Source organism: Gadus morhua, chromosome 5 (assembly GCF_902167405.1).
Source record: "Gadus morhua chromosome 5, gadMor3.0, whole genome shotgun sequence".
In the NCBI taxonomy this organism is placed as follows: Eukaryota; Metazoa; Chordata; class Actinopteri; order Gadiformes; family Gadidae; genus Gadus; species Gadus morhua.
In genome coordinates this window covers 11617971-11688413 of record NC_044052.1, presented here as the reverse complement: position 1 = coordinate 11688413, position 70443 = coordinate 11617971, and the positions used below count along the sequence as shown (strand labels likewise).

The 70443-nt window shown below is 47.5% G+C and overlaps 4 protein-coding genes across 6 annotated transcripts; 1 reads left to right on the top strand and 3 right to left on the bottom strand.

The window, feature by feature from the left end:
* Nucleotides 1–21006: 21006 nt before the first annotated feature.
* Nucleotides 21007–31835, bottom strand: exoc5 (exocyst complex component 5). Its single transcript, XM_030356377.1, has 18 exons — nt 31645–31835; nt 31224–31318; nt 29524–29671; nt 29140–29334; nt 27364–27428; nt 27080–27108; nt 26801–26910; nt 26645–26689; nt 26277–26417; nt 26057–26139; nt 25597–25806; nt 24649–24796; nt 24232–24340; nt 23914–24034; nt 23351–23437; nt 23124–23232; nt 22620–22835; nt 21007–22166 (listed from the first exon to the last, which is right to left on the bottom strand). Exons 1-18 carry the CDS (start codon nt 31669–31671, stop codon nt 21978–21980), a joined length of 2127 nt encoding a protein of 708 aa, XP_030212237.1. The 5' UTR covers nt 31672–31835; the 3' UTR covers nt 21007–21977.
* Nucleotides 31836–31871: 36 nt separating this feature from the next.
* ap5m1 (adaptor related protein complex 5 subunit mu 1) lies at nt 31872–35052 on the top strand. The gene is made up of 8 exons (XM_030356378.1): nt 31872–32103; nt 32221–32878; nt 33028–33255; nt 33345–33490; nt 33806–33891; nt 33993–34105; nt 34473–34569; nt 34658–35052. Exons 1-8 carry the CDS (start codon nt 32036–32038, stop codon nt 34738–34740), a joined length of 1479 nt encoding a protein of 492 aa, XP_030212238.1. The 5' UTR covers nt 31872–32035; the 3' UTR covers nt 34741–35052.
* A 2569-nt stretch (nt 35053–37621) lies between these two features.
* Nucleotides 37622–39868, bottom strand: LOC115544305 (uncharacterized). The gene is made up of 6 exons (XM_030357177.1): nt 39259–39868; nt 39108–39175; nt 38901–38960; nt 38706–38789; nt 38102–38219; nt 37622–38005 (listed from the first exon to the last, which is right to left on the bottom strand). The coding sequence occupies exons 1-6, from the start codon at nt 39449–39451 to the stop codon at nt 37851–37853; spliced, it is 678 nt and encodes a 225-aa protein (XP_030213037.1). The 5' UTR covers nt 39452–39868; the 3' UTR covers nt 37622–37850.
* Nucleotides 39869–40995: 1127 nt separating this feature from the next.
* On the bottom strand, nt 40996–60033 carry slc35f4 (solute carrier family 35 member F4). Of its 3 annotated transcripts, none has more exons than XM_030357174.1 (7): nt 59640–60033; nt 45948–46248; nt 44110–44329; nt 43885–44010; nt 43372–43564; nt 42916–43005; nt 40996–41955 (listed from the first exon to the last, which is right to left on the bottom strand). In XM_030357174.1, exons 1-7 carry the CDS (start codon nt 59872–59874, stop codon nt 41711–41713), a joined length of 1410 nt encoding a protein of 469 aa, XP_030213034.1. In that variant the 5' UTR covers nt 59875–60033; the 3' UTR covers nt 40996–41710. The 3 variants fall into 3 exon arrangements, with proteins under 3 accessions (XP_030213034.1, XP_030213035.1, XP_030213036.1); XM_030357175.1 differs by having other exon boundaries at nt 59787–60032; XM_030357176.1 differs by lacking the exon at nt 59640–60033 and adding an exon at nt 50363–50748.
* Between the last annotated feature and the right edge of the window lie 10410 nt (nt 60034–70443).

Below are 70443 nucleotides of genomic sequence, written 5' to 3'. Positions count from 1 at the left end.
ACTCGTAGGCTACACTACTAGGGTACACTTTTCCTAGGGTACACACATCTTTTCCTGAACATAATGTCGAAGGTGAACACAACATCGGTCACTTGCTGTGTTGCCGTCAGAGCATGTTTACAGAGACGACGGAAGTGCTGCCGAAATGTGTGACATTTTCAAAATGGTATGTTGTTTTCATACTAACAATTATTTGTTACATTATCTGTAAGATTGCAAACAGAATCCCTCCGCATTTCTGTAAACAAAGGCCCGGGCGGCAGATCAAAGGAGCAGCCACCGCCGCCTGCAACTCGCTTCCATCTGATATTAAAAATTGGGACTGTGACAAAAGAAAGCAAATAATCCTCAGGCACAGAAACGGGGACCGAATTTTTCATTAAAATGTGATGACGACGACAGTAAGGAAACAAACACGTCGAGGCGTTGTTCTGCCTGTCACCCGTTGACCTATCGGCTTGCTCCCCTCCCCGTCCTGAGCGGGCACGTCGGATGCGTGATGGGGAACTCGTGAGCCCCACACAAACTTCACCCGGAAGGGAGAGAGCTTTCTCTCCCCGCTCCCCCTCAAGGAATTTGTAATTGGCCGTTGGTGATGTAATGCGCTTCATAATAAGCCCATTAAACGCGTTCTGTGCGCTGATGGTAAAAGGCAGAGGCACAACGTGGACACCTCCGCTATTTATAACGCCCAAATCCTCATGCATATTCACACACGGGGGGGGGAGAGCGCGAGAAGCGGGAGAAGACAGACGCACTGACAAATAAGAGCCTGGATCTCATTTCTTTGGGAGCCTAAGCTATTCCAGCAAGCTGGGGGCCTCCTGCTCCCCCCTCTCCCCTTCTCACCTCCACTCTCCACCCCTCACTCTCCCTCCATCCCCCCACCCCTCTACCCCCTTCTCCCCCCCTCTCCCCTCCTCTCCCTCCTCTCGACCCCTCTCCCCTCTTCTCTCCTCCTCTCACCCCCACCCCTCTCCCCTCTCCCCCCCTCTCCTCTCTCCCCCCTCATTCCCCCCACTCTCCCCTCTCCCCTCCTCTCTACTCCTCTTCCCCCTCCCCCCCTCTCCCCCATATCCCCTCCTCAACCCACTCCCCCCTCTCCCCCCTTCTCCCCCCCTCTCCCCCTTCTCCCCTCCCTGCAAGCTGGGGCCAGTCGCCTCATCCATTCTCCAGGCCTGGCTGCTCTCGGTCAACATGATACAGAAGAGTGGAAGAATGTGTGTGTGTGTGCATGCGCGTGTGTGTGTGTGTGTCTGTGTGTGTGTGTGTACGTGCGTGTGCGTGTGCTTGTGTGCTTATGCGTGCAGTTACTCTATATTACTACGACACCAATATACATGTGGTATGTGGTGTGGGTATGTGTATGTTTGTGAATTTGTTTGCGCGTGCATGTGTGTTTATGTGTGTCAGTGCATGTGTTTGTGTGTGTGTTTGTGTCAGTATATGTGTGTGTGTGTGTGTGCTACGTGAGTGTTTTTCTGAGTGTGTGTGTGTGTGTGTGTCTGTGTGTGTGTGGTGTTGTTCAATTGTGTATGTATGTCAGAGATAGAAAGAGGCAAGAGAAGGAGAAATAAAAGATGAAAGGAGAGGGAGAGAGACAGAGAGACGAGAGAGGGAGAGAGAGAGGAAGACTATTGACAATTCAAGCCAGAAATAAATGCTCTGTGGATCCCAGGATCTTTTGTATGTGCACTTGCTGCCGGTCCCATTCTGCACACCTTTTCAATGCACCGCGCTATAGGTGTGCTGGTGGAGCAGTCTCACCTTGTGACGCCTGGTGCATCACTATCACACCGTAGAGCTATATAGGCATTCTCTGTATCCACACAAGCCCACCTCCTCTCCCAGCGTTTACCTCCAGCGCTATTAGAGTTACCTCACTTATGCGATGCAAATTGGTTGTCAGCACGGCTTATAATCTCTGCATAGCGTGGTGCTTTGTGGTCTCGAAGCCGTTACAGTGTTGCCCTGCTACAGTTGATGTCCTTGCTGCTGGGGGGGAGAGGGTCTGAACTGACCACGTTCACACACACACACGCACGCACGCACGCACGCACGCACGCATGCACGAAAGCACACACATACACACACATACACACAGACACACACAGACACTGTTGTCACACACGCCCACACGCACACACACTCTCTCACACACACACACACACACACACACACACACACACACACACACACACACACACTCTTACACACACACACACACACACACATACACACACACACACATACTCTTACACTCACAAACACACACACACACACACACACACACACACACACACACACACACACACACACACAGACACACACACACTGTTGTCACATGAGCAGCACCCCCCCACACACCCATTCACTGCACCCCTCTACCCTTTTAATCCTCCTTAATTTAAGTGCAAAGAAATCCGCATGCGCCAATGAGAACTTTTTTTCTTCCTTTTTTACAGAAAGCACACTGCCTCCATTTTCCTCCCTAAAGTAAAAAACACAGCTTAAGTGCTAAGCTTTATTGATCTTACACGTTGATAGTGCTATTAAAACACTGCACACTTGTAGATTACATCATGGGCCACCGTACATACTGTTGTTTATAAAACATGATTTTGTCATCGGCCTCTGATGTCAGCCCTCCACGACAGATGCTTATTGCAGCCTGATGAGTGTTTACATATATGCTCCAAAAACAACTGGGAGAGAGAGAGAGAGAGAGAGAGAGAGAGAGAGAGAGAGAGAGAGAGAGAGAGAGAGAGAGAGAGAGAGAGAGAGAGAGAGAGAGAGAGAGAGAGAGAGAGAGAGAGAGAGAGAGAGAGAGAGAGAGAGAGAGAGAGAGAGTCAAGATCCAGTGAGTGATCCATGTCCTAGTAGGGCTTTTGAGCATATCCATACTGTGGGTGGGCAGACAGACAGACAGACACTGGGGGAGTGGACAGGCTGCCTGACCACCCGGTAGCAGTGTCTCTGCACCCTGAGCGGCTGGAGGTATTAGTTCAGCACCAGCTCTTTGCATCGCCCACAGTGACAAACCCACCGGCTGCAGTCGTATCTACTTTGATCATTCAGTAATTGGCTGTGACCACAAGAAACATATTAGCTTCCATTAGCATTTTATTTTATTGTTGATCCTTTTTCTCTTTCATTTTTTACAGTTTGCATCAAAGTGGTTGAAAGTTGTGCGTATGTGTGTGTATGCACGTGTTTTTTTTATTAAGTTAGTTTATGTTTGTTTCCCTTTATCTTGGTAGCTACACAACAAATACTCCCCCCCCCCCACCCACCCCCAACTCCCCAAAAATAAATGGTGGATACTTCAGTGTGGAACAAAAAGCTTGATATAAATACACTCACACAAGTACAAACTCAACCAATGCAACTAAGCCACTACAAAAGCCAACGCCATTTCAAAAGAGTTTTTACACACAAACACGAGCAGCCAAAGGTAACGAACAAGAGAGAGAAAATCCCCCCGTCTACAATGCCCCAGTCTCATTGTTTGCTCTTCTGAATGTAGTGTCTTAGATCTCATTGGCATCTTCTTCTGACAGCCTTGCATGCACCCCCCTGTGTGTGTGTGTGTGTGTGTGTGTGTGTGTGTGTGTGTGTGTGTGTGTGTGTGTGTGTGTGTGTGTGTGTGTGTGTGTGTGTGTGTGTGTGTGTCTGTTTGTATATGTGTGTGTGTGTGTGGTAGTGTGTGTGTGTGTGGTAGTGTGCGTGTGTGTGTGTGCGTGTGTGTGCTTTTTGTATTTTCATTGTGGATGGTTGTTTACTCGCTGCTGCTTGTGTGTTATTGCGCTGCTGTTCATTCCTCAAAAACACCTACTCATTTGAGGAGCGATTCACCACCGCCTAATTCATATTCCTGAGGGATTAGAAGAGACATCTAATTTGGCGATATTTCCGTCATGCACACTTTGGATGTTGCGGGCCTATTCACAACGCGCTACCCGACCCATCCCCCAGCCGCCATTTGCCAGAAGCAGAGAAAACACAGAAAAACAAACCTCACTGCACACAGCGTGAACGTATCCCGCTAACTCCGTCCCTGGCTCCCTGCTCGGCCCCGGAGACTTCCCCTCCAGCTGGGGAGTGGACGGGATGGAGGAGGAAGGATGAATAGTACACCGTAGAGTACCCCAGAGTACACCGTATAGTACTCCATATAGGACACCGTATAGTACACCAGAGTACACCGTATAGTACTCCATATAGGACACCTTATAGAACACCAGAGTACACGTATAGTACTCCATATAGTACACCGTAGAGTACCCCAGAGTACACCGTATAGTACTCCATATAGGACACCGTAGAGTACCCCAGAGTACACCGTATAGTACTCCATATAGGACACCGTATAGAACACCAGAGTACACGTATAGTACTCCATATAGGACACCGTATAGTACACCAGAGTACACCGTATAGTACTCCATATAGGACACCGTATAGTACACCAGAGTACACGTATAGTACTCCATATAGGACACCATATAGAACACCAGAGTACACCGTATAGTACTCCATATAGGACACCGTATAGAACACCAGAGTACACGTATAGTACACCAGACTACACCGTATAGTACTCCATATAGGACACCGTATAGTACACCAGAGTACACGTATAGTACTCCATATAGTACACCGTATAGTACCCCAAAGTACACCGTATAGTATAGTACACCAGAGTACACCGTATAGTACTCCATATAGGACAGAACACCAGAGTACACGTATAGTACTCCATATAGTACACCGTAGAGTACCCCAGAGTACACCGTATAGTACTCCATATAGGACACCGTATAGAACACCAGAGTACACGTATAGTACACCAGAGTACACCGTATAGTACTCCATATAGGACACCGTATAGTACACCAGAGTACACGTATAGTACTCCATATAGTACACCGTATAGTACCCCAGAGTACACCGTATAGTATAGTACACCAGAGTACACCGTATAGTACTCCATATAGGACAGAACACCAGAGTACACGTATAGTACTCCATATAGTACACCGTAGAGTACCCCAGAGTACACCGTATAGTACTCCATATAGGACACCGTATAGAACACCAGAGTACACGTATAGTACTCCATATAGGACACCGTATAGTACACCAGAGTACACCGTATAGTACACCAGAGTACACGTATAGTACTCCATATAGTACACCGTATAGTACATCATATAGTACACACTATAGTACACCGTATAGTACACCATAGTACACCATATAGTACACCATATAGTACACAGAATAGTACATCATATAGTACACCGTATAGTACACCATAGTACACCGTATAGTACACCATAGTTCACCGTATAGTACTCATAGTACACAGTATAGTACAACATGTGGAGAACATGTGGAAAAACAAAACAAAAGGTAATAGGGAAAAAAAACCGTATAGTACTCCATATAGTACACCATAGTACACTATAGTACACCATATAGTACACCATATAATACTTCATATAGTCCACCGTATAGAACAAAGTAAAGTACACCGTATAGTACTCCATATAGTAATTCTTATAGTACACCATATAGCCATGAGCAGATTGGGCTTCAAAACAGAATTGGGAAGTTTACAAGAAGAAAAAGCTAACTGCTGTATACTTGAATATTTCCAAAAATGGATCACAATGGGATGTGATCCATTTTCCCCCATTTCTGTCGCGTTCCCACACAACATTGTGCATTGTTGGATCGAGATAAGACTAAAATAAAAGCTGGTCAAAAAAGTCCTGGACGCATCCCAAGAGCGGGAATCAAACAGCGCTGACTCAAGTTTCCATTGTCCCGGCATTAATTCTGGAACCTCTCAGAGCGCAGCAGCACCAAAGGCTACATCGTCTCCTCGTCTCTTCTCTACTCACACTGCCAATAGCGATCAGTTCGTACGCTATCAGATGAAAATCGGTCCAAGGCAGCAGAATTGGGACTGTGACAAAAAGAACTGACAAACTACTATAGGATAATAGGACAGTTATTGTGTCTGTAAACATCCTACAAAAAAAACCCAACATAAAGGAGATAAAACCCCTAATAATCAATGCAACTGATTATTAGGAGTTTAATGACTTTAATAACGGCATCACAACGTACAAGCCTTATTCCTAGGCCCCTCCTCCATCATCTCTCTCTTTTCTCATTCTCTTTTTCATGCTATTTCTAGAAGGCCCCCATCCTGGTCCCTCCAGTCCACGGTCCGCAGGGCCCCGGGTCCACATGCCCTGCAGCAGTGCGCCGTCCCGGCTCCTGGAGGGGGGGTTGGGGCCGCTGGCGTGACAGTGATGGATGGCTGTGAGCCGGGTCCCATTAAGGCCCTCTGAGCGGTCCTTGTGAGGCCTCCAGGAGAGCCTCTCTAAATTAAATCCTCCAGAAGTCTGGCCGTACGCTGTGCCTCTCTCCCCGGGCCGCCCCGCGCCCGTCCCCGCAGGCTCGCCGCCTTCCAGCCCCGCCACACTTTGCTCCCTCCAAGCAAAGGTTGTTTTCTTTCTTCCCCCCTTTTTTCCCGTCTTAATTAATTCAACAGAAAAGTAACTACACCTTTTTTTGCTTTTTCGCCGACAGGGCTGGTCTGCCCCGGCCCCTTACGTGGCACAAAGAACAAGGTGGAGGTAGGAGGGAGGGGGGCGCGGAATTAAGAACACTCCGTGCCAACTGACTGTCGGAAGCAAAACAATATTAGCCCCGTGAGGCGGAGGGTAATAAAGGACTAACGCGACCGGCCGGAGAGCGGAGGCCGGCGCTGCGCGGTGCCGCTGCAGGCTGCTTCGTGTGGAATGGAGGTGAGGTCTGCGGAGGGTGGAAGGGCTCCAGTCTCAGAGCCTGTGTTTGCTGAGTGGTGGAAAGCCTCAGGGGGGGGCAGCGGTGTTGGACACAGAGGGGCAATAATGTAGTTGGCAACATGTCTGCTTCTCGTTCAGCCCATGATGGCAGAAACTAGGAAAAAGTTCCTGGCGTAGACGTCGCAAGGACTGCTGAGCACTGTTTGTGTTGTTTGAGGCCACAGTACGACAGGTTCGGGCTGGTGTGCATGAATACAGCGACCGCTATTTAAGTAATGTCCACGGGTCTGCTTGTTCCTGGTCTGTGTTGTTATGCTGGCAAAATCAGTTAAGTCAGACAGTATGGCCAAGCTTCCTGTAACAAATATGTTGTCAAAATGTATTTCAAAGATTTGAATCTAATACATAATTATGATGAGTGATTATGGAATAGCCTGTCAACCAATATCAGTTCAAATGTCTTAACCATTTGAAAAAGCTAGCTTTAGTGGAGGAACTACCTTCATGCAATTCCAATTCAAGTAAATCAATCAAAAGTACACGCATGTCTGTACTTCTGGCTCATTTCAGTTTGACTGCATTGTCCTAAACATGAGATGTGAACCTTCAAGCCAGCGGACCTGATCTCGAGTGAAGACCTCGTCCGGGGAGGGGAAGGACGCCGGTCTGCGGACATCTTGACGGTGTGTCAAGTAAAGAGAAGAGTTGCTTAAGCTTGTGTCTTTGAACTGTGGTGTCGGGTCAGACAGCCAAGGCAGATATTTGCACAGCAAATATTTTAATCCCCAACTAATCACTTGGTGGGTCTGGTGGGTGGAGGTCCGTGGGGACGTAGGGTGGGGGGCCGAGTCGGGGTGAGGGGTGGGGGCGGTGGTGGTGTGGGGGGTGAGGCGTCGGGAGGGAGGGGGGAGGTGGGTGGTCCGTAGACGTTGGTGGGCTGACACATTCTTTCTGTCAGCGACGCCCTGTGTTGCATTTTTTAAGGGGGGATTGTGGGGAACCACTGGGTGCCAGGAGCACATCCCTTCACCCCCCCCCCCCCCGGCTCCATTCCCCCCCGACTAGCAGAGGGGGGCACGTGGGTACCCTGATGCGTGTGGCACCAAAAGCTAGGCTAACGTTGGTAACGCTAAGAATCTCCACATGGGCGGGCTTCAGAGTTCAGAGCTCACGAAAACCACGTGGTTCAGGGTGCCTTAGCTGAGACCAGGTGTGGTACAACACAGACCCCAGTGAAGCTTAAGATGATACAGTTATTTACTCCACTAAGGTAAAATAACATTGTTAGTCTCATTGCATGATTGCCCAAGTCATATTTTAAGGTTCACCTTGTATTTAGCATAGAAAATGCCTCAGTCAAATCAATGACAGATAGTGATTATGGAATGTAAAAAGCAATTGGATTGGCTTAGGATATAAGTAAATGAGGCACAGTGAATCAGCAGCGTTAGGAGAGTAGAGTAAGGTTAGATAGCACAATTTGGCCAAAATATGACAATTATACTATGAGGCTAACGACATTTAAAGTCCATATTACAAAAAAGTGATGTTCCCTGTTGTTTGTGTCAAAAGTCCAATCGCAACCAGTTCATGTCTGTCCGTGGGTCTTGTTGTATTCGTTTGTCCCTGAATCCCTGTAAATTCGTGAAACATAATCTATGGCTTAATACTGAGCCAAGAATGCTTGAAATTCCCGCAATGGTTTCGAACTATTTTATTCAACAGCATCTACTTTGACTGCCATCAGTCAGCCTATGCATCTGCATGTGTAGTGAGGCTCTCTGAGAAATAGAGTTAAACACAAAGATACCATCAGAACAGCCTATTACAGTGATACAGTGACACACATTCCTCCCCCTGGACGAGAGACCTCGGCAGGACAAATGAGGAGCATAAGGCCTCTCAGTGGGACAGAGCATCACGGTTTCCATGGCGTGAACTTGGCCTGATAACAACAATGCAATTAAATGATCTAAGGCTTAACAACGACTAGATACTTGCCTGTTTGCTTTAATTGATTCTGGCCATCGACTCTAGAGTTGGTGTGTGGTATATGACAAGGATGAGCTTACTTTTAAATTTAATGTTGAGTATTATTGAGAAGTTTCTGTCAGCCTGACAGAAAATCACTTTGCCACTTAAACCTTTAACTTAATAACAGGACAGCTTTTGTCCCCATAGATCAGTGGAAGGGCAACAGATCAGCCTCAGAAAAATCGGTTTCTACAACAGACTGCTCTCCTCGAAGAAGTCAGGTACTGGTTCTGAACACAACACATTACTCCGCAGCTGGTGTTCATTTGTGGGTCCTCTTCAAAATAGCTTCTCCTACTACAATGAGCTGGCTTAGGCACCTGCACACAATGAACTCTGGGAAAGCGAGTTCTGTCAGATCGCCAGTGGGACTGCTATGTTGTGATCCTCCACCACCTGTCCCCTTATAATTTCACAGTACCTTCTCTGAACCTCTCACACATTCACCATGGTCGCGCAGTGAGCATCGCACGCCACGGCAACCTTCTGTTTGCACTGCAATACTGGTGAAACCATCGCCGTTTGCTGACTCTTGGCGTTTGCTTATTTCCAGAATATTCTTAATCATAGCGGGGAGAGACACAGTGCCAGTGGAGTGAGTGAGCCGAGAGAGACGTGTCAAAACATCTCCAACCGTAAAGGACCAGACAGCAAGCGTGATAGGCTAATTAGTCAAAGGCGATGCCTCAATGGAGGTTACGGGAAGAGCGGGAGAGATAGGGAATGTGTGTGTGTGAGAGAGTGAGATAGAGATAGAGAGGGAAAAATAGTGTGAGATAGAGAGTGAGAGAGAGAGAGAGAGAGAGAGAGAGAGAGAGAGAGAGAGAGAGAGAGAGAGAGAGACAGAGAGAGAGGGAGAGGGAGAGAAATAGGAACTAGGGAACAGGAAATAGGAACGAAAAAATGAGAGAAAGAAAATGGAGCCCTCCCCGTTTTCACCATTCAACGATGTGCCTTCTATTCCGAAAGCATTTCGCCAGATCACAACCCACTAACTGATAGAGAAATAAATTAAGGAAAAGCTGCTCAAATAGATATGATTCTAAAGGAGATTTAAGGAGTGGAACCGATTGTGCATGTCTGATTCCCTGCGCTTTCCGAGTCCTCTGCCCGAGGGCTTGGCTTTCAAAGCTGAGATACTTGTGTGCAGAGAAAACACTCCATTAACAAACTTCAGCTCTCCCCCTCAGCCCACCCTCCTGCTCCGGCTCCACCACCCCAGCAGCCCTCGCACAGGAAGAACATCTTTACGTCCAAACTTCAGGTATGTTCTCCCCAGCGTTCCTGTTGTCTTCCCTGGACAACGCTCCCTCATCCCATTCTGAACATCGCATGTCATCACTCACTCACACATGTCGTGACAGGGCTGTGCTCTGATGGATGAGGGGCTGTCCAGAGACTACAGGTGTGTCGACTCAACGCTGACTTAAGTTAAGCAAGTGGAATCCCCCGAGAACCGGAGATGCCAAGAAATGATGAGAGCCTGGGAAAGTATTTTCTTGTTCTGCAATTGGTCTGTACCAATTTGAATAGATAGATGGATGGATGTGAGTTTATAGGCTTCCCTTCTTTCGCTGAAAGATATCTCCTGGGGTTCTCCATCTACACAGAGCGAGGGGGGGTTATAAAGGGGTTAACATGGCCAGGGGCGCACCACTCCCAGTCAGGGGAGCCTGGAGCCCAGGGCGGGCAGTAGCTTGGGTCTCTGAGTCCCAGGATTAGAGTCATGGGACTGGGCAGAGGGAGGGCCATTACCCCTGAGTGATAAGCTGAACCCAGTGACTCCCGCTCCAATCAGATGGACAGCAAGAAAAATGACTAACTAATAGAGAGAGTGTGAGGGAGTGAGCGAGAGCGAGAAAGAGAGAGAGTGAGAGGAGGGTGTATGTGTGGCGAGCGCAAACGAGAGAAAGAGCGAGGCAGTGGCTCAATAGGGATGGAAGTCGATTTGGGATAGGAGGAGAGTGTGGAGTGAGGGAAGATGCATTCTTTACGGACTATAGGAGGTTTCCTCATCTCTTTGACGCGGCGTGTCAATAGCCTCTGAGAGGCTCCTGCTGCTGAGTGTGCTGCCGCTAATAGAGGTGGTTTTCTGGTTGAGCGAGCTGAACGGGCCACCGTGACTCTGACCCTGGGAGTCTTTGAGGAGCACCGGGGATATGAGCAATCACACAGCCCCTCATGATACAAAGAAAGCACCTGGTACTGTACGTGTTGAGACTCTATCCTGCTGCCCACACCCATCCCCCCCCCCCCCCCCCCCCCAGTCCTGTTGACCCTTCACCTTTCACTTGTCACCTGAAAGTGTAGGCAGTCGAGTTATTATTCATAAGAATACAACCTTTTCTCGCACGGGTGGGTGGGCGAGGAGCTAGGTGCGCGGGGATAATTGAACGGCGTGTAGGCATGGAACCCGGAGATAAGTGAAAGAGTCAGTGTGTGTGTGTGAGTGTGTGTGTGTGTGTGTGTGTGTGTGTGTGTGTGTGTGTGTGTGTGTGTGTGTGTGTGTGTGTGTGTGTGTGTGTGTGTGTGTGTGTGTGTGTGTGTGTGGGTGGGGGCCGGGGCCCCATTTTATTAGATGGAGGTGGGGGGGAAAAAAGAGGAAGAAGGAGGAGAGGAAGGTTGAGGTGGTGAAGTGAAGGAGAGGCTGGCTCTGAGAGAGTGAGATAGACGGCAGCGGAGCGAAGGGACTCGGCGCAGGCGAGAGATATGGATGGCAGGCACCAATTACCAAGCTGAGGCTCAATGTGCACACAGCCAAATCTGTATGTGTGTGTGTGGTAGTCTGTGTGTGTTTGGGGTAGTGTGTTTGTCTGTGTGTGTGTGAGTGAGTGTGTGTGTGTGTGTGTGTGTGTGTGTGTGTGTGTGTGTGTGTGTGTGTGTGTGTGTGTGTGTGTGTGTGTGTGTGTGTGTGTGTGTGTGTGTGTGTGTGTGTGTGTGGTAGTGTGTGTGTTTGTGTGGTAGTGTGTGTGTGTGTGTGTGTGGTAGTGTGTGTGTGTATGTGTGTGTGTGTGTGTGTGAGAGGGAGAGAGAGAGAGAGAGAGAGAGAGAGAGAGAGAGAGAGAGAGAGAGAGAGAGAGGGAGAGAGAAAGAGAGAGAGACAGACAGACAGGGAGAGAGTGAGTGAGGGGGATGTGGCAGAGGGAGGATTGAGATCTTTGCCTGCCTGGGCCCCTGCTGACTCTCATACAGGCAGATCACAGGCTCATCATGTCAGCTCTGTTTGTGGAAATCCTCCCTCATCAAATGACAAATTTGCTACACGTTTACCTTTATCAGATCTGGGGAGAGAGGGGAGCGAGGCGGCCGCGCCGAGACATGAGAGGGGAGAGGGAGGGAGGGAGGGAGGGCAGAGGGAAGGGGAGGGGATGGCAGAGGGTGCGAGAGTGGCTCTGCTACCGTCGAGGGGCCAATTACCCGCTCCTCCGAGAGCACCGTTACCACCGCCGCCACCGCTGTCCCTGGCCTTTCATTCTTCCTCCTCCTCCTCCTCCTCCTCCTCCTCCTCCTCCTCCTCCTCCTCCTCCTCCTCCACGTGGAAACATCTGCGCGTGAATAAGCAATGAGCCTGTCAAAGAGAACACATCCACGTCCCCTGGATGGAGCTAATATTTACCGACGACCAAACCGGTCTCACATGTTTCTAGTGTCACGCGTACCGCTGAAACAAGACCCCCTCTCCTCCTCATCATCACCACCCTTACCTTGTCGCTGAACCTATCCAACCTTCTCCCCTGACAGACACCGTTCCTGAGATGTCTTGTCCCAGGTACTATGGCGCCCAGCCATGCTCCTGGCCCATCGTCCCTTTGGGGCCTTGTTTCCCCGATGGAGGCTCCAGGAAATGCTCCTTTCTGCTCATTGGTTTGCTGTTGGTCCTCCTAGAAAACCTTTCCTCTTCAATACCAGAGGTTTATCTTTTAATTCAGACGGGCTTATTACATTATTTCATGCCTTCAACCTGTATTTGAACCGATCTTAATTCCCTATCGTACAGTGAATGCGTATTAAATTTATTCCCGGGGTTTGGAGGACTATTTACATTAGGTTGAGGAGAAGTTGAATCCAAAGATCCATAAAGGGAAGGGGGGGATTTGGTAACGTCTGGAGGTCTTACTTTACTTTTTTAAGAGAGAGGAAGGAAAGAGACAGAGAAGAGAGAGAGAGAGAGACAGACAGACAGACAGACAGACAGACAGACAGACAGACAGACAGACAGACAGACAGAGAAAGAGAGAGACGGAGACAGACGAGAGAGAGACAGAAGACAGAGAGACAGAGAGAGAGACAGAGAGAGGGAGAGGGAGAGGGAGAGGGAGAGAGAGAGAGATAGGAATACAGAAAGAGAGAGAGAGAGAAAAAAACAGAGAGAGCGTTTGGAACAAGTTTCATAACCTTGGTTTATGAAATGAAGTGAAACTCTCGCCTCCTCCTTCCTTTCCTATAATTTGGTTGGGGAGATTTTGGGAATGTAATCAACACTTCATGAATGAGGAACTGAATAAAAGATGAAAGAAATGACGCGAGGCAGAGAGAGAGGGAGACGAAGAGAGGGCAGGAGAGAGAGGGAGGAAGAGAGGGAGAGAGTGGAAGAGAAGAAAGAGGAAGAGAGAGAGGACGAGAGCTTTTTCTGACAGGAGACAGTGCTCTCTGTCTCTGCTGACTGATAAAGATTAAAGAGAGGCAGAGATTATAGTGGAGCAGAGATTGACTGCAAGAGAAGAGTGGGAGAGGGTAGAGAGAGAGAGAGAGAGAGAGAGAGAGAGAGAGAGAGAGAGAGAGAGAGAGAGAGAGAGAGAGAGAGAGAGAGAGAGAGAGAGAGAGAGAGAGAGAGAGAGAGAGAGAGAGAGAGAGAGAGAGAGAGAGAGAGAGAGAGAGAATAAGACTGGCAGGGGGTGACAATGTAAAAACGTAAGATAGCAAAATAGAGAAAGAGAGAGAGAGAGAGAGAGAGAGAGAGAGAGAGAGAGAGAGAGAGAGAGAGAGAGAGAGAGAGAGAGAGAGAGTGGGAGAGAGAAAGAGTGGGAGAGAGAGAGAGAGCATTTGCATAATGTCCTCCACCACAGTCAGTCCCTGAGGCTAACCATGCTGGATAACAGAAGACCAATACTCTTAATTCAATCTCTTTATTTTTCTAATACTTGGGAAATTAATAATTCAGCCCCAATCCACCCCCAAAACTCTCTCTCTCTCTTTTCCCCCTCTCTCTCTCTCTCTCTCTCTCTCTCTCTCTCTCTCTCTCTCTCTCTCTCTCTCTCTCGCCCATGAACCACCATGAGCGTCGAGCTGAGCCTCCTAAGTTTGTAACTTTAACCCAAGAAATTGATGTGAGCAGGCCTTCAGGCAGACCGGCTAATGAATGGATAGAGAAAGAAAGAAGAAAGTTAAAAGATGGTCTTTTATAAAGTAATTTAAGAAAATCCTGTTAGCTGGATCAAGTACAAGAGTATAATTTCTCAAAATGAAAAAAAAATAGGAGCTTCATTGCCTCTCCCGCTCTACACTTAATAACAAAATTAGGGAAGTAAAGAGATAAAGAGTGGGAATCAATTAGGGCAGGCCTGGTAAACACCACTAATTGCAGAGGGGGTGGGACAACCCATGGAGGTGGGACAATGATGGCGTGTGTGTGTGTGTGTGTGTGTGTGTGTGTGTGTGTGTGTGTGTGTGTGTGTGTGTGTGTGTGTGTGTGTGTGTGTGTGTGTGTGTGTGTGTGTGTGTGTGTGTGTGTGCGTGCGTGCGTGTTGATGCTAAAGTACACACCACCCACACCCATAGGCTGGCTAATCCCGCTACTCCCAATGACGTGTCCGGGCAGGTCTAGGCTGACTGATTCCTTCCCTCATGGAGAGAAGGAAGGAAGGTAGCAAGGAAGTGAGAAGGAGGAAGGGAAGAAGTGGGGATGGTTGGTTCAAGGTGACAAGGTCTTGGGCACTATGGATGGTTTTCCCATGGCAACTATGTACACATAACCTTCTCCATTATCATGGCAGCATTATTAACAGATCACCGGTGTAAAACATCAACAACCCGTGTATATTAAATCAATAATATTTTTTGCAAAGAGATCAGAGCACCATTTGGGCGTTCTCTCTCCTGGCTCCGTCCACCATCCTGGGTGTGGAGACCCATCAGGCCGGCTGCCTGTTAACCAGGCGCTAAGCACACTGGAGATAAGAGCAGATTATCAGGCTGTTAATGTTCCAGTGGAGGGAGGCGGTGTCTGCAGTCACTCAGGGACGGAACAGGGTGTGGTGCTTACTTAGAGAGACGACACCTCACTATTGTAAGCACTCGGTTACGTTGGTGACTTAGCCTGGGGGGATCGGCCCAAGATACACACAGCATGGCAGCATTTCTGTCTGAAAAGTTATAGATGTGTATGTATGGAATAGAAGTATGATGATGTGTGAGTACATTGCGGGAGTATCGGTGGTTTGGATGTCTGTGTTTAAAGAAGGTAACTGTGTGATGTAGCGTCACACCTTGTGATAAGGCTATGATGTCATCCAAATCCGTTTTTATCCCGATGCATACATTTTTTCAACTAATAATGTGCAAATAAATTCTGCAATAAAAAAAATAGATAAAAGACAAACGTTTATTATTCCTACACTCAGATAGTTTTATAATTCGATGTTCAATGGGAATTCTCATCACCCCAATGTTCCTAACGAATAATAATTATCTGTAATCTTCTATCAAAATAAATTAGCGGGTAAAATAAATAAATAATAATATTCTAATTTAATTCCATTTTTTTTGCATCTCTACTTCATCCTCCACCGTGACCCTGCCGACCTTTCATTCCAGCGTGCATCACTTCCTCCCCGCAGCCCCGGCAGACGTAAACAAGGAAGCAGGGTCTCGCAGGACGCAGCAAACACTGAGCATTATATTTGATTCACAGTCCCCTGGGCCTAATGACGGGGATATAATTGTACGTATTTGTATTTGTTTCTTTTTCACTGTGGTGCGCTCTGGGTAACGTTTAATACATTCTAGAGATTATGCTGTAACTCCCAAACTCCCATGATTATAATTAAGCCCGACTTGGTTATAAAATTTGCAAATACCAATTTAGTTTTGCAACGTGTGAGGGAGCGTCTTTCCCTCCGCATCCTCCCTCGCTTCCGTCTCCCTACATGTCGACATATTCTAATGTTCTGCTGTGTTTACTACTCATCTCTGCAGTGCTAGCATGCAATTATTTGTGTGTGTATATAAATATCTACATAAATATAAATAAATAAATGTCATAAAATAAATAGATATGTATGAGTGTCTATATATATATATATATATATATATATATATATATATATATATATATATATATAAACACATACATACAAAATATTAAAAAAAAAAAATATATATATATATATATAGTAGGCCTACACACACACACACACACACACACACACACACACACACACACACACACACACCTGTTTGTGCTACCCATGGCAGGTGTTTTGGCCTACTAGACTAGAAAAAACAAACACGCGCACACACACACACACACACACACACACACACACACACACACACACACACACACACACACACACACACACACACACACACACACACACACACGTGGAAGGCGACATGAAGACTGTCATAAAAAAATCCATCCGTTCTTCTGCTCCTTATTCTCTATCTTGCACTCGCTCTCTTCGCTTTCCCCTCTGTCGCTGTCTTTCTGTATCACTTACAAAGGCTGCCGTTTCTTCCAAAATGAGGCCACGCATGGAAGGTATGCAAATGAAATCATTGCTCGTGGATTAGAATGGGACACCATATACCCTAAATCATGATTGTCAATCATGGCTGGGGATTAAGGGATATGGGCTCACAGACCTAAAAGAGCAACATTTCCCCCCCTCAGGCAGATCCCCATTGCGAGGAGCCGTGAGGGAGAGCAGTGCTCCGCGAAGGGAGGCAGAGCAACTCTGGAGCACTAGTGCCCCCTAGCTGCGCGCCATGACGACTGCATGCTGGCACCATCCAGCGCTAGCCAGACAATCCCCGTCTGAAGCGAAAATAGAGGCTGGCAACACTCGAGCTCTTTTCATTTAGATCCAGTGCGCCCCGAGGCAATAGCTTGATTAGACAAACGCGCACGCTTTGCTGCTGCCGTGTTTCATCTTCAGTGGAGGGGAGAGAAGACCGTACGTCTCCCCTCCTGACAAGCGTAGCGGGGCTTGGTTCAACATCACTGGTTTGGGAGGACCATCGCAGAGCCTGCAGTTGTAACAGATGTTTGTTTGCCCAGTGAGCGCATGTGTTTAGCACTGTAGTTCAACCGTTTAACCTCTTTCAATCTGCTGCGCCCCCCCCCCCCCTAGTTGTTTAGCTGCTCCCTCCTTACCTTGCACCCTCGAAAGTGTGATTAAAAATGTCTAATGTAGTGTATTCAATGTCTGTAGGGTCTATCCAATTGCCATGGAGTACCACCAAGTGTAAACACTACAAGTGTTTGTGTGTGTCTGTCTTTCTGTGTGTGTGTGTGTGTGTGTGTGTGTGTGTGTGTGTGTGTGTGTGTGTGTGTGTGTGTGTGTGTGTGTGTGTGTGTGTGTCTGTGTGCATACACTATTCCTCATCTGGGGGACGGTTTGTTCATTAAAACATGCAATCCTTAAAAAAAACATTGATGCTCATCCGCGCAAAGCGAAGCTGATACCTTTTTGCTCCTTGTGAGAGAGCGAGCGAGAGCGGGCCCCTCACACAGAGATGTGTTTAGTGGATGCTATGTGCGGACCACGGAGCCCTCTGCTAGAGTGCCAGTCTGGTCCCGCGGAGCAGTCAAACACGCGAGCCGAGCCAAGAGCGAGCGAGCGAGTGAGGCAGGCGCAGGCACGGCGGGCGCGGAGCCAGCAGCCGGCATCAGAAAGCGCTCCCACAATGGGTGGAGTATTAAGAGAGAGGGAGAGAGTTTCTTTTTTTCTATGGGCTAGGCGGAGGGATGGGGTGCAGGAACAAAGGCATTGATTCAGCAGCATCAAACGCGGGCCTGGTTGTGGGTGATTATAGGGAAAGCTCAGTTTTAGCCCCAGCGAAATGGCAAAGGCAAAGCCAGCCCTGGTGTCGGAAGAGACAGCAAGCAGAGTATTAGTGGAGGAGAGAAAGAGCTGGCACGGCTCAAAGCCGGCACACCGGTGCAGTTCCGGGATGCCCGGGGACGAGAGGTGGGCCGGGCACCTTTGGTCGGCCCGGCCCGGGCATGGTGTGGGCAGGAGGTCAAGGCCAGGCCGGCATCTGTACACCATTAGGAAGCCTTGTGGTGTGTTTCCTACCCCATTAGCCTCTTCTCTCCCATAGAGCCACGACCCCGAGAACAGCTGAGAGAGAAGATCACGATGCACCAGAGCCGTGGACTGTGGTGCTCACCTTTAGAGTGAAAACATGATAATCAGCATTATACGAGTGGCTCATCGTGATCAAAACACATCTTTCTGCATCGCAGTACGCCTTCATCTTCATGTTTGCACCCTCTTGTGTGTGTGTGTGGCTGTGGGTGAGATATTATCGCTCCTGTATTTGGATGAGGAGAGGGGAACCTATTTAGGTCTACACGCACACAACACGAGAGCCTTCCTCCTGATGTGGGGCGAAACGCGGGCCGGCAGTGGCCCAAAGAGCAAGTGCTAATCATTATGCATCATTAGGTGAAGATTTAGCTTAAACGTGTTTAGCTGGAATTAAGCAAAGCTGTTGTTGACATGGATTGACTGCTGTAATGCTTTATTGTCAGGGCTCCAGCGGCAGAGGGAGGGACGGCTACCAGGCGAACGGATGCACCGAGAGCCGGGATTTGTGGTCATGTTCGAGGACCGGCGCTGTGCGTAGACAGAGTGGACCAACAGGAAGTAGAGGCTGGGTAATGAGGTGCAGGACAAACAGGAAGCAGAGGCTGGTGGTTACTCTGGTCAAACAGGAAGTAAAGGCTGGTTAAAATGGTGCAGAAACAGGAAGTAGAGGCTGGGTACTCTGGCAGAGGACAAACAGGAAGAAGAGGCTGGGTAATATGGCAGAGGATAGACAGGAAGCAGAGGCTGGGTAATCTGGCAGAGGACAGACAGGAAGTAGAGGCTGGGTACTCTGGCAGAGGACAGACAGGAAGTAGAGGCTGGGTACTCTGGCAGAGGATAGACAGGAATTAGAGGCTGGGTACTCTTGCAGAGGACAGAGAGGAAGCAGAGGACAAACAGGAAGTAGAGGATGGGTACTCTGGCAGAAAACAAACAGGAAGTATAGGCTGGCTAATGAAGTGGTTAGTCAAGGTGATGGATACCAGATATGTACTGATATGTATTCTAGTTAAAATATCTCACCCTAACCTGAGTGTAAAAACATAATGGGGAGGCAAAGGGTAGGCTTCATCTTATTAAAAGGTGAGGTTACGAATGAAATGCATACCATGGTGTTACCATGGCGATACAAAGTAATATATTCACAGCCTCCTAAAACATGGTGACGCAATCTGGGACTTTTGGCTGAAAAAATGATGTCATTTTAAGTGGTTATGCAACAATTTGGATGGCTGGCTGTTCTTAATCCATATTTGAGGATAGCGGTTAATCTTTCCTGAACACATCACACCACATTACACCATCTAAGAAAGGAATTTCCTAACTTACTATGAAGGAGTTCAAACATGCATTTCATGTAATTTTTTCGATAGCCCATATAGCCTTTTTTATTATTATTATTCAGGAATGATTAGTGTCTTTCGGTGAAAAACCTTAATTATCTTCCAGCTGAACAAAATGAACGGATATCTGGAGTTGGAATAGTTTTCCACCTCAGCCATTTGACCATTATTTCTAGTTTGGTTCGCCTGTCTGCAGACCCAGAGCCTCAGGGCCGGCTCTAGACATTTTGGTGCCCTAGGCGAGATTAGGATTTGGTGCCCCCTACCCCCAGGGGAGTAGGTGGTATTAGCGGTTATCAGGGGCCCAGCCTAAATGGGTGTCCAACCTATGTGCATTTTAAAAGAAGTCAAGTAACTTTGAAAACAAATTTTTCAAGACCCTTTTGGTTCTTCAAGGTTTGAGGTTATGTATCACAAATATCATTACGTTTTAAATGTACATTATGGATTAATGGAAACAAACAGGAATTGAACCCGGTCATGAGATGACAATGTATACTGAGTATTTATTTCCGTCTTTACTTGTTAATTTGTTACCTCAAGGAAGAAATGAGGATGGGCGCACGGCAAACTTGAATTTGAATTCCTCATTTATAAATATTTTCCTTTGAGGTGGACCAGCGCCCACCAGAAGGGGGCACGCCCCAGGCCACAGCCTTCAGCTGGCCTGTTGTGTATGTTTACGTGTGCACATCTTACGCGTATGAAAATGTGCTCCAACTGACGAGTAAGAGAGGACAGTCTTATCCAGCGCTCCAGTGTTGACAGTATTACTAATCCCCTCCACCTGCTCAAACACCCCCCCACCCACCCCAAAGACCAGCACCCTCCCCCTTTTCCATCTGCCTCAGCTGGGAATCCCTGGGGCCAGCCTGTGCCTCCACCAGTTATCACTGGCCCCCCTCTCCCCTCCCCCAGACCCATTCCTAGTATAATCGCCACGGAAAAACAAATAGTTTTTCAAATGTTTGGAACAGGCGCACTGTTTGCGTCGGAGCCTAACACAATAATTCTTACAAGCTATACAGTTGTGATTAGGCGCGGAGCGAATTGAATTTTTTTTTCTAACGTGGCATTTGATCATATTAATATTAGCCTAATTAATTATGTTGTTTGACTTTGCACAGCGCCGTGTGTACCTTCCACACAACGGCAGCCAGCCGCAGCTGGAACTGAGCTGTGAGCCTGGGCGCCTCTATCTTTGTGGCCGTCCCCAGCCCGTGACTAGCGCACACATTTCATCAAGTCACACGCATCTAATCCCCCCGCACATCCTCCATGTTCCCCTCACTTCCTGAAGTCAAAGAAAGAACTTTACTCTCGGGGGCCACAATCCCTATGAATACTTGATTACTTCCCCCGAAAAAGACGACTTTTATAATCTTGGGCCATTTTTTCCGTGACATTTGCCAAGGGTCAAAATTTCAATTTACTGCTCATGGTTTTCGGCTACATACATTAACGAGCGAGACAATGACGAATCACCGAGATCGTTTGTTTTGTTTAATAAGTCATTGATTAAAAGGTAAGCAGCAGTATACTGGGAACAGCTTAGCTTAGCTAAACAATTTCAGTGATCAGGCTGGGATGATGCAGAAGACTGTTGACATTGAACCCCCCGGTAAGCCCTGTGTGAAGAAGTCCACTTAACGTGGTGTTCCCCTCATCAGCGCAGGGCGACCTCGGTGCTGTGCCCTGACCCGGAATCGACGCTGATCCCGTCCATACCCGGCGCAGCGCTGCTGGACAAGCAGGTGTTGATCTGCGCAATTACATTGACACGTATCCCCGCGCCCCCCCTTCGTTGACCCTGTGACCCCGTGGTCTCATACTGAGGTGGGTTCCACCTGGTTCTCCCAGGAGGTTCCCACAGACAGCCCCCTCCACCCCGACCAAAATCACACTTCTCTGTGATGACCTCCTGACCTCTGTCTCTGCGAGGGGGGTCAGGGGTCAAGGTTTAGGGAGGGCGGTCATGTGTCTCTCGTGTGCTTATGGGTGGAGGGGAGGGGGGGGGGGGGGAGGTTTGTGTGCGTGTCTGTTCTTTCTTCACAAGGTGCTGGTGGTTCCCAGTGCAGCACGCTGGAGTCTAGCCTTTCCCTTTTGTACGACAGCGGCCACACGGTCCTTTAAGTGAGGGCAGCCACAGAACTATATTTGGCACAATTATAACAAAACAAAATTGCCACAGCTTTGTTTAGAATTGAATTAGTATCTAAAAACAAAGGAAACATCAGTCAAATGACAGTTGAAACGTATTCAGGGTGGCGGGAGAGGGAACGGGGTAATCAACCCTAAATGCACATATCCCCGATCGAAGAGGTGAAGGTCCTGGATGCCGGTCTGAAGGTAGGGGCGAGGGGGGGGGGTGTTGTGTGTGGGAGAATGGAGCCAGGAAGGGGGTTGGGCTTAATGCGATTGGACGGAAGTCTCGATGGCGACGCGGTGGAACTCGGCCACTAGCTGAAGTGGCGGCCCAGGCGCGAGGGCCGGTAGTCCAACCGCAGCTGAACGAAGGCGTGCAGCAGGTTCCGGTCCAGGTTCGTCAGCTGCTCGCCGGAGCACACCTGCTTCAGGTTGTCGGGGGCGACCACAAGCAGGTTGCACAGGGCGTGGAGCGTGTCAAAGAGCTGCAGTACTAGGGGCACCTGCGGGACGGCCCAGGGAGGAGAGGGGAACAGGGTTTACTGTCATTGACTGGGATGTGTTCCGCATTATCAAGGCCCTCCTTTTATAACGTAATGCAGATTTTCTTAAGTAACTCCCTTTCTACATGATCTTTAATCATGGAACTTTGTTAATATCTTCTCCCCTTTATCTATTGATTACAATTTTTTTCAAACGTTATAACTTCCAGCTATAGTCAAATGCTAGTGAAATTAATTAGAGATAGGACAAATAAATACAAATAAAGAAATAAAACCTCCCCATGACGATCAGAGCTTACACGTGAATTAACGTTCAGGTAGAGTAAACCACACACCGACACAAGTCTGATTTTCTTTTCCCCAGCCCCGATGCCAACCCCCTCCACCTCCTCCTCCACCACTACCACCTCCTCCTCCACCACCACTATCACCACCACCTCCTCCTCCACTCACCCTGAAGTCCTTGGCGCAGCGCCGGTACTCGGCCACGTCGCAGATGGCCAGCATGCCTCCCATGGAGCTGTAGCCGTACTGCTGCAGGTGCTCGTGGATGAGGCGGTGGAAGCGCACGCCCAGCTCCATCAGCACCGTGTCCACGTTCTTGCCGTCCATCGACTTGCGCACGCGGTCCACCTGCCGGCTCACGTACGCACACACCTTGGAGCACGCCTGGCGGTGTGCAGGGGAGGAATGACGGCATGTGAGGGAAATTACCTGATCAGCTTGTACATTGTCGATAAATCGAAATATAGGATCAATAGTTCTTGATTATTGGAGGAAAAACGACTGAAGGTAGACTGAACAGAACAGACACTCGTTATATTTTAGAGCGCTTCTCTGAAATAAACAGTATTTCAGAACTGAGAACCTTTAGTCTGAGTGAAGCTGAAAACGGACTAGAGCAAACCTAAATAGCCTGAGCCTGATTAATTAGGAAACGCGTTTAAGTTCTCTTACAGTGGTGTACTGGATCATGACGTTGTTTTCGTCCTCCGGCCTGAAGTCGGTCTTCTTCTGCTCCGTGGCCAGGATGTGCTTCATCTGGCCCACCATGCAGTTCAGCGTCCTGGGGAGAGGTTGGAACAATAAAGGGTTGAAGCAGGAAACTGAGCTAATGAACGGACAACTGAAGGCTGTTTATAGTTCGCTCAGGTCTCGGTGACGAGTGCACACGACTCACTGACCTGTCTATGCCCGTGTCCAGTTTGACTTCCATTTGTTCGATCGTCTCTTTCTTCTTATGCAGACATTCTGTCAGCTTAGGAGAAGAGCTGGAGACACACATGTTAAAAGAGATTTAGAAAACATTTCAGGGACAATGTCCAAGTTAATAGCTAATAATGGCAGAATTAGAAAATTCCAATTGAATACGGATGTGTTCAGATTCAGATTAGACCAATGACTAATGATCATTTTCCTATTGATTAATGTGCCTGGGTGCATGGTTGTAGTGCTGCTGTAAAGCAAACAAAGGTCCATTTTGTTTAAAGTGTTCCCCTTCTTTTGGTTTGGGTCTTGGGGAATCTTTACATGCAACCTGTTTGGTAGCAGACTGCTGCAGCTGCAATGTCTTTTGGAACATTAGTGAAATTGAAATAACACATTTGTATAACTGATTGAATCAAACGATTTGGGTTTTAGAAATTCAATTTAAAATATTGACGTCTACGTATTATCCGCATCAAAATCCTCGGCCTGGATTAATCTTGCCAGCCCTAAAGCAGATCCAACATGGTCCTCTACTGACCTTATGAGAGGCATGAGGTGGTCGTTGAACTGCTTGTCAAACAGGTGGAAGATGGTGTTGGCTTGCTGCACCACGTCCAGGAAGTACAGGTTGGCATTCTTTGCATCCGCTGAGGGGATCGCTGTGAGGTTTGGAGAGATCATCAGTAACATCAGCAGATCATAATCACTGGGATACAAATCCTTATACATCCAAGCAGTCAATCCCCATCAGGACCGGTGGAATCAGGTCCAGATGGTCACATATTCATCAGATTTCGTCGGAGCCAAACATAGTGAATGGCGTGGTGCTTCTTGGGCAGAGAGGAGCTGGACTCACCCGACAGGCCGATCTCCAGAGCGTAGTCGATGTGATCGACACACAGGTGCTCCACCAGCAGCAGGAAGATGGAGAAGGCGTTCTTGGGCAGGTCAGAGGGATCTGACAGCTATGACACAGAAACATCACGTTCATACATTCGTTAAAATGAGCTGCTCTTATCCTAGCCATCTTTGTTGTACGCAGGGATTGGGATAACCTAACAATTTTTGGTACTTGGCACTTCTATGAACATCCTTACTACACCTACAGGGATATATAGTTTCTCTTTCTTCTGACAAATTTACTTATTGTAAGTCGCTTTGGATAAAAACGTCTGCTAAATGCACTAAATGTAAATGCAGTTGTAGGCAGTATCAAGGAGACAGTATCACTCATTCTTGCGTGCGTGCGTATGTGTGTTCCTCCTCCCCTTACCCGGTTGCACCTCTCGAAGGCGTGCCGCGTCTCCTGCAGCAGGTTGACCACCACCTCCTGGGAGAGGAAGGTCTCCCCGTGGGTGTCGATGCTGGGGCCCAGGGGCAGGTTGGTGCGCTGCCGGATCCTCTCCTTCAGCTCCTGGATGCTGCGGACAGAGTGGAGCCACAAACACACAATGTGAGGCTTGTGCTTCGTGACGTCACATCGCGACTGCTATTGGGTTGGTGGTTATTTTTTTCGGTCGTTGTTTAGTTATCAATCGGGACATGATTTGTCATTATTGGAACACATTGTTTTGTTTGAAACATTTCATGCAAGACTTTGCAAAACAACGTTTACTTTAGCTTTGGTAGGCATATATTTACGTTTATTTAGGATTTACAGTACTACAACTCCCTTGAGTCCTCCCAAAATGGAGTATTGCCAACAAAAAATCCCATGATGCATTCTGATGCACAGGCCAAATTAAAAATCAGTGCAGCCTGAAAAGCAGGCTCCAATAGCCAAGGTTTGGCTCCTGTGCACCTGGTCAGTACGCGCCAGCAAGAGATATCAGCTGCGACCCAACCTCTGAGCAAGGTGTTCGGGGCCAGGTCGTCAGCCAAGCTCACTCCCCCCTTCACACCCCCCTCCATCCCCCCTAACACCCCAGTCCCCGCCCGCGAGTGGGCCTGAGCACCTGCTGTCCTACGGGGCTGAAGGACTTCTAGATAGAATACTGTCACCTCTCATGGGCAGGGCAGGAGCCTAACAGCTTGCTCTTGGAAGCTTCTTTCCATCCCATAATATGAATCCGTTACCGAGAGTGAAAATGTCTACTCACAAATGGATGAGTTTGATGTTTATGGTTTAGTGCTGCTCATGAATGTAAGGCATTAGCTGATAGCCGTTAGCCGTTAGCAGTGATCTTTTTGTGTCTGATCACAGGGGGTGCCGGGGTCTGACCTGCCGCCGCCGATGGGCCGTTTCTGGTGGTTCTTGGAGTCGTAGTAGCGCTGGAGGATCATGGCGCTGCGGTTGCGAAGGTAGTCTTTTTCCATGTCGATGTAGCTTTCCAGGTAGCAGGAGAAGATGTTTTTGATAAGCTTGGACAGGAACGTGTGCTTGTCTGAGCCCAGGTTGAACTCAGTCAGCTTAGCTGCCAATGCAGTCGTCCTGCAAGTACAAAGACAGACGGTTGAGATCTGGTAAAGGTTTGGTACTAGGGTCCCTCCGAGGAGGAGCTAGCTATTGGATTTGAAACTAGGGTCCCTCCTCCTTGGAGGGATCCTAGTTTCAAATCTACTAGCTAGCTTAACTAGGCTTCTGCAGCCTCTTTAAAAGTACTTCACAATCACTTGACTACTCATGAACACAAGGCTAGTTTGAGTGTGGAACACCCAGGGAAGTGCTCAAGGTCAACTACCTGCTGTAAAGGTCATAGAGGTTCTTCAGGTACTGCTCCGCGTCCGAGTGTCTGGTCCCGTCCAGCTTCTCCTTCACGTGGGCCTGGAGACACAAAACAAGACAACCACAACTGTCAGAGGACTACAAAACCAGATGCGACATGGCCAGCGGGAGACTGCAGGATTACGATTCGCTGGATGACAGGCAGGTCGAAGCGGAGGCACCAATGCGCCACCCACCTGTAATTTGTTCTCAAAGATGTTCTGGATGAGTTTGGCCATGACGGCCTCCGGGCTGCTGAACACCTCCCCGACCTGCTTGTTGACTCTCTGGCAGAGGGTCCCAGTGTCCTCAAACACATCGTTCCTCAGGTAGGCTCCCTGGGGCGGAACACATGATGACGGGGCTTAGTGACCAGGCCCTGTAGGCCGCGCTGGTGTGGCCAGCGTAAAGCACTGAGAGTCTGTGTGTGTGTGTGTGTGTGTGTGTGTGTGTGTGTGTGTGTGTGTGTGTGTGTGTGTGTGTGTGTGTGTGTGTGTGTCTGTGTCTGTGTGTCTGTGTCTGTGTGTAAGTGTGTGTAAGTGTGTGTAAGACTGTACCAACTCACCTCCTGGCATTGCTTGATGTACACGTCCACGCAGTGTGCATATCCCTTTTCAGGAGAAAGTGACAAAACATTCCATGTTAAATGGAGTTAGAGAGACCAATACTGTCACTGAAGTCATGGAGAGACTGATAGGTGTTCTTAAAAACTGTGGTTCACCTTGAAATGTAGCAGGACCGCTGCTACCTCACGCATGCGTCCGATTTCCCCCCTCCTCTGAGCCGCAGTGAACTCCTGGATCAACTGGCGCTCCAGGTCATGGTACTTACCTGGAACACACACACACACACACACACACACACACACACACACACACACACACACACACACACACACACACACACACACACTTTACCGCCAACTGTGTGTGCTCATTTCTATGGAATATTTAATGTCTACCATAGGAGCGGAAATCATTGGATTGGAGGTCAAACTCACTGGCGATCTTTGCCTTGACATCTGCAAATCTGTTGGAGGCAGAATATATCAATTAACATTAACTCTGGAAAACCTTGAATGAATATCATTCCATTGTTGGCCTCAAACAGAAGTGTTAATTATTCAATGTGTGTTGGTCTTTAGTGATGAAAACCTCCATTTGGACACCTCTTAGATGTGGTACTGCCAGCGGGGAAGGGACACCGTAGTATGGGGAGCAGGATGGGTCTCTCCTTATCTGGAGGTGCTATTGTGTAAAGCTGCCCGCAGGACGCCTGACTCACCTGTCAAACGGCAGCTCCTGGGCAATGAGGTGCAGCTTCTGAATGATATCAGCCGCCTCCTTAATCTGGACCAGGAGGAGGAGGAGGAGCAGGGATGAGAGAGAGAGAGAGAGAGAGAGAGAGCGAGAGAGAGCAGGTGAGAACTATACGGGATGGACCACCAGAGGGGGGGAGAGGAGGATGGGAGGGCAGGTGAGCCGCCCGCAGTGCCTCCTCCTGGGGAGTCATCATCCTAAGCGGAGCCCCCCTGCCCCCTTCCCATGTCGGCCGCTGGGCAGATAACAAGCAGCCGCTGCCCACCTGGCCGTTGGCGGCGGCGGCGGCGGCCGCCGTGTTGACTTAGCAGCAGCATATCCAGCTCTTTATGCCCGTGCCTCTGCTCAATGGGACTGTAATCCCACAGGAGGCTAAATCGCCTTCAATAATCTGTCCGGCCAGGGATATCTGTGTAGAAAGACGGGGGGAGGCCGGGTCCCCCCCCCCCCCCCCCCCCCATCCCACTCCCCCTGACATGCACACCGGCTGGAAAGAGAGAAAAGACAGCGGCAGACCCGCGGAAAAGGCCCGCCGTCCGCAACTCCTCTGTTCCCGCAGACGCCTGCCTCAGCTAACATCATTAGCCCGTTCCCGCGAGGAGGATCCAGCCTTTCTGCTCGGCGAAGGTTTTCTAAGTATCTGTCCCCCAGCTAAGATTAGCTAAATCCCATGTAAGTAATGTAGCCGTCTCCCTGCAGTCAGGGTTTAGCAGCACTTGTCTCCATGCTGGCGGCCCGGCCCTCCCTTTCAGAAGGATTAGCAGAGCCATCCCCCTACAGCTATTCACTCGCAGCTTTCCTCGTTTTTCCCCCCCTCGCTCTTGTCTGGAAGTATGCTCAGGAAGGAGGAATCTGGCCAGAGATTCCCCCCGTGTTGACTCTCCACAAACCCAGCCCCGTCTGTGGGATTGACCCCCCTCCAGGCTCCCTGCTCCCATTCCAATACCGACGGAGCGGGGGAGAGGAAGCTCACCTGGAGCCTCCATCCCTCCTCTCGCTACAAACTACGTTCCACCATGCAGCTTTGCCGTGGATCATTAGGGAGGTCGCTTGGGTTGCGTCAAGTTGGCTAGTTGTTGCAACAACAACAACAACAACAACAACAACCGCAACTCCTGGAAGTTTCCTACGCTACTCTTATTTGCCCTACCAGGCCTCCTCTGCTATAATAGGACAGTGGGGAGGATGAACATCATCTTGTCTAATCAGACACCCTTCAATTAAAGCAATTAGGCTTGACATGAGCACTTTGACAGCCATGCAAGTCAATCAGTCAACTGTTGTTTAGCAAGCATACGACGCCCTGATTAATCCAAATTAGCCGAGGGCCCTCAACTAAAAAGGGATGAATTTAGAGATTTAACGTGCATGATTTAACTACATAATCCCGCTCCCCTCACACCTTACATCTAGCATTACCACTGCAGGGGCGGAGCCATTGATTTACCGCTGGAGTGACGGGCAAATACATCCACACATTCTGTTATACATACAACTTACCACACATACCAAGATGCACAATTCACACCTTCTCTATGTATCCACAACATACCACACACACACACACACACACACACACACACACACACACACACACACACACACACACACACACACACACACACACACACACACACACACACACACACACACACCAAAAGAACACACACCAAAAGAACACACACCAAAAGAACACACAAAGACTCACACAAAGACATGCACAAAGACACACAATACACACCTTCTCCGGGTTGTGGAAGACGTCACTGCGCAGCTCTCCGTCCAGAAACTCGTTGAAGTAGGTCATGAGGCGCTGTGCCTCCACCGCCCGCTGGCGGGGGGTGTTCACCCCCTCCAGCTGGTCACCAAGGTGACACACCTTGGTGGCCACGTAGCTGATGTGCTCGTCCAGCTCCTGGAAGTGCTGGAAGGCCACCTGAGGAGACGGGGGGGAGCAGAGGCGTTGGGAGCCGGTCGGATATGGGGTGTGTCACGCGGGTGAGACGGAGGAACACACTGACCTGGTTGACTTCTAGGGTGTGTAACGCGGGTGAGACGGAGGAACACACTGACCTGGTTGACTTGTAGGGTGTGTAACGCGGGTGAGACGGAGGAACACACTGACCTGGTTACTCCGCTGCAGGTCCTGGACTTTGTGTGCAAACTCTTTGGCCTCGCGGTGGCACTGGTGCTCCAGCTTCTCCACGCGCCGCTGGAGCTTCTCGTCTAGCTGCTTCAGCTCCTCAATGTGGTTCTCAAACTCCTCCAGCAGCCTATCAGACGGCGGGAGGAAACGGCGGGATTGGAAAAGATTCCCAGGAAAAGGAATCCCATTGATTTAAAAAACATCACAGGGAGCCATAATAACAGTTATGATTCACATTCTCTCTCACACACACACACACACACACACACACACACACACACACACACACACACACACACACACACACACACACACACACACACACACACACACACACACACACACACTCTCTAATTCCACAACAGTAATTGGAAAAGGAAAGGGTTAAACCTGTCCCACTGACCCAACACTTCGGAGTTATTAGTTACAAAACGAGGCAGGGTGCTTAATTCCCGGCTGCCCGGACTTAAGAAGCTCTGACACCTAGTAGCTTCGTCAGCTGCATTTTAAGTGCCACCAGGAACGGCAGAGCAAATGTTCTAAGTCAGCATCGTATTTTCACAGACTAGGAAACATCCCAAAACGATGAGTATATAATCTCTTAACTAATTCCCTCAGCAGTCGCTGCAGCTTTAGAAAGAGACATCTCCCATCCTCTCCCCCCATACACACCCGCTGCCTGGCTGGTGACTCACAGCGTAGGGTGGCCTCCATAGATACCTTGTCTCTGACTCCTCACTACTGTTAAATAGTTTCTGAGGAGGCTGCTGTAGCAATAGTTTTGCGGGAGACGCAGATAAGGCTGGCTTGGATCTATGGGATATTTAGCAGGGCTCTTACTGCTGCTGCTGCTGCTGCTGCGTGGGGTATTTGTGCTTACCAGAAATAAGTTGGCCACTATATGTTAACGTAAGACCAAGCGATATCAGGAAAATACAATATCATATGAAGCCAACCCTTTTTCTCGTTCGCAAGGAATGTTGGATTATTATGACACATTGTCCAGTTTGATTAAGAAATATATATACGGAGAGAAGTAGGAATGTTTAAATATTGGACGAAACACATTTTCTAGTTCCAACTTTAGTCATGAATAAATTTTAGAAAATATAAATATAAATGGAAAATGCACTTGTTCCTAATACACTGCAAAAAGAGCATATACATTCTAGAACATTTGTTTTATGATGCCCATTGCCAAACATGTATTAATTGATTGCTTATTGCATTTTTGGTTCTGAAAGAATTAAGGGATGTATTCAATGGAGGACAACTTATTAAGCCTTCAATTATAAAAGTGTCCTCCATTACAAACCCCAGTAACAACATCGCTTAGATTGGATTGGGTTGGGTATATGTAAAATCACAACAATATAGTAATAGATCTCATCAACCTTGATATGTCTCAATAATTAATAATTCAATGTTGACTAATTTAACCTACAGTGAGCGCTGAGGGTGGCTTATACATCCTGCTGTGTCTGTAGATGATAACATCCATATATAACAGGAATGCCATGTTGTTGTTTTTACTTAGAGTCTAAAATATGTGCGTATATAGACGCGTGATAATCATACACTCTTTAAGGAGAAGAGCTCATTCGGGCATTTTGTCAAGAGACGAACACAAGATGATCTGGCGGTAGAGAACACAACATAAAGGTCAACAACAGGCGCACCTTTTGGGGTCAAACGCCTCCGCCCCGCCCTTTGAGCCTCCGCCAGGCGTTCTCCAGGCCAGCCTCTCTATGTATTCGTCAGCATCAAAGGGCTCCTACGTGCAACCGACAAAACAGCACAACACTGTGACCACGAACAAAACATTTTCCTCCAGAAGAGACACATTTGCATTATTTGCAAAACATCCGATTTGACCCCGCAGGTCGTTTAACTTCGTTAAGCCGGCTGAGGAGATAACTACACATGCAACACGTTAAATCATAGTGGCAGCTAAAACTCCATGCATAGATTCTGATTAACCGCATCGGGCCAATAAGCTCCTCAACCATCTTTATAAATCTGCTGCTTTCTTGCATGCAGAGTGAACCAGTGGGCCAGTGCTGGTTAGCTTCTGGCTAGCTGGCTCAGCAGGCGTCTTACCTCGAACAGCTGAGCGGTCGTCGCCATGATCGCACTTGGCCGAGCGGTGCGGACAAATACGAGTTAGACCGATGACCCACAGCCGGCCACAGCGCCGACTTTTTCCCAGGAATTGTGTGATTCTGACAGTTGTGTCCTTTGTTGACAGCTAGGTAGGGAGGAATCCAGCTTCCTGTATGGGAGAAAAGGGTGGGGATAGCGGCTGACAAATACGCATGCGCAGAAGTCAGCTGATAGTCGTGAATGTCACATGAAACAGTAGGAAGTGGTGGCGTTGTTTGTTATCGTTTGTTATAAGGATGCATAACTAAATACATCAGATGTGAAAGCTTTGAATGTTCCGACCACATGAGTTAAAAGTCATTAGAGTGCGTTCGGTGTTGTCAGTAAAATGAGTATACGCGCCTTATGGATTATTACGCACGAGAAGGGAGAACATGTGTCTGTGCGTTTTTCAAGGTTTGTAACGCAAATCCCTTTATTCCTGGAATCATTCTGTAACCGTTATGAATCTAATGTAGTGTAGTACCTTGGTTTGTTTTAATCAGCTCATGTGCATACTGTTATTTTTCACAGGAGGTTCCCTACCGTTGAATATCGGGCAAAGTCTCTGGCGGGTTCTTCATATCAAGCAGTCCCAGAGGACAGTGCGGTGCTTCAACTGCTCCTCACTGAACTAGGGCTGGCCGACCCTGGCAAACCATACGTTGCTCAAAGAGACGACTGTCTGAATCAACAGAGGACGCCAGCGCTGGAGCTACATGTGGACAGTTCAGCAAAGGGAATTCTGTGGCCGGTGTTGGTCATCTCTCGTGGGCCGCTGATCTTGGCTTGCCTGCCACTGGTTGAAGCGGGTGAACCACGACCACCGTTATCCAGCCTTCTGTCTGTGTCTCAGGGCCTCACTCTGTTGGAAGGACTGCAAAGCTTCCTCGGCGGGTCTGAAATCAAGACGGACGGCGATGGGTTGGCGCCTCGCTTGGCGCTGATGCCCTCGGTCCTTCAGCAGGTGTGTCCACTGGGCACGCCCCTGGACGTGCCCCAGGCCAGGGCACCTTCCACGGCGGGGGTGCCAGCCGCCGCCGGGAGCCCAAGGCAGCCTGCCTGGAGGACGGGGCAGCACCGCGGACGGCCCGCGGTCAACGTGGCACTGACGGAGACGGTGCGCTGCATGCAGTATGGCGACCCCAGCAAACAAGACCTCTGGGACGTCTACGGCACCGTGACATGCAAAGTACGTAGACGTCACACGATGGGAAGCCTTTGTTCTTGCCTCCCTTTTTAAATGAGTTTGAGTTCCTACAAAAAAATCGGGGTTGCCTCTCATGGAACTGATTTCTCCCCCTTCTCCCACAATGCATCCTCAACCGCTCTCTTCCTCAGTGTGACGTGGAAGGGGTGCTCCCCAACGTGACCGTGACCCTCACGCTGCCCCCCAACGGCTCCCCCCTGCAGGACATCCTGGCCCATCCGTGCGTCACGTCGCTGGACTCCAGCATCCTGAACGCCAGCAGTGTGGACGACGGGGACGGCTCGGCCTTCTCCGGGCCCTATAAGTTCCCCTTCTGCCCCCCGCTGGAGCCCTTCAAACTATGCAGCTACACATCTCAGGTACAGAGATCGGAAAACACGCCTGTCAAAATGTAATATTATTGATGATTAAGGGGACATTTCGATTTTTCTTCTTTGTGTTTCTACAGGTGCCGGTGCCTCCTATCCTGGGCTCCTACCAGCTGAAGCAGCAGCAGGAGGTGAACCATCTGCGTGTGAGTGTGAACCTCAAGCTGCACGAGAGCGTCAAGAACACTTTTGAATACTGTGAAGCACGCCTGCCCTTCTTCAACCGGTAAGCAAGTTGTATGAATACATATGAACAGGTTTTACCCTCCGCTTATGTTTTGCTCTATGTTGACCGTTCTAAATCTCCTTAATTGAACTGCATAGTGGACATGATGGAGGTTCCTTAGGGTGTTTGACTCTCAGATGAAGTATCCAGGGTCCACCTGTAGTATGCATCCCTGCCAAGATGCCTAACCACTACCTGCTCGTTAAGATAGATGGATAGATAGATATGTGGATGATCATTGACGTGGATCTGAATTCAGTTTGACCAAAGCATGTCTTGAATTAACTAAACATGACTTTTGTTTGGGATGTGCAGGGTTCAGATGAGCATTGTGGATGTGAAGGTGAGCTCGGGCCACCTGGATGTCAACAAAGAGAAGAACCTTCTGGTTTGGGTACTGGGTACGTCGTTACCTTATGCAGCAGGATTAAGGCTTGAAGAAGCTGTTTCGCTTGAAAACCAACCCTCACTGACCATAACCTCACTGTCCCCTGTGACATAGGCCAAAAGTTCCCAAAGTCCAGGGAGGTCACCATGGAAGGTGGGATCCGCTTTTCAGGTCAGCTGCCGGGACCGGTGGACCCCCTCTGCACAGACCTCACAGCCTACATCAAAGTAAGAGTCAAATCCCTTTCCTCATTCAAATTTGCTAATTTGACATATTTGCTTTAACATCCTGCCTCCCTCCCCTAACCCAATTTCACTTCCTAAAATAGTCAAACTTTAGGAGGAGCACAATACATGATTGTCAAAATTCCCTTTTGCCTTAGTGAATGCAGCGTTATTATTTCTGTATTAGTCATTCCTCTCAAATACCTATCCACAGAAAGAAGTCATATGAAGCAGTGAGGAAAAGATAAGGGGGTGACAAGTTAGGGTTAGGGTTAGGGTAACAACAAGCGCAACAATTGACCCACATACACACAGGGTGTGTGTTCCTGCGTGTGTGTGATCTAAATGCACCATACTGCTTGTTTTTCAGTTGTATTTCAAAGTGCCTGACCTGACTCTCTCGGGGTGCTCCGTGGACCAGCATTCAGTGCAGGTTTACTCCTGTGCCAAGCCAAAGATCGTCACATGTGAGTTCACCTTCACACCTTTTGTAAACTTACTCTCCTCTGTTGCTGCACACATTCAAATCTCCAACCCTGTGGTTATATTCTGCAGGTCGGGAGCTTCAGTCCAAAGAGTACTTCATTTGGAACTCCACTGGTCCTGCTCCCGTGTCTTCTGGGCAGATGATACTGTAGGCTGGACAGGAAGCTCCGTCAGAATATTGTTGACAAATGTGTGATCGATGCAGGATGAAGAATGTAATGGCAGGCGTCCAATCTCTTTCTAACGTTACTGGGACACAATAATTACAGTAGATTAAGTGTGTGTGTGTGTGTGTGTGTGTGTGTGTGTGTGTGTGTGTGTGTGTGTGTGTGTGTGTGTGTGTGTGTGTGTGTGTGTGTGTGTGTGTGTGTGTGTGTGTGTGTGTGTGTGTGTGTGCGCGAACTGAATACCATAACAGTGGTGAAAAAATAAAGTTACTACACTGCTTAAAGTGCCGTCCATTGGAGAATTTGCTGTCACTTATTTCAGATATTGGTGCTTTAGGAGCATTTTATACCGTCTTACATTATCTAGGAAATAATCAGGTGTTTCCAATGTGATATTTTGCATAAAGCGATATTTAATGAATACCTGCCACTTGGCAGCAGCTTCTTTCATCCCGTCATGCCGCCCCTTAACCCTGTCACATATGAGAGCCGCCCTTCTCTCTGACAGTCTCACTTCACCGGCCCTCCATCCCCCACATAATTAGCAGCTGGGGCCCTTTTTACTTTTCTGTCAGCTGTTGGGGCCCTCGAGGAGTGGGGGACTGCGAGGGGCCCTGGGCGGACCGACCTGTGTCTCGGTGCCACAAAAGGGGCTCCTCTTGAGATCTGGCAGAAGTTGGCCCTCCCTCAGTCCCCTCGCCCACCCTTTGACCCCTCCCGGGCTCCCAGAGACTGGCTGAAGTATACAGCCCCTCCAGCCAGAAGACTGAGATCTGACCCTTGGGCTGTCAAAAGCAGCCTCTCCCATTCAGCTAGTAACGGCAGGCTAATTAGAGAGAATACAGTAATAGGGGGGAGGGGGGCCTCCGGCGATTGCCATAGTTTGTAACTGTTGCAAATCGTAAAATGTATCTTCAGATGTTGATGTCAGTTCTACAATTCTCCCTCATGAACATGTAAAACACACACACACACACACACACACACACACACACACACACACACACACACACACACACACACACACACACACACACAAACAGGAAAAAGCTTGCATTTCACTAGGCATATCTTCCAGAAGTAGCGGAGGAAGGGTTAAATCACAGGGGCTTATGTCCCCTCTCTTACTGCAGCCAGACTTCTCTTGAGGGGCCCATTGTCCACTTCTGGCCCCTCGTGCCCCCTCGCTGGTCCGAGCGCCACATTCTCACGTGGATTTCCACTCGGAAAGCTGACCGTGACCAATCCTCTATCAATTGGAACCAATTGCTCACACGGCATCCTTCACCTTCCTTTATGTAGTCGTATGAAGTGGCAGACACCGGCCTGCCCGCGTTCCCCGCGACTCCTCATTGATTTTGCTTTCAGGCCTAGTGTGTATGGCTGGTGGACTGGAAAACACAGAGGGGGAGGAACAGGTTCTTTTTGAAGAGCTGCTTTAAAGCCCGGCAGTATCTTTAGTCCTGCGGTCAGCCTGGCTCCTTGAGTCTGCCGTCCCGGGACCCCTGACTGGGCCACATTGCTTTGTTGATTAAATGGTTTGCTAAGTAGATGGGTGGGGTTATTGCGGCCGTCTGAACGGTCGGGTGTGCCTGAGGTTATTCATGTTTTACTCCTTTGGTCGTCGTTTGGTAAACGACAGAGTAATCTGTTAGAGTCAAAGCAGAGAGAGGACTTGTGGTGTAGTGGTTGTTGCAAAAGGGTTTATTGTTATTAAGGGTCTTCATTATTTATTATTTTAAGTCATTCCCTAATCCCTACTGCTACTACTACTAACTCATCTGTGGAGATATACGCCACAGACAAGCCCAATACGGAAACCCAGCGGTAGAGTTTGGTTCATTCCATTAACCTCCAATAACACTTGACTCTACCATTTATTTTATAATAAATTCAGCTCTGTATTTCGCCATGTACTTGCATCAATAATTCCCATTGGCAGTATATGTTTCTTAGCAGCTTGTAACAATTTAAAACAAGTCCAACATTGCAATCTGAGGAGCATGTTGGTGACTGTGGCCCCTCAGAGGCCCCAGGTGTGGCTGTGGCTCCAGGTGTTTAATTTCAAGCTATGTGATCTCTCAATCTCCTCAAGCCTAAGAGCCAGGCTTAAGAGCTTGAGAAGTAGAGTGACCTCTTTCTGTAATATCGGGTGATAGGGAACTTCAACCCCAACAACAAGTGTGTATATGCCCTAGATACAAACTATCCTTTCTTTGTATGGAATAAAATGCGGATCTCTTTTGTAAACCATAGTCACCATCAATGTAGTGGTATTAGGTCTGCTGGCTGAATTCTGGCTTTGCTTTTCTGTCTCCTCTAGATGGCGCCATATCCTATTTCTTTAAGTAACTCCAATTTCATCCAGAGTTGTACTATATACATAGACTATAGTACTGACAAATGCAATACATTTTACTGCATAGTAAACTATAATTTTCATCTGAAAATTATGGTTCACAGCAAGGTTTATTATTATTATCGTAGCAGAAGTGGTTTGCTTACATGGTTGCATTGGTCATTGGTTTATCACACCTCAGATTCCAAAACCTCTGTAATCCAGATTAACAAACACAACCTTTCCACTTGATCATGATTAGTGCCCTAGATCCTTCTTGCAGAATAATAATGTACACATTTTATTCTCTCCACTCTCAGTTCACCAGCTCTCTCTCTCTCTCTCTCTCTCTCTCTCTCTCTCTCTCTCTCTCTCTCTCTCTCTCTCTCTCTCTCTCTCTCTCTCTCTCTCTGTGTGTGTCTCTATCTTGGGGTGTCAGTCTCTCTCTCTCTTTCTCTCTCTGTGTGTCTGTCGCTGTCTCTCCCCCCCCCCCCCCCCCCTCTCTCTCTCTGTCTCTGTCTCTGTCTCTGTCTCTGTCTCTGTCTCTCTCTCTCTCTCTCTCTCTCTCTCTCTCTCTCTCTCCCCCTCTCTCCCCCCCGACTTAACTCATTTATTCTGTGTTGTCCGTTTTTATAACCTATGCACACTGATTGCTCAACAGGTGTGCAGCCTCACCGAGCCCCAGAGTCCAATCAGTCTGCCTCGGGCCAGGTGAGGCTCTTATTGTCCAGAGGGTCACGAGGGGGCGTCGACCTGGTCATGTCTCATCTCTTTTCCCTAAAGGCGGCAGGGGGCTTGGTTGCAGCAGGAGCTCCCTGGTATCCAACCCCTCTCCTCCGCTGTACTCCCCCCAGAAAACGTCCCTCTCCGCGGGGCGTCTCACCAGCCGTCCTTCCTCTCTGCTCGGACCTCCTGCAGGAGGAGGAGGGGGCGGTCACATAAACCTTGATGGGACCTGAGGTTAGAGATGAGCTGCCCCAGAAGACATAATAACATGTTCCTTCACACCGTTAGAGGGGTGGGCGCTCTTCTGGCTCCTCCTGTGTTCCCTGGCCTGCCGGTGGTGGGCCCGTCTGTGCTGATAGGCCTGCTGACGGAGAGCCCCCTGAGCCCTCAGAAACCCCTCCTGGGGGGCCACAAAAAAATATGATTTTAAGTATGGGGAATCTGATCCGGATGAATGAAATACAAGATGACATCATATATATATATTGTGAGTGTTTGTATGTGTGTCTGTGTGTTTGGGAGCACGTATATAACAACAGGGTCTTTCCTGTATCCTGTTCCCCCAAAAGTGGTTCCTATTGCGGGCCAGACTTAGGCTGCCCCCCCCCCCCCCCCCCCACCCCCACCCCGAACACTTAGCACTCCAACGGTACTTTAATCAGACCCACTGCATCGCCACTCTCAGTTCACCAGCTGTCTCTCTCTCTCTCTCTCTCTCTCTCTCTCTCTCTCTCTCTCTCTCTCTCTCTCTCTCTCTCTCTCCCTCTCTCTCACACTCTTATTTTATTTCAAGCATTCTTTTCCAGAAGTATTTTTTCGTTGAACATCGGGCCAGGTGATAAAAAATGTCCCTGACTATCAAGACATTTTATAGGCTGAGGCTTACCTGCGTTTGACTGATGGCTCCATGGTGCTCTTCCTCTCTGCGTGTAGAATACCGCGGGATACCCCCACTTCTGCCCCCACTCAACTGCAAGAGAGAACAACCCAGAAATGCCGTCGTTATCCATTGATTTATTTAGTTAGGTAAGTTGATGACAAAACAAAATGGACGGCTTTGTGTTTGTTGGTTCTGGTTTACCATGGCATTTGCTGTGCCAGTGTTTGTGTGACCAATAGGAAACACCAGTGGTTGCAGTATCTATGGAGAGGCAATGGATGCATTGGATCACAACCTAAAACAACCACAACAGTGTAACGCAAGCAGTTGCAAACAACATGAAAGTACAAGACACGATGAGAAGATGGAAGATGGAAAAGATGAATAACGTTTACGATGCACTCTAACCTGCAGTCGCTTGGGAGGATGAGAGTGAATGATGCTCCGATTGTTGCTTTCAACGGATTTATGATTCCCTGTGAAGCAGGACTCGTAACAATGCACGTACACAAACATGCTCCAATTACAGACGTGATTGAGAGTGGGGACCGGGACTGACCTGAGGGTGTGGACGGGGTGGTCTCTACTCGTTTCAGCGGCGGCAGCCTGGTCCTCTGACCGGCTGGGACGGGCAGAGCGGGGAGCGTCCATCGGGGTCCGGGGTCTCCAGGCGTCTGTGCCTCTGAGTCCTGGTCCTGGCTGTGAACCGGGACAACCTGGCTCAACCTGGGCCTGGACTCCCAGGAGCCCATTGGCGGAAGACCACTTCCCCCCGTGGACACCAGACCACCAGGCAGTGAGACAAACGTTAAGCAGGTTACTTTAACTCTCTTTTACATCTAGTCCGAAATGCCCTGGAATCTTCTTCCAGCTACATATTTGTTCAATGGGCTTTGGTCAAATGACACAATGCAGAGCATGATCAAATCCTGCTGAACATCGATGGCCTGTGTTAAAGAAACGCCTGACCCTTTGACCTATGAGCCAATCCGACAGATGTGATCTCTGACGTCCTCTGACTGTGAAGATGGTCCTTGATCTCTGCATGCCCAACCGAAGTAGTAAGGTCTCCCACACCACCCCTGTGAAGCTTTGCTGCCAGACACCCCTCTGTGTAGATCCAATAAGCGAGAGGAGCAACACTATTGCTTGTACTTGTGGCAGTGTTGTAGGTGTGTGCTCTTTCCCTCTCCTTCATGCTTGACTTTCTTATGATAATGAGCTAGGAAGTTTCTATGGCAACTCTCCCCACAGGGTTACTTTGTAACTCATAAGTGAATGCTTGAAAGCGCCTGTTATTCTTTATTTATTTAGGAAAGCAAAGCGCAGACAGGGGTAAAGGGCTCCCAGGGACCTCTAGAGTTGACAGATTATTCTCCAGAAAAAAGCGGTTGTGGCACTGGAAATTGGCTAAATCTGTTCTCATACTTTATTGATGTTATTATTTTATCTCTGATGTAGCAGAAATGTATATTCTCCCTCATTTATTTAAATGTTCCACTCATAACCGCTCGCTGATCCCAGTGAAGGCTTTTTAAGGCACCAGTGACCGCGAGATGACTTCATGTCTGAAACAGCATTCGTTGAGTAGAACTGACACTCTGCCAATCTCATCCTACTCCTGGTGGGACCATGTTGATGTCCTAGGTCATGTTCAGTTTACTTATTCTATTACTTCGACTACTTCAGCTTACTTCTACTTCGCTGAACATCGTCCTGACGTTTGCAGATCGCCTTGTCTTGGTCTGTAAGCCAGGCTGAATCGCTTGTAGTTCTGTGCCGTTGTTATAAAAAGGAGGCATGCTCTCTCTAACCAAGTGTGCGCATTACTGATAGATGTTACATCACAGGAGAAACTATGTGCTATGAATCATGTTCATGGTGAGAATAAGTTTAATTGTTGTTGCCATTAAGACTGACAAGAACCCTGATACATTTCAAAACAACACAAAGTTGTGCAGTCATCATAGCTACAAATCGATCCAAAAATGACTGGGATTGGATGAAGCCCATTATGCCGGTCTGCCAACAAGGCTTGATGTCGGGCCAGCAGGCCTCAGACAGGAGCAGGGACTAGCCGCAGCGGTTCTACAAAGAGCTGTTTATCTGGTCACTTGTTCAGTCCAGGGTTACTGTAGCTGATGCCTACATGGGATTTGAGAAGAGGTCTTGGGCCAAAATGACCACCTTGGGTGATTTTTAAATCTCATATTAAGATGTATTTTCTATTAAGCTGACTTGTCAATAGCATCATTGCAATGTAAGTCCCCTCAAAAAAACACTAACACAAATAAAATATAGTTGTGTGTCTTCAGTCTTTTATTAGAAAACAAAAAGATCCTGTACATTTGCAATGTTATAATTCCCATTCTTATATAATACTATTTAATTACACGCACATTTTAAATAATCGTTTACCTCCTAGTCAATTCAATAAATACAGATAAAATTGAGCCAAAGAGGCCCTGCCAATATTGATATTCACAGAATACAGTCTGAGAAGCTGCGTCACGGCCAATCAGGTCTGTGTGTTTCCGGTACGTGCGGGACTTGACATAGCCAGTTCAAGAAAGTAAAAAAAAGATACTTTCGACCCTTTTTAATCTAGCATTAACGTTCATTTTATTTATATCTCTCCTTCTCCTGGAGGTAGGGGCGTGCCAGGGAGACCACCCCCTCCCCCGACTACAACAAGGTTTCTCATTAACCAGTCACAGTTAAAGGTTCAGTACTTTAGTCTCAGCCGTCTTTCTGCGGACCTGTCTCTCGCGGGCGCGCGTGTGCGCTCGCCCTGCCAGAGAACTTCTCGCCTTTCTCTCTCTCTCTCTCTCTCTCTCTCTCTCTCTCTCTCTCTCTCTCTCTCTCTCTCTCTCTCTCTCTCTCTCTCGCTACGTGTGTGTGTGGCCATGGAGAAGCAAGACGGGGGCTTTTTCATTCAAAGATTTCAGACAGAGAGCTTCAATGCAAGGCAAGGTGGGCGGTTAACAGTAGCAGGCGTGCGGGCTCCGCCCTCACGCCAGCGGTATGGAGACGGCGCCGTTGGCCCGGCTGCGGCTGCGCGTGTGCACACTGGACTCTGTGAGCTCCTCGCCGTGGTCCTGGTCCGACTTCTTCTCGGCGATGTTGGCCAGGAAGCGCAGCGTGACCGAGTCCCACTCCTCGGGGAGCAGCAGCAGCAGGAAGCCCAGGCAGATGATGCAGGTGGCAGCCAGGCGCACCACGCTGAAGATCACCTCGTGCTTCAGCACGTCCACCGCTATGAGGGGTGAGGGGTGGGGGGGAGAGAGGGAGAGGGGGAAGGGTGAGGCGGGAAGGTGGAGGAGATAGAGTGAGAGAGAGAGAGAGAGGGAAGTTTGAGTTGGGGGAGAGAGATGGAGGGAGAGAGGGGGAGAAAGGGAAGGGTGAGAAAGGGAGAGAGGGAAGGGTGAGAGAGGGAGGGAGGGAGGAAGGGAAGGGTGAGGCGGGGAACGCGGGGGACAGAGAGATGAGTTGATGAGAGGTCGGGTGAGGTAAGGAGGTTTCGGTGGATCGAAAAACAAATTGAGATTAATTACTTTAGAGAGAGCTAAGAGGGCAGCGGCGGGCAGCGTGCCAATGGGGCTGGAGGTGGGTGCTTGTGGGTGTGTGGGGGTGGTGGGTGTGGTGGGGGGGGGGGGGGGGGGATGAGCGTAGCTTAGTGCGCGGGCGGGCGGCTTAACAATCAGCACAAGTAGGGCTGCTCTGTGTATGTGCGTCTCTCTCCTGGCTGTCCTCTGTCGTCGGGGGGGGGGGGGGGGACTGCTCTGAACCAGGCTTTAACCCTCTGACCTTCGTGCGCACGTATGGTCCATTATGGTTAACGAAAAGAACGATGTCTGCAAGCATTTAGCGTCGCCCCGGGCAACCCGATCCTCCCCGGGTGAGGGGATAGTTGCAGCATCTGGAGAGGCACGCCGTACTTGGGTTTCCGGGGCGGGGGAGCGAGATCCGCTGCGTCATCGCTTTGCTACGGTGGTCTGAAGTGCTGACCTCGGCGTAGGTTATCGCAGTGACATGGAGCGGGAGTTTTACTCTCACGCTCATTGTGAAATGTATCACGTTTGCGGGTTGTGTTTGTGTAATATCGGAAATCTCTTTTTTGACCCGAGCTGATGAAATGATTACTGCGATTCGTGATCTACTCGTCTGCTTTGTGTGGGAACGTGTGACCGCCTTATTGCTACGATGTGACACCAACCTGCGTTTCCTGGAACGCTGAGCAGGGTTCCAATGGAGATGAGGATGGGGTAGGTCAGGACCACACCCACATTCACCAAGATGTTGAACACTACAAGAGATATTTTGGTATTGTGATTAGGAAGGCAACTGTTTTATTAGGTGAAGACATTGTGTTGATCACACATTCACACTTTTTTTGAGTGGGTATTTGTGTTAATATATGTGTGTTAGTGTGCGTCTGTGTTCATGTATTAACTTGTGTGTGTGAGCATGCGTGTGTGTGTGTGTGTGTGTGCTATGTTTGTGTGTGTGAGTGTGTGAGCATGCATGTGTGTCTATGTATTTCAGTGTGTGTGTGTGGTGTGTGTATGTATTTCAGTGTGTGTGTGTGTGTGTGTGCATGTGTGCTTGAGTGCATGCATGCACGTGTGTGTCTGCTTTAATAAAGTGAGTGTATGTGTTTCCATGCTCTCACCTAGCCACAGCCCGGCCAGGCCACAGAGGTACCCCCAGGGCAGGGAGGAGAAGGACCCCCAGTGCTCCACCTTGGTGAAGTACAGGATGAGGGGCACGCAGGAGATGAAGATCAGGTTGAAGAAGCCCATGGTGGACAGGAAATGAGCCACCTCTCCTAGATTGGCACTGCCCAGGAACATCTTAAACAGCACCTGGGGACAGCAGGAGACAAGCTTCTGGGTAATAAGACCCAGCCGGACCAGGGGCCTCAACACTGCAGGAGATGTGTGTCGATTGGCCAGGCTGTGGAGCAGCCAGTGGTCTCCAGCTGTTGCTGCTACACCAGCAGTCCTGCTACGTTAAAGAGGAACTTGTGGGGGGAGGCAGCACAGAGCCTGGGCCAGAACCAAAAACACAAGGGGCGACCTTAATCCGAAGTCTGATTGGTTATAGTAAGCAGCTAATAAATCAACACATAACACATTTCCATTGATCATATGATGCACAGCAAAAAACTCCCTGATAGGCTAACCTTGTAGAGAGCCGACGTGGAGGCGGAGCCCACAGCCAAGGCCACTCCCACGAAGGAATCACCATGGAAACCATCGGCATAGGCCATCATGACAATGCCTGTGATGGCCATTATCGCTGCCACAATCTGCAGCACGGAAAGAGGAAGATATTACACACGGACATGAACAAGAGCTTCCCCACGGCGGCTAAATAAGCGGTCGTGGAGGACGTTTTCGGCACTGACCCGGACCCCCATGAAGCGGTCTTTGAGGACGATCCAGGACAGCAGGAAGACGAAGGCCTTGTGGCAGCAGTAGAGGGCGGAGACATCGGTGGCGGTGAGCTTCCTCAGCGCCAGCAGGTACAGGTAGTTGGTCAGGGTCCAGAGGATGGAGAAGGGCGCCGTCCTCTTCAGGAAGATCTTCAGGGTCATCCCGTCCTCTCCAAAGAGCCTGCTGCACTCCCTGCAGGGGCAGCGGCACGATGTTTAACCATCCCGCTAGAGATGTTCTGATACTGACACCAGTATCGAAAAATCCTCCGATACCGCCTAAAAGACAGTATCGGGTATCGGCTAGCAGACAAGTCAATGCGCCAATCCGATACCATCACGTGACTTTTACTACACAGGCAAAGAACATCACAAACACTATGGTGTTGTGCTGCGGTTGGAGGTGGAAAGTCGGAATGGGAAAAGCACCATCTCTTACCTACGTGCGTTCAAGCTACCAAGTCGGAAAGTCATAGATGCATAGAAGCTTAACTACAAGAATACAAATGCATTATTATATTTATAGATTGTAAATGTAAATGATCTAGTTCTGAAAAATAATATTGTTGACAGTAAGTTAACAGACTATCCATTGCTGTCATCGTAAGAGAACCCTTCAATAAGAAGAATTGCTTCGAGTAGTTACAATAATAGATGCCGTATCGGTATATACCGTACTCTGTATCGGCCGATGCTCAAGTTCAGGAATCGGAATCGGTATCGGGAAGGAAAAAGTGGTATTAGAACATCTCTACATCCCGCCAGCCTTTAATTTCAGAGCGGGCGTCGCAGTGGCCGGAGGGTTGTGGGTTCAGGGTCAGAAGCGTCTTGCTCTGCTCCACGGTACAGGCTACACTATGTGTCCACTGTGGGTTGGTAAATACAAACAACATATTCAACAGACAAACCCCTGGCGCTGCTGCTACACTCCCCCAGACCCATTTGAAGCACCACCGACTCCTAGAGACTTCATTGCAATTATCTCCATCTCCAGCTGAATACGTTCTGTCCGGAAGAGAACACTTAATAAATTGCCGGAGATAAACGGTTCTGCAGGACTGCAGATCTCTCCTGATAAGGACGCAGCCGGCAGCAAACTGGAACTCGGATTCCGCCTCGCCGATGCAGAATAAATCGTTTAATAGGCCGTTGGATGGCTACAGTAGTTATTCATACTGAACGAGCGTTATGTACAGCTCATTGCATTTCCCTCAAAGTACATGATCCTAAAGGGGTTTTCCAGGAAAATTGAATGAGCCGGATATATACAGTATTCAAACATTAGACACAATCCCAGAATACTGCCTCCACTGCATTTAAAGAGAACTCTGCACAGGAGCAAGGAACCATGCCCGTAGCCAGCTATGGGGGTTACCAAGGGAATTCTTCTAGAAAGAAAATGTTAAATTTCAAACCAAATACAACTGATGATGTTCTGTGATGATGATGATCTGCTGTTGAGAACTTCACAGAGATGAGTAAATGCCTAAATTCCTAATTTATAATCCTTAATTCAGAGGCTTGTCACTTGGTGCCGTGTGTGACAACCCCCTCCCTCCCCCTGAAAAAAAAAACGGAGCCCCTGCAACTGAAGCCGAAACCCCCCTCCCTCCCTTCCTTCCTCCCTCCCTCCCTCCCTCCCTCCCTCACTCCCTACCTCCCTCCCTCCCTCTCTCCCTCCCTCTCCTAACAAAACGGAACCCCCGCAACTGAAGCAGCACCCCCCCCCCCCCCTCCCTCCTTCCCCCTCACAAAACTGAACCCCGAAGCCGCAACCCACTTCCCCCCTTCCCTCACTAAGTTGAAGGTACCTGAACTTCTGGATGGGGCTCTGCTTCTCCCGGGTGGTCACCATGGTGGTGGAGTAGTAGATGGGGAAGAACAGGATGTTCCAGTTGCTGCTGAACCAGGAGACGAAGAAAGGGCAGGAGAAGGACTGGAAGGTGAGCTTCACCACCTGCGTGGTGCCCACCCAGGAGGAGGAGATGCACAGCACCACCAGCAGACCCCCCAGGACCTTCAGGACGGTGCTGGCACAGGTCTGGTAGGCCTTGCTCTCCACGCTGGCCTCGCTGCCCGGTGTCTCTGCGTGGGAGTCGGACCCTTCCTCTCCTGGGGGGCGAGAAGACGACGGAGGAGGGAGAGTGTCAGTTATGTATAGCGTGTATATTTTCCATGAATGGGCTTTTATACTAAAAGCCTTAAACCCTTACAGTGCTGCAGATTACTAAATTATTCAGTTTTTATGGGCAAAAGGGAGAAGACAAAAGCTTGCAATATAGAATATCACTCACTGGTGCGTTTTAACCATTGATCCATTGACCTACTGGTAATATTAATATGGAACCACTGTTTCGGCCAATGTGGCCACATTATCCCCTCTGTGAGACAGTGGGTAAGCAGATATTGATCAGCAGGGCTTAGTAAAGCTTTCCTACGCCCGTTTCTCTGTAGACAACAGGGAGCAAGGCTTTGATAGCGTTAGCGCGTCAGCTGAGAACAGATGCTAGCGCTGCTCCCCCACCGGTTCCTGATGCGCTGCGGTTCACGGGCCGCAGCGGGCCGCGACATTAGCATGTGAGCGGAAACCCGATGCTAAACAAAAGGAAAGTGTCAGCTCCCCCTTGTGACTTAGCACAGGGAAGTCATGTCAACCTCTGGCTCACACCGCAGCCAATGGGCTGACTGCATGATGAGGGGGCTTTAATGGACTTATTGGATGTATTCTTGGAACGATGCATGATTGGCTGTAACCTACCCTTAAAGGAGATATTATCTCCAAATAGATCATATATATAGGGCTGATAGATAAGTCAATAGATGCATTAGAGGTGTTTCGGCTCCAGACTGATGACGACCATTCTGTTGGCCCACCAAGAGAAAACGTAATGGAGTGGATCATTTGCAATATTGTTCATGGGAAAACTAATTTTGCTATATTAGCATAACTACACATGCCGCAGTGCCATAATAGATCATCAGACCCCAACTGTATGCGTGTGTTTGTGTGTGTGTGTGTGTGCTAGTGTTTGTGTTTGTGTGTGTGTGTGTGTGTGTGTGTGTGTGTGTGTGTGTGTGTGTGTGTGTGTGTGTGTGTGTGTGTGTGTGTTTGTGTACGTGTGTGTGTGTGTTTGTGTTCAAGTGCACCTGTGTTTTGTGCGTGTGTATGTGTGCTAGTGTGTGTGTGTTAGTGTGTGTGTGTGTGTGTGTGTGTGTGTGTGTGTGTGTGTGTGTGTGTGTGTGTGTGTGTGTGTGTGTGTGTGACGTGTGTGTGTGTGTTAGTGTGAGTGCGTGTGCATGTGCACCTGTGTTTTTTGCGTGTGTGAGTGTGATTGTGTTTCTGTGTGATTTTTTTGGGAAGTTCTCCAAGAGGGAGCATCTCAACCGGTATCGCGTGAGTAAGATCAGTTTACACCGAGGAAGGGATAAAAGATGACCTGCTAGCTGTTAGCCGCTAGTGTTGTTTTTGCAGCCTCAGCACCACTAGCATCCCCGCTAGTTCCACCACAATTGAAGATGCTAATGCTAGCCTTAAGCGCTTTCCACACAGTTCCCCAGAGTTCAGGCCAATAGGACTCTCATTACACCTTATTGCCTTCTGAGGCCCTGAGCAGCATCATCACAGAGCCATCCCCCAGGTCCTAAAACATGATGTTGAAAGTTACTATCTTCACCATTTCCTATGTTTGGTACAGACATAGGATGCATGGCAGATCCTGAGGAACATTCAAACAACAGTGTCATGTAAAGGCACTCGCACCTCAAACATGAATTAATTTGAAGAACTAGAATTGAACCTAACTTCATAACTTCATAACACCAAAGACCAATCGAATAATTCGAAGCTATCCAAAATAGAGTTATAGGTTAAGTTAAGATACCAACAGCACTGAGCCAGAAGTACTCAATGTAGTCTCTATAGTGACATAAGAAGACATTGCTCAGCCCCTTCTGTACAACTTGCAAAGCTAACTCCTCAGGACAAAATACCGATTGAGAGAATTAGTAAAAATGCCATTGTAGCCCTGAAAACTGCAAAAGTGCATCTAAAAGTGTAAAACAAGATGCTGACGCTCTCTGGTTGCCTATTGAGGTGTGGATGTAAGTTTGGGAATCCAAACCCCCTTTTGGCTGATATTGTTATCAGCATTTCAGACTCAGAGGTCAGCACATTTTCCACTATTTTATGTTCAAGGATCCTAGTTGAAATTGGATCTGCCATCGGCCCGCCAGTGACGGCTTACAGTTGCAGACTAACCAGGGCTCATCCAAAGATTTGGTCTAATCTGATTCTCGCACAGCAAGGGCTTTCAATAAGGCTAATGGCATGGTTGGCCAAAGCAAACAGTACATTTCGATTTTCCTTTCTTGCAGAATACAAACAGTATTTTTTACACCTTTCAATAACAAGCTTTTCCACTGTCTGTTATCAGAGCCAAAGAATGGATTGGACATCATCATCATGATTCATTAATATCTGCTTATCATATGTGTTTAGATTAGTATTTACTTAAGGGTCTCTTTTATGACATGCTCATTGCAGCGCTGATGTGATGAAGAAGACACTTAGAGAAATAGAGAGAGAAATAGAGAGAGAGTATACAAGTCATATTTAGTAGCACATCTTTACAAATGAGTGCTCTTGCCTTGATTTGTGTATGTTTGGGTATTAAATTGATCAGCCTTCTAAACTTAGTTTATTTTCCCTCAAAGTCAAAAACTATCCTTTTTATGTTGATATTTTCACTATTGCAGCTGACAGTTGCTTATGAAATATTTTCAGTTTCATTCCGCGATATCTGAACACAAACCAGTTAAGGGATCACTTTGCTGGGTTCCAGCTGAGTGTCTGAACGCTATCCTTACTCTGAGCATGAGTCTGTTTTAAACCTTTCCCCTGACGCGGTCAACTATATTAAGTTTATCTAACACGGATTATATCAAAAAGACCTCTGTGTATGCAATTAAAATCTCCAAAGCATTTGTGTAACTTGTAGCCTTCAGCGACCCAGTTTACAAAAACGGAGCACATGCTGGCCTTCTTACGTCCCTACTTTAGTCATTACTCCATTTCCTAAATATAGTCATATTCAATCTGAATTTAATATGATTTATTTACATAAATGCATCAGGCAAGGAGGTCAATACAGCGACTTGGAGTACTAGCAGTGTGTGCAGTGTTCCCGTCAGAGCGTGGCATGCTGCCATACACTATTGGCATTTCCATTAACCCTGCCTATTCGTTGGGATGGTGGCGCAGCCCTCAACGCTCCAGTGTTTTATCCCTGCGTGTCGGTGCTGTTGACACTGATGGATGAAACCCCCTTTGCTGAATCCACCACGAAGCCGTGGCTGACAACACAGGTCTCTTCCCCTTAAGTCTTTCCTACTGTAAGCACTCAACACAACACACACCCGTCTCAACAACCCTATTCACTCTTGTAGGACTCAGGAGGACAGATTGAGGGATGGGGGAGTGATGGAAACAGACGGGACGTATCAGGGGAAGGTTGGCGTTGACCCCAGACTGTTGGGTTTTGTTGACATCATTCGTTGACCATGGTGCAATGCTTCCTTTCAACACACCCAGCAACCTCTTCTGAAAGGAAGTAGGCACTCAAACTTTAAATTCCCCCTCTCTCTCTCTCTCTCTCTCTCTCTCTCTCTCTCTCTCTCTCTCTCTCTCTCTCTCTCTCTCTCTCTCTCTCTCTCTCTCTCTCTCCCTCTCTCTCTCTCAAAGGATGAATGTGTTTTGGCAATGTTTGGCATCCAATCTCGAGGCACCATGATGAATGAACCAATTTAAAGTAAGTTCCTTGTGACACATAAAAATCCATGTTTGCATGCATTTGAAAAGGAAAACTGTAGCTCTCAACAGACAGAACCAAATACCTCAGGACTACTCATACCAGCGACATGGCGTGACATGGCACAGCACCAATCAGCACACTCTGTTACCTCAACCACAACCCCAAAGCATTCAATGAATAAAACGCATTTTCCTCTCAATCTTTCTCTCTCTCTCTCTCCTCTATCCTCTCTTTCTGTTTCTTTTCCGCATACATAAAGACAAATATACCACCCACACCCACACACACACACACACACACACACACACACACACACACACACACACACACACACACACACACACACACACACACACACACACACATCTACAGAGAAATTCCAGAGCTGGACGAGCATGCCCCCCTCCTTGGTTTACCTTCTGAGATGGGGCACGTCAGGACCTGGGAGCTGTAGGAGCTGAGCGGAGCCACGCGGGCCGAGTGCTTCTTCATGGTCCGGCTGCAGGAGAGCGGCCCGGTGCGATGGACGTAACGCGTGTGAGATGTTTGTCTGCTGTCGGCGTGCCTTGGAAGGCTGCAAGCTCAGCACCTCCTCATGCCCGTCTGGTGCATCCTCAGAGCCTCCGGAATCCTCTCTAGCGTCACTAAGCACTCCCAAGTCAACTCTTCCTCTTCTTCTTACCAGCGCTGACACACCTCTCTGTCTACTTCTGTGCCCCGAAACTAGCTCCCTCCCAGTGGATGATGGATGATGCTCTCTCTCTCTCTCTCTCTCTCTCTCTCTCTCTCTCTCTCTCTCTCTCTCTCTCTCTCTCTCTCTCTCTCTCTCCCTCCCTCTCTCTGTCTCTGTCTCTGTCTCTCTCGCTCTGTTGCTCTTCTGGGTCTCTCTGTCTGGATGCCGGGCACAGAGAGGAGCTGGAGTGGATATGTGTGGTGGAGTGGAGACCCTGCCGTTACGCTGCTGTCATGCCCTGAACCACTGCTGCCACAGTCTCCCTGGGAGACTGAACTTCAAGTGTGCGTGGCACGGTGCAATCACTCCTCTCATCTCTCTCTCCGTTACCTCCTCCACCACCTCCCTCTCTCTCTCTCTCTCTCTCTCTCCCCCTCTCTCTCTCTCTCTCTCTCTCTCTCTCTCTCTCTCTCTCTCTCTCTCTCTCTCTCTCTCTCTCTCTCTCTTTTAGTTATCTCTACCTCTGTCACTCTCTCACTCACTCTCTTTCGAACCTCTTCCTCTCTCTCTCAATCACTCACTCTCTTTTACTCTCTCTCCCTCTCTCTCTCTCTCTCCATCCCGCCTCTGCCTCACTCTCCCTCTGTCTCTCCCCCCTCTGTCCCTCCTGTTTCTGCCCTCCTCCTTCTTTTGCTCCACAAATCAGCAGCTTTGTTTTGAAGGTAACCAAGCAGCCAGGGCTAATTATGCCATGTCGGCTCCCCTACCCCTTATTCCCCTTCTTTCTCCCCATCATCCCTCTCTTCATCTCACTCTCTCCCCATCCTCCCTCTCTTCCGCCTTCACTCTCCCCATCCTCCCTCTCTGCCTCTCTCTCTCCCCAAACTCCCTCGTCCTCTCTCTCTCTCATTCCAATCCTCCCTCTCTTCCTCTCTCTCTCTATCGCTTTTCCTCCCTTTCTTCCTCTCTGTCTCTCTTTCTCTCTCGCTCTGTGTTTCTCTCTGTGTATCTCTCTCGCACTCTTTCTCTGTCTCTCTCTCACTCTTTGTCGCATTCTCTGTCTCTCTCTAGCTTTCTTCCTCTCTCTCACTCACACACTTTCTCTTTCTTTGCTGCATATCCACTGTGTCTCAACTCCTTGAGACTTTGGTTAATTTGGAAGAGCCTCCCCCCCAACACACACACAAACACAAACACACACTCCACACACACATAAACACACACTCCCCAGACTCGCGTCTCTACCTATTGAGACCATAATGAATCGAATGGTGGAAGGACGCACTTCACACTACTCAGGATGAAGATCCCCAATCTCTGTCCGATGATGCTATTCACAAACAAACGTACGCTGTATAGCAGCACAGCCACACTCTCCTGCTGCTATACAATCATAATATCATGGATTTGCGTTTGTGCTAATAATGATGTGCACCGTGCAGTATTGAACCATAGTGCGGAGAGCAGTGTGTGCATCTGGGCCTGTACTGTGTCACACAGAAGACCGCCTTGTAATGGAGCCCACGGAATCAAAAGGTTATCTTCATGGTCTGTAACAGTGACAAGGACACCCTCCTACTCAAGGGCAGCCATTATGGATCAGACAAGGGGTTGGGGGGGCGGGATGAATCCCGGTCAAGCCATCCTACCGGTCAGAGTTTTCCATTTCAAGGAGTTCCCTGGACTATCCCATCTCTCAGTCTGTGTTTTATTGCGTTCGGTTCTAATGATGAAGGGTTTGATGCACTCTAAGATGGCTGCAGCCAGGAGGCGTGAGGGTATCGCTATCTACCGCAAGCGTCCTGACAGGGGAGTGGTTTCACCCTGTAACACAAGCAGCCCGGTGGCCCGTCTGCCCTGCACTGCCACTCACCGCTCTGGATCGATACCCAGAGGCCCCAGGGTGTGTGTGAGCCCAAAGCCTGAATGCAACACAGGAGGGGTGCGGGGGGGGGGGGGGGGGGGGGTGGAAAACACATGAATGAAGCCAGGAACGACGAGAAACGTCCCTTCTCCGATTGGTTCCCTGAAGATCACATGACGTCGGAACGTGAGGTCAGGTGGTAGACTTCAGGGGGCCGGAAGTTTCGAGTCCAGAGTCGACCGCTGTGTGGACGCTTCGTGTCACACTGAACCACTGCTCTCCCCTCGGAAGCGGATCCCAGCCTGTCTGCTGTGGGTCCCTGGGTTTTGCGTTGAGAGACAACACAGTGCACCTCGCTCTTGCACTAAGTGGCTATTAACACACAGAGCAAGAGAGAGAGAGAGAGAGAGAGAGAGAGAGAGAGAGAGAGAGAGAGAGAGAGAGAGAGAGAGAGAGAGAGAGAGAGAGAGAGAGAGAGAGAGAGAGAGAGAGAGAGAGAGAGAGAGACACACACACAGAGGGAGACTGGTGCCTCTTGTTTGATTTGAATAGTGGCCATTCATCGGTTTAAATATAGCGTCCCATAGTGGTTCTGGCATGCTGGAGGGTTGGCGAGGATTTAAAGAGAGCGGGAGCTGGGAGGACGATGCCTCCGTCCGCGTCCGGTGCCCCCCCCCCCCCCCCCCCCCCCCCTGGTTTCAGCCAAGCCCATAGCGCGGCCGGAGCGAGGGCTTGTTTCATTGTAGAGTATGTAAAGGCTTACGTTTAAGGACATCCAGAGACAAGGGGGGGGGGGAGAGATAAATATAGCCCTGATGATGGAGCCAACCGCTAGACAGGGGAGAGGGAGGGAGAGAGGGTGAGAGTGAGGGAGGGAGAGAGAGAGAGAGAGAGAGAGAGAGAGAGAGAGAGAGAGAGAGAGAGAGAGAGAGAGAGAGAGAGAGACAGAGAGAGAGAGAGAGAGAGACAGAGAGAGAGAGAGAGACAGAGAGAGAGAGAGAGAGAGCGAGAAGGTGGGAGAGAGAGAGAAGGAGAGAGAGAGGGAGAGAGCGACAGAGTTGGCGAGAAAGAGAGAGAGAGAGAGAGAGAGAGAGAGCGAGAGAGAGAGAGAGAGAGAGAGAGAGAGAGAGAGAGAGAGAGAGAGAGAGAGAGAGAGAGAGAGACAGAGAGAGAGACAGAGAGAGAGGGCTAGTCATCCGATCTGGGCCGAGAATGCTTATCGCTATCAGCTTGAGACAGGCAGGTAGCATGGGCATTATTAGGGGCCGCGGTTCAACCTGAAGCACTACATCAAAGACTGAAAGATTGCAGGAGCAGAGAGGATGAATGCAGTGACGCAGGAAAACGAGCATCCATACAAGCGGCCCTATTGAAGTACACACACACAAACTCAAATACACGCACAGACACAAACACACTTTTACAAATACACACGCAGACACACACACACACACACACACACACACAAATACACACAGACACACATGGACACAGACATTTCCCATGTTTCTAACTTATATCCCGAAATGTATATTTCAAGAAAGTGGAACAAAAATGTACTTAATATTGCCAATTGATCCGAGCTATTATCAATAGGGCTAATCCCCCTATAATAAGGCTGAGATAGACCACAGAATTTGGAGCTAGGCAGTTTGACGTTAATTTGAAGAACATTCCTTGAGGTCAGGGGGTAACCCAAACCCGGTGCCTCTACCTCCTATTGTTCTTGTTTGCTCCCAGGACAAGATGAGGACCCTTTGGTCGCTTTAGCCCCCGAAGTCTGTTCTACACATGGTGCCGGTTCGCCTCACATCTGGGGACATAATATTAAATAATGCTACCTCCACCGCCATAGCAACAGCGGATTCTCCCATCCACTCCATTACTGACGCAATAAGCCCCATTCAGGCCCTTTGTGATTCAGATCAGCCAGTATTCCTCAGCCTTTGGTATGGGCCCTTTGTCTTTATACACCTCTATGTTAATCATCGCGTTTCTCAGGGGAGACACAGCGCGGGACACAGAGAAATTGCTGATATGGATTTGGCAGTTTCTAGACGTAAAAGTGAACGTGAAAGCTGCTTCAAATGAATTGAACGACGTAAGTACAGAAAGTCAGGTGCTTCGGCCGAGGTTGTAACGTCACGTGATATAGGCCTGCTCGATTTTTTTGGACGAAATACTAAGGTGATGAGGACCCCTAGTGGTACCTCTGTATAACTGCATTATACCCACATTGATTGCTCTTTAGATTATTACTCCTGCGAGGGACTGACCCTTTAGTTCAGCAGTCGTAGCAACTCCTACAAAAGGGAATAATAAAGTCTTTGTATGAATTATGAGGCAGGCCGAATCTGTATAAGGGTTTTTAAGGTTATACCCATGCACTTAAGTGCCACACATTGATTATCTCTTGCGACACTGATTGCAAAGCATTTTTTTAAAAGAGAGCAATATTATGCTAAATCAATTTTATTACCATTTCTTTTAAAAATGCTGTTTCATTTTACGTTGGAGAAAAGGATGAGGAAAAGGTCAAAAATTATTATCTTTCAAATAAGTATTATGGACGGTTAGACCTTGGCTTGTGTGTTTGTGTGTGTGTGTGTGTGTGTGTGTGTGTGTGTGTGTGTGTGTGTGTGTGTGTGTGTGTGTGTGTGTGTGTGTGTGTGTGTGTGTGTGTGTGTGTGTGCGCGCACGTGTGTGTGCGTGTGTGTCTATGTGTGCGTGTGCGTGTGTGTGTGCGTGCGTGTGTGTGTGTGTGTGTGTCTGTGTCATTTCTCTCTCTCTCTCCCTCTCCCCCTTTTTGCAGGTTAACACAGTAGTAATTAGGCTAAGTACTCCGTTGAAAGACATCCTGTGACAGTTATAAAGGAACTCTATCATGTCACAATAGAGGACTAGATTATACACAATGTATTCACCACAGGAGGGCGCTGTTTGGTAGTGGGCAGAACAGACTCATCTGAGACGTAAAGCAATTGACATAAGATCCAACGATACACATGTGACCATGAGAAGAAGTGTATTGTTAGAGAACAATGAGGTATGCATTTATTTAATTATTTATGAAATAATAATGTATTTAAGACCGAAGACCTTTCCTGGTTTAAGCGATTGGAAGAGAGAGAGAGAGAGAGAGAGAGAGAGAGAGAGAGAGAGAGAGAGAGAGAGAGAGAGAGAGAGAGAGAGAGAGAGAGAGAGAGAGAGAGAGAGAGAGAGAGAGAGAGAGAGAGAGAGAGAGAGAGAGAGAGAGAGAGAGAGAGATTCTAACAAACCTCACCTTGTTATATGGTATGGGTCTGGTTCTTTTCGGTTGCAATGCCGCACCCATTAGTGGAGGAGTGTATTTGCATCGTGTCCCCAGAGAGCGCCGGGCTCACGGCTCGTGGGCCCGGGTTCAGGGAAAACGCTCATGTCCTATTCAAGGCTGCCGGGTTATTAATAGCAGCAAGGCAGCAGGCCTGGAAACGGACCGGGCCAGAACAAATCTGTGCACACTGAAGGGGTAAACACGGATTTAACAACATCTCGATGAAACAGGTGATGCCATCAACGCGGAAAGATACATCCAAGAAAAACTGCCGTTATTGCAGTTTTCTGCAATGTAATTTGAGCAAAACGTTGAACATCAGTGTGCCTGTATGAGTGTCTGTAGTCTCCTCTCCATCAGAGCAAGTTAACCAGCAGGGAACCGTTCCTCTTGCAATTTTTCGAAGAGAGACACAAACATGGGGGGACACAGCAGTGATACAGCGCCCGTTTCCTGGAAGATGCTGAGCAGGCACTTACTACCATTGTTGCATTGTTGCGTGGCCGGTTGTTTGCATCGAAAGGCCAAACAGTGTGTGGTTGTGTTACTGCCTCTGGACGCAAATCGCAGATTCAAAACTGGGCTCCTCACAATGCAGCAAAACACGTTGTTCATACCATTGTAGTTCTTTTTCTGAGTTGTAGTTAGATATTGAAGTGAATGACAATGTGCCGTCCTCTACGGTTGGAGTTTCCATTTACCAAACCAGACCCATATAATACGATGGCCGTCAACAAATGTATTCCACAATTGCCCTTCGAGGCGTTCTGTAATACAACACAGATGGCCATGACAATAATAGGAAATTGGCAAACAAATCTTGCTAAATATATCATTACCCCAAAAGCTTGGCACAACCTTCACTGTTCTATATACTGCGACGTGTGCATTATTCAGAAAATAGTATGCCACAGCTTCAGGCTTGACTTCTGGATCCCCGCTCATGGTGTAGAATAAGATCAACAAAAGGCAGAGGGGAATAATGCAAGGCTCCCTGTCATCTCAGGAGCAGCGTCTTCACATTCCCAGGGAGAGAGCGCCTGCAACGTTATGCAAGCATGTTTAATTGCTTTAAAACACAGATGCCGGGCAGGATGCAGCATCTGTGGGGTCTGAAGGGGCTTTGGTTGCAGCGGAGGGAGGGAGAGTGTGAATGAAGGCATGAATCCAGGCGTTGTCTCCTTTCCTTATCAGTGCGCCGAATTGGTTCGTAATATCAGAAAGGCAGCGAGGCGTGAGGCCCGTGGCTGCGTTCATGAGGCTGTTGTTCTGCCTGTTATCTTGAACACCTGCTCCTCAGACCTGCTCCTCACACCTGCTCCTCACACCTGCTCAGCTCCGTCTCCACAGAGGACAGCAGGATTCCTCCGTCCACACAACACACTGAGAGGAGCAGGGGGAGCTGGAAACACAAACACACGTGCACGCACACACAGACACACATGTACACACATACACATACACAGGCAAAAGCACAAGCACACGCCGAATACATACACACACACACACGCACATGCACACACACAAACAAACACACACATATACATACACGCACCCACACAAACACACACACGCACACACACAGACATATACATGCCTGCACACATACTGTACATAACCACACCAGTCACACATATACATACACACACAGACACACACACACACACACACACACATACACACACACATATGCACAAATATACACACAGAAACACACATAACATAAACACGAAACAACACACACACAAACGCAAAAACACACACACACACACATACACCCAAGGACACACACACAGCATAACGATTTGCATATGCTCTATGCTAATAATTACGCTTCATTAGATTACAATTTCTGGGGAGGTCATTTCGAGTTTACACTAGACCAATGATCTTAAAACAACATGGTAAGGAGGGAATGATGTTGCACTAGCACTGACAAAATAGCCCCATATGTCTCCAAACATGAAGCAGGTAGAAGGTATCAACACAGTGACTCACACTGGCCCCAGACCAGCTAGATGATATAAAGGTTAATTGCTTTGCTTACTATGACATCTTTCTCCCACATGAGTTCCTTGCCAAACATCATCCTTGAATCGTATAATTAAGTATAATCAAAATGGATTCATTGTGTAACCATCAGAATGAATGAATGTGCATTCATTCATGCATGCATTCATTCATGTATTTATCTTATCTCTTGTTTCCAGTTTTCGTTTCTGCTACAGCCCATACATGAAATTATATTTCAACCAAACACGTATCACGACCCGTCACAGAGAATCAACTTGAGCGAACGATGTTGAGTAATAGGGCTTGTTGATGGAGGCCACACTCGATTTCTTTTCCTGAACCTCAATCTAAAAATCAATTAAAGTGCTAACTGAACACAGAGGCCGGGCAGAAGCCACTGGGTCCTTAACAAGAGATCTATCTTCATTATTGCATTGTCTCTGAGTTTGGAGGGAGAAAAGTTTTCTCCTGACTTGTTTTGAATGCAGTCAGAGATGAGCTTGCTTCCCCAAATGCCAGCACATGTTTTCCTATTTCTCGCCGTCTCAGCTCATAATTGGTTTAGCTAAGGCTTTGGCGGACTGGAGACGAGGCCAATTCATTTTCGGGGGGACCACAATCACAGAAGGGCCCTCAAGGGCCCGCTGATGAATGACCAGGTCAATATTAGATCCTATTAGGAGAGTGCAATCGTTTCCAATCAATTAAAACAAAAAATGAGGAAGAATCGTACAAAAGAAAACAGAAAGCAGGCTGCAACTGCTGCCTGTTTTATTTATAATGTTATAAACATGCAGAGTAGCATCCATAGTACATGATGTAAACGTGTCTTGTCAGTAGTTGCCCATTGTTTGCGTGTTAACAGAAGAGGAAGGTGGGCTAAACGAGGACGAGCCGGAGCTAAGTGCTTGGCTAGCTCAGTCGTAACATGGATCCCATTCTCCATAATTTCCCCCTACAGTCGTTACAATCTGAACTGCTGGGCCACTCGATCAAAAGCCCTCTGACAGAGAGGTGGGATGAAGAGGTATGGATGGGTTGTCATGCAGCCATATCTTCGAGCTACCACTGACAGAGAGCTCCCATTGTGCAACTTGCATGAGAGAGAGAGAGAGAGAGAGAGAGAGAGAGAGAGAGAGAGAGAGAGAGAGAGAGAGAGAGAGAGAGAGAGAGAGAGAGAGAGAGAGAGAGAGAGAGAGAGAGAGAGAGAGAGAGAGAGAGAGAGAGAGAGAGAGAGAATTGACTGCATGATTGGACAGCCAGCCAGAGGAAATTGATTGTATTAATTCAATGCAAACATGCACAATACACAATTCAATATGAATGACACCGAGATGTAATTGGTTCTGTGTTGGTCAAAGCAGAACGCCTGTTTGATTTAGCAGTATTAGAAGGCAGTTTAAATAATTAACTCACATCCAAAGTGCCATCAAAGTCTTGGTGCTGTCAACTGGTGGTGTAATTGCATTTATGGAATGGAAGTTATACTCTATGTCTCTGTCTGGCTGCCTGTCTGTCTGACTCTCTGTCTCTCTCTCTAACATTCTCTCTCTATTTTACGTTAAGTCTAACAACAGTTTAGCAAAAAAATATTTGATCCAACGGGGTAATCCAGCACAACAGAGATTTAATACTGACTAACTAGATAGAATAATAAGAATACGCATGATTTCCAATAACTCACGACATCTCGACTATACCACAAGTCCGGTCTAATATTTCAACATTAATGAACGAAATATTAGACGACGCTGATCACCTCACCAGCAAAAAATAAAAAATAAAAAAAACTCCGACACAGATCTAATGTTCTTTGAACGTGTTACTTACTTCTATGACTAGAGTATCCTGGGTAATAGCCATAGTAACCAGTGATCCTCAGAATCCTATCTTCAATATCATGCACACCGTTAGCAGTCACTTTAGGGTTGATATCCCCGAAGAGAGAGTGGCCGCTGCCCGACGACGTTGGCTTGCCTGGTAAGTGTGTATTCTTCACGGGTTCCAGCAGACCACTGGGCTGGGGGTCTCCACCGCCCTCAGCAACACTTTCCCTGCTTATCATTGTAGGTCCAAGCGGACGGAGGATCAGGAAGGCTTTTGAAACTGCAGTACGATCACCATGCGAGGAGGACCCGTGTTAACAGTGATCGGCACGATGAGGACATTCACATTCCATCACTGATGCTATCGGACGCACTGCGAGTTTATCGAACCCGTGGAGCAGTGGTTCGGGGATTGACCGCTAGGGGGCGTTTTATTACTATCATGGAGCGCCTCTGAAGCCCCTTTTAAAATATCCATGCTCTGTCCCCAAGTGTAATTTCAACATAGTAGAAAACGTAAGTTATTTTGTCACTGCACATGATTCTGTCATCATTGTAAGGAATTTGTATTGGAAATTCTGAAATATTCTTATTGTATAAAAATATATATATCTTTAGTTTAAATAGATGATGTTTTTAGTTTTGAAGTGAACATGAATAGACGTATTCATGCAATTCTGGCAGCCCGAATATTTGTTCTCTATTGCAGTGCTTCATTATTTGATGTCAAATAATTGATTCATCATTTTAAAAGCATGTGGAATCTGCCTGCATAACTGTGGATGAAACTGCGAATATAAATTAATATAAAGTACCCATCATTTTCAGCCAGAGGGCTTAATTTTGAGCATTCAAATTAAATTGCACCCTGCCTACGATCCATGCGCTCTGCATCTGCGCTGTCCAACAAGTTGCGACATAAAGTATAGTGCATAATGCGTTCGATCCCCAAAAACAATCTCATCTCCACAGCTGGCCGGCGGTTCGAGGGCTGATCACGTGACTAGACCGCCCCCCGCCACGCCAGTGAAAGCAGCTCACGGATTCGGTCCCAAAACCGCTGACTGCTGGGCTCCAAATCCAATGAACGGGAACTCCAGCGCCTCTCCCGATACGCCTTCGTCCAAGTCCTCCGCTTTTTGTGTGAAATTGATTTCCAGTGCGTGGAGAATTCGGGCACCCCTGTTGGCATTGTGCTGCTTGTAAACACACTGCGCGCGCGCGTGCACACACACACACACACACACACACACACACACACACACACACACACACACACACACACACACACACACACACACACACACACACACACACACACACACACGCGCGTTCGGTCTTATGACGCCCTTGGACGCCAGCCCCCCCCCCCTCCCCCTACACCTCATGTTCCTTTGTTGCAGTTTGTTGTTGTTGTTCTTCTCTTTTCTTCCTTTCTCCAGAGCACTTATCTCTGAATACAATTCAGGCTCAGCTTTATGCTTCCAACAATGAAAGCATCCCGTGCCCAGAAAGTTTCCCTCAAGCCTTTTGTGAACCACTGTGCTATTTTCTCATTACTTTTTCTCCCCGGGAGACAAGCTTTTTTTTAACAGTTATGTTTATTTGTATCACTTCTTCTATGCTTAAGTCTATTTTTTTAAAGAAACAAGTTTAAGGAATATAGGCTACAATATAAGTAATTTCCAGCTGTAGGCCTACAACAAAATAAACCATCACATGATAAGATGATTGTTATCGTGGCTGGTTTATTTTAGATGCCTATACGCTATTCTTCTAAGATCCCCCTGTTCTACTGGGACGCGAGCAATGAGAAATCAATTCGCTCAGGGGGGGAGAGTTGATTGTACTTTAATGGTATACCGGCTGACTCCAACTCCCTCACTGTATGCATGAGCGGAGACAGGGTCTGCTCTGCTTCTCCTTCTCCCGCCTCCTAGTCACTGAACGCCTGCTGCTAAATGAGCCATTTTGTGGTAACGAAGAACGAGCCATCAGAAGTGAACAACAGGATTTTGTGGAGCAGAAAAACGCACTGGGAGGAAAAAAACAGCCTTTTCCAATTATACCTTGGTAATTAGGTTAAACTCGGCCTTCTGTCTCCCCGGCGTTATACGAGGTTCAGTGGAGGAGCGCCGTGATGCAAGCCGCTCCCCTGTGGCCCATAAGTTCATGTTAGGGTTTTCTAATTTCCATCTTCTTAGTCTCTTCCCTCCCTTGTGTGTTCCAACCTTGACTTGTCCTCAGTGCGGCTTCCATCAGAACCACCAAGAATCCGGAACTCTCCTCTCTGTTCCTCTTCTAGATGTTCTAGAGCACTCTCCTCTTCTGTTCCTCTGTTGTAGAGCACTCTCCTCTCTGTTCCATCTCTAGATGATCAGAACCACCCTGACTCCAACACTCTCCTCTCTGCTCCACCTCTACATGTTCCCCCTATTAGAACAGGAGGCTCAGGCTTGTGTTACCTATGGCCCATGGACCAGGTATCCAAACAGTAAAAGCCCCCATTGGAATAACTCCAAAGGAAGCAAAGAGGGGCTGAAAATTAAATCCCATTCATTCCAATCAAGCAGTGTTATGGTTGGTCATGATGGGTTAACCAGGGGATCAGATGAGCCACACACTCAATCAAACGGTTAAACGGCCATGTCGCTCCGCTCTGACTCTGCGGTGGGCGAGGGGCGGGAGGAGATAGCAGAATGTTTCAGCGGCGTTAAATACAATCCCTTCCCCTAACCGGCATGGAAGGACACTTTGAGGAGACAGTGCGTCACATGTGACTTCATCCCCAAGCCAATGGCTGCACACCAGCACCCCCTACAGAGTCACCTTAGAGATCAGTGACCGAGTTCTGGCTGTATAAATATTCAATGGGGACTAAAGATAACCCTGCCCGTGCCTTCGAGAGAGGGAGAGAGAGGGAGGGAGAGAGGGAGAGAGGGAGGGAGAGAGAGAGAGAGAGAGAGGGAGGGAGAGAGAGAGAGAGAGAGAGAGAGGGAGGGAGGGAGGGAGAGAGAGGGAGAGGGAGGGAGAGAGAGAGAGAGAGGGAGGAAGGGAGGGAGAGAGAGGGAGAGGGAGGGAGAGATAGGGTGGGAGGGAAAGAGAGATAGAGAGAGAGGGAGAGAGAGGGAGGGAGAGAGAGAGGGAGGGAGAGAGAGGGAGGGAGAGAGAGGGAGGGAGAAGGAGAGCGAGGGAGAGGGAGGGAGAGAGAGGGCGGGAGGGAGAGAAGGAGAGAGAGAGAGAGGGAAAGAGAGAGATATGGAGACATAGAGGAGAGAGAGAGGGAGAGAGAGAGAAAGAAAGAGAGAGAGAGGGAGAGACATAGGGAGGGACAGAAAGATAGAGAGAGAGAGCGAGAGGGAGAGAGAAGGAGAGAGAAAGGGAGAGAGAGAGAGGGGGAGAGAGAGAGGGAGAGAGAGGAAGAGAGAGGGAGCGAGAGGAAGAGAGAGGGGGGAGGGAGAGAGGGAGAGAGAGGGAGAGAGGAGAGAGGAAGGGAGAGAGGGAGAGGGAGAGAAGGATATGGAGAGAGAGTGAGAGAGAAGAGAGGGAGAGAGAGCGAGGGAGATTTGGTTGTCTTTTGAATATGGACGCTCAATCGTAGCCTCATCCCTTGTTGGCCTGCAAAGGTCACAATTTAAAGGCACCGTAAATATTTAATACCTTTGATCTCCAGGTTGCTTTCATGTTGCGTGACTTTAATCAGAGAAAGTCTTTGGATTGGGAATGGGACAAGCATGGTCAACGAATTATAATCAGTCGGAGCCACAGCATTGACAAAGACATATTCTTAATTAAAAATGCAACCTGGACTAAAATCCGAGATAATAAAAGCAAGGATTTATGGGCAACAAAGCATATTGTTCCCATCTCCCTTTTATGACTTTCATAATAGAACTCCCAAATTGTAAGTAGATGGGAAAAAAATCCAATCAGAATGCTGTTGTTTTTTTCAGTCATTTATGATTTGATGCCTGATGATGTCACGCTGCTAACTGCAACCGATTGAATAATCGGTTGAATAGTCAGTCTAAAGTCGTTTTTAGGGAAAAAATATAACGCCTCCTCTGCCTTAGGCACGCCAGTCTGAATGAATAAATAAAAGATACGGTGACCTGACGAGACTGTTTTAAAAACAGACGGCGGTGCTTCACTTACACACCGACACGCCGAGTAACTCCCTCCCTGCCAGCATGCTTTTAGAGGAAGACGGTTTAACATGCACTGTCGTACACACCACGGTGATGGAGCGAGCAGTGTTAGGGGTCCTCCTATGTTCTCGATGTGAGATTCAGCCTCGAGGCTGAACCTCACATCTACATCCGTTGACAAGAAAGCATTTACAACAGGTGTTTCTACACGAAAATGTACTCAACATCCAGTCGTCTGTCGACCCATCGCTGTAAAGGCCCTGCGGGGTAACCTGTCCAATCAGGGTGATGCATCCCTCTTCGTCAAACGAAAGTCCCAGTCTGGCTTGTGATATAATTGAATGCACTCACCTGGAGATGTTGACAATCCATGCTATGTGACAAATGCATGATATCCATTCATTATTTTACTGTCTACCATTTAATTTCTTCTTTATCGAAGGGACTACAATCTTATTGTGGAAGGGGGAAATTTGTTGAGGTGTTGTTTTTTTGAGGGGAGTCACATTATGACTACTGACACCTGAAAGCCCTCCTAACTGGAGGACAGACAATCCATGTCTGTGATTGTATTGAAAGCTCTAGGGATGGTAAGATGCTATGCTACTGTGCAAAGGAATTTATCCTATTGGCTTTACACTTGCCCATCCATCACAACACTGCACTATGTAAAGGGAGCTGATTCGCTGCTTCATTATGTGTAAATGTACTGAACGCGATTCGGTAGGGGACAGCGTTTTCCTACTGCCAGCTACTATCAGGCCACGGGACAGAAGCAAGCATGCAGTGTTTAACCTGCTCTTCCCCAAGGGGGACTCAGGGTGCTTGGTGAAAATTGTAGATTTACGATCTCTCTGGGGCTAATAAAGTTAGGGCTTTAAACCTGTGTAGCTTCCCCTGCATGCTCCGGCCCTTTCCTCCCTGTCGCCACGGTGATGGATGAGGCCCACGAGGGAGAGGGTGGAGGATGAGGAATTGAGGAGCAATGGGACGTTTAGGCGGGGTGGAGGGGGGAAACAGACAAGGCGGGGGCTGGATGCGATGCGACTGACAGTCATGTCCAAATGCAGGCACTGGTTGAGTCATGTCCTCAGACACTGGTCTGAGAGTCAATTTTAACATAATTTATTTTTTATATGGCATATACATACATAGGCCCTATAAAATATACATCATGGTAAAATTGACTCAATCACCCTAAACCCTGCACAGTGGTTGCGTTAATTAATCACATTTTATGATCCAATACCAGCAGACACGTCAAAAAGGTTAATCTGTGGACAACTGTCATCCCGTAAACATCGAACTCATCGTTTAAGGGAATAAAAAACCTCAAAGAACCAAGCGGTCAACAATTTGTTAGCGGCCCTATTTCTCCTTTGTATTCCAGCTGTCATACGCTGGTCCAGCAGCACACCCACTACAGGGAGGGAACGAGCACTCGTTCTGAACACCAGATCCAAACCCACTCTCCTCACAGCTCATTGGGTTCACTGGCATCGAAGGAAATCAATGCTCAGAGGCCAGCGCATCGCGTACAACAGGCCACTCGTTCTCGCCCTGAAGGGTTTCTAGAATGGGGGTTGCAATCGACTAGGGGGGGAATCTACACATCCTGCACCTGGCCCTCAATGCCAGGCATCGCCAGCCACAGTGACGTGTTGGAGCTGCTGCCTCCTGTGGTTTCTGTCCTCCAGTGACAGGGGAAGGAGCATTAACCTGGGTGGGGGGGCGTCTGGGTTTATCGACTCCTCTGGATCTGTTACTCATGGCACTGCTCCGCCCTCAGGGGTACAGGAGCCCTCAGGGTCCTATAGGCTCCTCATATGACCTCCATGTCCAGTGGATCACTGTCTCCTCCAGCGTATTGACGTGATGGTTTACCTGGGTAAAGGGGAGGCAACTGGATTATGTCCATCATTTCACTGTATAGAAATGGAAATGATCAAGAATTTTGAAATACACTGTGTGTCTATTTAAAGATTTTATGCAAAATATAACAATGTGTGTTGTAAAGAGAATAAGTGATTCTCATATAGGCCTATTTATATAGATATTCCGTCAAATATCTATCTTGAAATGTAAGACCATTTATATATACGTATATGTATATATATATATATATATATATATATATATATATATAGGGGGAACAGAAAAGCTTACGTTTAAACATGGTCTCACATTTCAGGATAAGTATTTGAAGTAATTCTCAAATTCAAACCGAATTTTTTCCAAGTATTTAGTTGCACCTCGAGACAAATTAGTATTCCGGTGATGTCACATTTCATGATCCTACTAAGATTTTTTTTATTATTTAGGCCTATGATTAAAACCATTTGTTCACGGTGCCTTTGAAAAGACAGTTACTACTTTGGCGAACAAGGCCTCACCTTACAGAAGATCTGTCTTCCAGATAAGTAACGCAGTAAGGACCTATATAAAACATTGGGTCTGCAGGGAACAAGCAGCTTTTATAGACGGATCATTGGCTTGGCTAACGCGCCCTGAACAAAATGCCATTTACAAGGACAATGTGCTGGGTGCAGGGTAGGTAAGGGCAGAGTCCATTACAGCACAACCCTCCTGCGGTCTTTCATTTGGAAATATTCATGTATAAAGGGTCAAACACAAATATGCTCCTATTTCAAATGGAACTGTATTTTTGGTAGTTCACTTAAGGGATGACATTGATTGGTATTGTTCCGTTTGCTCTCATGTGTTGGCTTTATAAACGGAGTCACACGGTAGAATATGATATCCCAGTTTGTACTTGATTGCCACCCTCTGGAGGAAAAGGGTTTTGCAGTAATTCTATCAAATGGCCATAGTAGACCTACTCAACTGAGCCACCCAGAGTCCAATCAGTCGGACTCGGGCCAGGTGAGGCCGCAGGGAACAGCTGTATTGATGTTCAGGAGAACCCTCATCACCTGAATACATGGGGGGACATGGGACACATGAAAGGTGCTTTTTAAAATGAATCACAGATGTTTAATAACAAGGGTTTTTCCAGGAACCAGGGATTTGTAACGCAGACTCCCGGCTCTTTGGTTGAAACCAACTATGTATTCATGTGGGGGTTCATCTTTTAAGAGTCAGGTAATAAAAACATTTCATTTATTTAAATATAATTTAAATAAATTCAAATAATAATATAAAGATTTCAACGATTATGCAACTGCTGAAATGCTGTTCTCGACTAAAATACATTTGAAGAAAAACTTATTTTTTATTCTTTTAATTTATCAATTATTTACAATAAAAAATATATAACAAATACAGTCAATACTTTCATGCTTAGCTTTTCATCCTACTTCCATGTAGGATGTAGATGATTTGAGAAAGGTATAAATATTTTGATTAGGTATACAGAATTTCTTTGAAAAAGAAAACTTCAAGAAAACTTTCCAAACTGAAAATGTATTATTTTTTTTACCATACCTGATCCAAATTAAAAAATGAGCAACTTGGCAAGTTAATTGGGGATAGTTGATATGTCCAATAGCTTTTAATTATTTGTTATTATTGGGTTATTATTTGTAATTATCAAATGAGCAATGCATTGTATTAAACATTCAACTCTATTGGTTGTCCGTTTTGGTAAGATCGAGAAACCGCAACCTCCAATTTCATTGAGTGTGCGTGTGTGTGTGTGTGGGGGGGGGGGTCTGTGTGTGTGTGTATGTGTGGTTGGGTGTGTGTATGTGTTGGTGGTGTTCATATTGGGTTGATTTCCACCCTATGGACAACCTTTTACACAATTGCCTATCATGTAAACCATAATCAAATCTCAACGACTATAGGGTTTCCCACTCCATTACCAGAAAGCATTGCTCAATCATTGCCTGGGAAATAGAGAATAGAAGTCATTTCAGACTCATAACTGTTGGTCTCTCAGTCAAGCCGCCAAAGGCCTGGATCTGAAAACAGATTGGATTGAACTGACGTTCCCCCAGTGAACCCTTTAAACATGAACGCCACCCAGAAAGACATGATCGCCTCAGATCAAGACAAATTATGTCTGGAATAGTATCGTCAAAGGGAGTTTATGTTTATCACGCATTTGTTTACAGTTGGAGAAAAATGCTCACCTATTTTTTAAGGGGAGTGAGTTTGATCCAAATCATAATAGTCAATATTCACTCAAGCTCTCTAATCGAATTTGGTAGAAATTTCAGTTTGTACGTAAATGGTTATGTTTCAGAACTCGCTTTCTTTCTCAAGGATTCTCCTTGTTTCCTGGTTTACGTTCCAAACACTAGTCCTTTCTCTCAATTTTCTATGATCAGAATTCAAACTTGCTCAGGGTGAAAGAAAAAAAGAATTATGAAGATGAGATGTAGACGAAGCCTATATTGTGCTTTTTATTCAGTGAACCCCCCGAATTTAAAGTGTAAATTGATCCTCTGCTGAAAACAGAGAACATTCAGTGAACCCGCTGAGTCGTTATTAACCAAACAGAAAAACAGTCCCTCACATGTACACAATAAACTCAAGGACTCAAACAATAGAAGAACAGTCCCTTACATTAACAAAATAAGCACAATGACTCAAACAATAGAAGAACAGTCCCTTACATGAACACAATAAACACAAGGACTCAAACAATAGAAGAACAGTCCCTTACATGAACACAATAAACACAAGGACACAAACAATAGAAGCAGCAGACATGTTCTTTAAACCTATATTGTAATTATGTCATGTATTTAAAAATGTTAGGTCATATATTCTCTGATCTTCTGAAACTCTGATCTTCTGAACCTCTGAACTTCTGAACTTCTGACCTCACTGTCTGGTGCCGCAGGGAGAGCTTGTGATTTTCAATCCGGAGACTGGGGCTTAAGTCCTGGGAATGATAATGGCATTGTGTTACATTAAGTCTATTATTTCCAAGTCTGCTGAATTGTAAAGCGAAGTAGATCTTCCGGGAATAGTGTAGTCGGTGTCTTGGTGGTGCAGCGGTAAGAGTGTTGGCTAACACTCTGTAGACTCAGGTTCGAGTCCCTGCTCACACGGCCACCAAGAAGGGTGTATCCCCAACAGGTACCCCAATGTGTCTGCAGATCCCCCCCTTCCCAGGGGCAGTTTTTATTCATGACGACCAATAAAAAACAACAGTGTTACCCTTTATGTTTTTATTCATGACGACCAAAGAAATACAACAAAAACACCCTTATGTTTTTTTTCATGACGACCAATAAAAAACAACAGTGTTACCCCTTATGTTTTTATTCATGAAGACCAATAAGAAAACAACAGTGTTACCCCTTATGTTTTTTTTCATGACGACCAATAAAAAACAACAGTGTTACCCCTTATGTTTTCTTTCTTGACGACCAATAAAAAAAGGAACAGTGTCCCCCCTTATGTTTTTTTTTTAATGACGACCAAAGAAAAACAACAGTGTTACCCCTTATGGTTTTTTTCATGACGACCAAAGAAATACGACAGTGTCACCCCTCATGTTTCATTTGATAAAAACGACAGTGATATCCCTTATGTTTTAATTGATGAATATTGACAGTGTTACCCCCTATGTTTTTTTCATGACGACCGATAAAAAACGACAGTGTTACCCCTTATGTTTCACTTGATGAAAACAACAGTGTTAGCCCTCATGTTTCATTTGATAAAAACGTCAGTGTTACCCCTTGTGTTTTTTTTTCATGACGACCAAAGAAAAACAACAGTGTCACCCCTCATGTTTCATTTGATAAAAACGACAGTGTTATCCCTTATGTTTGAATTGATAAATATTGACAGTGTTACCCCTTATGTTTTTTTTCATGACGACCAATAAAAAACAACAGTGTTACCCCTTATGTTTTTTTTCATGACGACCAATAAAAAACAACAGTATCACTCCTTATGTTTTTATTCATGACGACCAATAAGAAAACAACAGTATTACCCCTTATGTTTTTATTCATGACGACCAATAAGAAAACAACAGTGTTACCCCTTATGGTTTTTTTTCATGACGACCAAAGAAAAACAACAGTGTTACCCCTTATGGTTTTTTTCATGACGACCAAAGAAAAACGACAGTGTCACCCCTCATGTTTCATTTGATAAAAACGACAGTGTTATCCCTTATGTTTTAATTGATAAATATTGACAGTGTTACCCCTTATGTTTTTTTTCATGACGACCAAAGAAAAACGACAGTGTCACCCCTTTTTTTTGTTGTTGATAAAAACGACAGTGTTACCCCTCATGTTTCATTTGATAAAAACGTCAGTGTTACCCCTTGTGTTTTTTTTCATGACGACCAAAGAAAAACCACAGCGTCACCCCCTATGTTTTATTTGATAAATATCGACAGTGTTACCCCTTATATTTATTTCATGACGGCCGATAAAAAACGACAGTTACCCCTCATGTTTTTTCATTGTTGACCAATAAATAAAGGCATTGGCACCCCTATCAACGTTTTTGCAGGGAGCCGAACATGAGCTGTTTAGAGTGTTAACCTCCGAACTTAACAATGCACCATCGAGACACCAGATAAAGTCATCACATAGGTTATACTTGACTTTATAATTCGCATGAAATAGAGATTGGAGTCTTCCATTAGACGACATCAACCGGACTTGAACCCTGGTCTTTTTTTTCATGATGACCAATAAAAAACAACAGTGTTACCCCTTATGT

Coding starts and splice junctions, on each gene's coding strand:
- exoc5 (XM_030356377.1), bottom strand. CDS start 31,671: ATGGCGACGACCGCTCAGCTGTTCGAG. Junction 27,429..29,139: donor TCTTCCACAACCCGGAGAAG/GTGTGTATTGTG, acceptor CTCCTGGTCCAG/ATTAAGGAGGCGGCTGATAT. Junction 24,341..24,648: donor CCTTCGAGAGGTGCAACCGG/GTAAGGGGAGGA, acceptor TCTGTGTCATAG/CTGTCAGATCCCTCTGACCT.
- ap5m1 (XM_030356378.1), top strand. CDS start 32,036: ATGAGTATACGCGCCTTATGGATTATTACGCACGAGAAGGGAGAACAT. Junction 32,104..32,220: donor GTGTCTGTGCGTTTTTCAAG/GTTTGTAACGCA, acceptor TATTTTTCACAG/GAGGTTCCCTACCGTTGAAT. Junction 33,491..33,805: donor CGCCTGCCCTTCTTCAACCG/GTAAGCAAGTTG, acceptor TGGGATGTGCAG/GGTTCAGATGAGCATTGTGG.
- slc35f4 (XM_030357174.1), bottom strand. CDS start 59,874: ATGATAAGCAGGGAAAGTGTTGCTGAGGGCGGTGGAGACCCCCAGCCC. Junction 46,249..59,639: donor AGGATACTCTAGTCATAGAA/GTAAGTAACACG, acceptor CTCGCCCCCCAG/GAGAGGAAGGGTCCGACTCC. Junction 44,330..45,947: donor AGCCCCATCCAGAAGTTCAG/GTACCTTCAACT, acceptor CTGCCCCTGCAG/GGAGTGCAGCAGGCTCTTTG.
- LOC115544305 (XM_030357177.1), bottom strand. CDS start 39,451: ATGGGCTCCTGGGAGTCCAGGCCCAGGTTGAGCCAGGTTGTCCCGGTT. Junction 39,176..39,258: donor CACCCCGTCCACACCCTCAG/GTCAGTCCCGGT, acceptor CCTGCTTCACAG/GGAATCATAAATCCGTTGAA. Junction 38,961..39,107: donor ATCCTCCCAAGCGACTGCAG/GTTAGAGTGCAT, acceptor GCCTCTCCATAG/ATACTGCAACCACTGGTGTT.